This window comes from Aethalodelphis obliquidens, unplaced genomic scaffold, assembly GCF_003676395.1.
Source record: "Aethalodelphis obliquidens isolate GAN/ISIS:26980383/991018 unplaced genomic scaffold, ASM367639v1 scaffold2, whole genome shotgun sequence".
Lineage (NCBI taxonomy): Eukaryota > Metazoa > Chordata > Mammalia > Artiodactyla > Delphinidae > Aethalodelphis > Aethalodelphis obliquidens.
Window position 1 is genome coordinate 29,571,725 of NW_020837946.1, and position 60,948 is coordinate 29,632,672.

The window sequence follows — 60,948 nt, forward strand, 5'->3', positions numbered from 1 at the left end:
TCTAAACTGAGAAAAATATAAGACATCTCAATGGAAAGTCACTGCCAGCCAAGACAGTTTGACTCTTCCTATTTAATAAATGACAGTTTCCTTTAAACCTGGATTTAAAGACCTAAGTCTGCCTGCTACCCATCTTCATTTCTGGTTACTGCCTAGCAAGGCTTTTTTCTATTGCCCAGATATCCCTCTAGTTTCACCTCTGCATCTCTGGGAAATTGGGATTGACATATATACACTAATATGTACAAAATGGATAACTAATAAGAACCTGCTGTATAAAAAAACAAATAAGGGGCTTCCCTGGTGGCGCAGTGGTTGAGAGTCTGCCTGCCGATGCAGGGGACACGGGTTCGTGCCCCAGGCTGGGAAGATCCCACATGCCACAGAGCGGTTGGGCCCGTGGGCCATGGCCGCTGAGCCTAAGCGTCTGGAGCCTGTGCTCCGCAACGGGAGAGGCCACAACAGTGAGAGGCCCGCATACCGCAAAAAATAAATAAATAAATAAAAATATAAAATAAAATATGAAAAAAAAGTAGTGTGTGTGTGTATATATATATATATATATATATACACACACACACATATATGCATATGTATGTACCTGTGTATGTATATATATAGCCACATGGTTTAACTGAGGGCAAATTTCCCCATATTTTCTTTCTGCACCTCTTTTTGCTCTTTCTCTCTTATCTCATTAAGAATAAACAGATCAGTATAACACATCATGATGGATGATACAGCAGAACATCAGTTTTTAAAAGTTTAAAAATACATGTTCTTAAAAAAAAAAAAAATACATGTTCTTAAATGTAGGTCCTTAAATTTAAATTGGCAGAAATGCCCAAGGCAGTAACCTTTCTTTACAGACCACATTTTTACTTTGAGATTGCAGATATTATCTTGAGATTGCATTATCACACACTTCATTTGCACCCTCATACGTGTATAGTTTTATTTTTTTCAATAATTTTATTTCTTTTTTTCTTTAAATTTATTTATTTTTGGCTGTGTTGGGTCTTCGTTGCTGCGCGCGGGCTTTCTCTAGTTGGGACAAGTGGGGGCTACTCTTCTTTGCAGTGCGCAGGCCTCTCATTGCAGTGGCTTCTCTTGTTGCGGAGCACAGGCTCTAGGCATGCGGGCTTCAGTAGTTGTGGCTTATGGGCTCTAGAGCACAGGCTCAGTAGTTGTGGCACACGGGCTTAGTTGCTCTGCAGCATGTGGGATCTTCCCGGATCAGGGCTTGAACCCTCATCCCCTGCATTGGCAGGTGGATTCTTAACCACTGCGCCACCAGGGAAGCCCAGTAATTTTATTTCTTACTATATACAAGGCATAGTGTTAGCAAAGACTTCAAATTCAAGTACTGACAGCATCCTGGAAAGTGTCATAAATGAGTGATTTGGAAGTGGTGGTGACCATGGCAAGTCAGAGTACATACCTTGTCTGGAGAGGAATGCAAATGCTGCTACAGAAAATACAGGCCCATTATTACCAGATGATACAAATTATCAAAAGAAGCTAAAAATTGCAATATTTTGTGAAGTCTATTAATGTTTTGTTTTCGTTTGTTTTGTTTTTGCGGTACGCGGGTCTCTCACCGTTGTGGCCTCTCCCGTTGCGGAGCACAGGCTCCGGACGCGCAGGTTCAGCGGCCATGGCTCACGGGCCCAGCCGCTCCGCGGCATGTGGGATCTTCCCAGACTGGGCATGAACCCGTGTCCCCTGCATTGGCAGGCGGACTCTCAACCACTGCTCCACCAGGGAAGCCCTCTATTAATGTTTAATATTAGCATCTACACCAAACATCTTTAACACTTTTTCAACCACAGACACACAGACCAACACACAGACTAACAGTTTGCAACCGCTATAAAACACAGTTGGTTGGTAGCAGGATAGAGCAGACCAGGCCAAGCCAGGACTCCCAAGATGAAGGTGCCCACGGGAAAAGAGCAGATTCAGCAGCAAGAGATAGAAGAAAGGAGCTCAGACTGAGCTCAATGTGTGTAGATCAGGGTTTCTTAACTTTGGCATCCTTGACTTTTGGGGCAAGATAATTCCTTGTTGTGGGGAGCTGTCTATTACAGGGTGCCTAGCAGCATCCCTGGCCTCTACTCACTAGGTACCAGTAGCATTTCCCCCCTCATCCTCCATCCCCTGTTGTGACAATCAACAATGTCTCTAGACATTGTCAAATATCCCCTGGGAGGCAAAATTGTCCCTGGTTGAGTACCGCTGGTACAGATGTTGGTGGTAATAAGGGATGAGAATTAGTGTCAGAGCAATGCCTCCTGGGGTGGTAAGTCAGTAGTCTAACCAATGTAGGAGAGAAGCATGGATCCTCCCAGAGAGCAAAGGAGCAGAGTCACGGAAATGTGGTAACAGAGGTCAGTGTTCTCCAGGGGACCTAAGGTATGGCAATCCAAAACTGGAACCTGGGAGCAAGGACGAGGGACAAGGCAATAACCCAGTTACCCAAATCAGAGAATGAAGTAGAAAGAGAACCATGGATCAGCATGACTGCCAAGTTACACTTTGAACAAGGAACATATCTGAGTTCAAGTTTGGGGCAGAGCAGAGCTTACAGGTAGGAGTTGAAAGGCCCAAGTTGTGGGACTTAGAGCAATGATGAGGCGGGGACATAGGGATCTAATGAGAGGTGGCAGAAGACAGGGTGAGGGTCATTTAGCAGGGAGTTTACTCACCATTCCTCTTGAGAACCAGCTTTGTTACTGCTCCAAGGAATAGCTCTGGTTCTAGGTTATGATCCATTTCTTTGCCTTTCTTATCATGGTCCTCCGTAGTAACTCTAACAGAAACCCAGTAAGGTTAGGAACTTGTACGTAGCATCTTTTTTCCTGGAGAAAAAAAGAGTTGTCTCAACTCTTGTAGTCAATCTCTTATATCAAATTGGAGAAGGTTAAAATGAGGATCTATGGAGAGGCCCCGAGTAGCATAAAATCTTATGGTTGCCTTGCTGGGACAAAGAGGCAAGTCATTCTCAGAGGCCAACTCAGAGTTTCTATTTCCATTTTATTTTTATTTATTTATTTATTTGTTTGTTTTTTGAGATTATGGAAGTCAATTTTTATTTTCTCCTTTTATACTTTATGCTTTTCTAACTTTTCTACAATGAACATTTACTCTGTTTATACACAGAAGATAAAAACTATATATGTGTGTGTTGTTTATTCAATTCTTTAATTATAAGACAAGACAGAGATCACTTCTTCCAGAAAGTCTCTGAATTTCTTTCTTTCTTTTCTTTTTTTATTGTGGGAAAATATATGTAACATAAAATTTACCATTTTAACCATTTTAAGTGTACGCTTCTGTAGCATTAAATACGTTCACATCGTTGTACAACCATCGCAATTATCCATCTCCAGAACTTTTTCACCTTCTCCAACTGAAACTCTGTACCCATTAAACAATAAATCCCCATTTCCAGTCTTCCCCTAGTCCCTAGCAACAACCATTCTACTTTTTGTGTCTATGAACCTCAATAGTTATGCATACAAGAACAATCATACGTTTGTCCTTTTGTTCCTGTCTTATTTAATGTATAGCCTCCTCCTATGCTTTTGAAAAGCTCAGAGTCTTCAAAGAGTTTGCCTTCCCCAGAGGTCACAAATTTATAGCTGGGCTGAATACAGCCCACAACTATTTCGTTTTAAAACAGTAGTTTAGGAGTTGGAAACTTTTCACATTAAAAATATAGATATTCAGCCATTTGTCAAAAACTCTGGCAACACTAAGCCCTCATTTCCCACGTGGAAGCAGTTGGCTGGAACTGAGTAGCTGCTCTCCACTGAAAGCAAGTCCACTGCTCTTTGGTTTACCCAAATCCCATTGTCTCCCCAACTTGGACTGTTGCATCCATTAAAGTTCCCTGCCCTTGGGACATTTAAATTATGAAATAAAGGGCAGAGGTTGTTTAACTCTGCCCAAATAACATAGGTCTATTACAACTCTAGATCTGCCCCTCATTTCCTTACAAAGCAGGAGTCTTACCAGCCCACCGTAATCAATTGAATCAATTGCAAAAACTCTCTCACATTCTCTTTTGATGGCTAAAAAGGATGTTCGTTAAATGGCTCCCTGACCATTGCTGGGGTAAAAGAGATCCTCCTTACAAAGTCAGCTTTTTCCTCTTTCTGCTCTCCCTAAGGGAAGCTCCCCTCTCTTTCTTCCGGAAGCCATGACGACTGTTAGGAATAGTTCCCACCTCAAGGGTTTCTTATAACATCTTTCATAGGAGGTGAGCACTGACAAGTCTCCACCACAGTGCTTAAAGTCAAGGCCTAGAGAAGCTATATTAGTTAGGATACAGGTTCAGCTGCTTTAAAAGAATAGTGGGGGAAATATTTTCTCACTTAGTAATCCAGAAGGAGGTGGTTCAGAGAAGTAGGGCAGCTCTGCTCCATGAGGTCATCCAGGAACCCAAGCTTCTACCTTGTGAACAATCATGTTTTCCTTATCCACCTGGTACATGATGGTTCATCACTGCATCCTCATTCAGCCAATGAGAAGAAGAGAAAGAGGGTAGGGGAAGGCCCGAGACTCTGGCATAGAACGAAGAGGTGAAAACATCTTGTTGCATGTACAAGCCAAGAACTGCCAAAGTTTGCCAACAAACCACTGGAATCTAGACAAGAAGCATGGAACAAATTCTCACTGATAGCCCTCAGAAGGAAACAACCCTGCTTACACCTTGATTTCAGTTTTCTCCAGACTTTGAAACAATAACTTTGTTATTTTAAGCTATCCAGTTTAGAGTACTTTGTTACAGTAGCCCTGGGAAACTAATACAGTTAGTTAGTCTCTAGATATTTGGGTAGGTCTAAGTAAGGTTTGGAAATTCTATCTGGAGGTGCCTATAAACTATAAAGCAATATACAAACAAGGTACAATAATTAAGCAAGAATATGCCCTCAAGGGTTAACTGTCTCTAGCCAAGGACTTGGTAGGATAGTTGCTGAATTCTGTCTTACTTCTCACTTTTCTTCATCCCACCCCTCCCTCTCACCATCACCAGCACACAAAAACATCTACTCAAGTCCGAGGGGAATTCCTAGCTTATATTTGTTGTGAAGGATTCAGCTGGGCAGTATTCAGCTCCTCTTTTTATTTTTTTTATTTTTTTTGTATAATGCTGTAAAAAGCTGCATTTATTGCAATTTTTTTTCTTTTTTTTTTTGAATTTTATTTTATTTTTTTTATACAGCAGGTTCTTATTAGTTATCCATTTTATACACATCAGTGTATACATGTCAATCCCAATCTCCCAATTCATCCCACCCCCACCCCCACCACCCGCTGCTTTCCCCCTTGGTGTCCATATGTTTGCTCTCTACTTCTGTGTCTCTATTTCTGCCCTGCAAACCAGTTCATCTGTACCATTTTTCTAGATTCCACATATATGTATTAATACACGATATTTGTTTTTCTCTTTCTAACTTACTTTACTCTGTATGACAGTCTCTAAGTCCGTCCATGTCTCTACAAATGACCCAACTTTGTTCCTTTTTATGGCTGAGTAATATTCCATTGTATATATGTACCACATCTTCTTTATCCATTCTTCTGTCGATGGGCATTTAGGTTGCTTCCATGACCTGGCTATTGTAAATAGTGCTGCAATGAACATTGGGGTGCATGTGTCTTTTTGAACTGTGGTTTTCTCTGGGTATATGCCCAGTAGTGGGATTGCTGGGTCATATGGTAGTTCTCTTTTTAGTTTTTTAAGGAACCTCCTTACTGTTCTTCATAGTGGCTGCATCAATTTACATTCCCACCAACAGTGCAGGCGGGTTCCCTTTTCTCCACACAGTATTCAGCTCCTCTTGAAGATCTTTCTCCAAGCCTGAACTGTTCATTGCATCTAACCTACTCATCTGCTTTCTGGAAGATTAGGAATTTCTCTGGAACAAGTGTTTCTGTTTGAAGGGATTCTGTTCAGAAAAATCACTCATCCTCAAGGTACCTCCCCCTGCCCCAAGAGAAACGGGATGAGGGGTGGTTGGAATCCTTCAGCAGGCCCTGCGACCATTCTGGCTCAGCACAGTCAGCAATGACTTTGTAAGCTCCTGACTTGCTGAGGATAGTGGTTTTGTGTAATTAGAAGTCCTCCATTGGCTTTTCTATATTTGGGGAATCAAGTTCCATCTACTCACCGCTTAGGGTTTTGTAAGGTGATTTAGGGCCATTTGACCTCAGAATTGCTCATAGTCTAAAAGAATAGGTCATAGGCACCAGGAAGGTAAGGGTGTCTTAGTATACAGGCAGAAAACCAAGATAGGGAGTTGGAGGTTAGGCTGGAAAGGATTTGACATGGAGGGGGTTCAGCTACCAGAAGGAGTGAAGAGGTCAGAGTAAGGTCCCAGACCTGAAAGAAAAGGGTAGCGGGAAAGAAGCCAGTCTTGGACACATGAAGAAAAGGACTCAGTGACAAGGAACAAGTCTAGATCTTGAGGATAGAACTGTGGGTCAAGGCCAGAGAGATTCTGGCAATGAGAGTGACTTAGGGGTGAACTCACAAACTCTCACCTGAGGCTTTAAAATTACATTTGGTTCTGAACAGGCTTTCTAGCAGAGCCAATTATTTACTGAGCACATGTTGAGCACCTGTGAGATGTTAAGACCTGTACTAGGCACTGTGGGTTACAGAGATGACAGTCATTCTCAAGGAGTTCACAGTTTGGTAGGCCAGGAATCAAAGAGAAATCAGTGACAGTATAGTGTATTAAGTACAATAAGAGAAGTATGGCAGAAGAGGGGAATGTCGTAGTGGTTAAGAGCCCAGGATCTGGCTTCAACAGATTTGAATTTAATCTTGACTCTCCAATTATAGGTTGCGTGAAACTGGGAAAGTCACTAAGCTTCTTGAAGCTTCAGTATTTTTTCTTGGAGATGGAAATAACAATAGTGCTTATCCACTTTATATGATTCTTTCAAGGGTCAAATTAGATCATACATGCCTGGCATCTAGTAAATTCCCAATAGCATTGACTATTGTGTGTAATAATAGTTGTTATTATGTATTATAATTATATGGGGGAAGGTAATGTCAGAAAACGTTTCCAGGAAAAGGTGGCATTTGAGCTGAATGTTGAAAGATAAAGAGAAGTTAGCTGGGTCTGGGGTTGGGAGAATGCTAATGAAGTGCTTTTGTTTTTAACTATGCTCTGCTAGATTCCTCAAATGATTTTAGGTAGGATGATGAATTTAGTGTTAGTCAAATTGAGTCTGAGCTGGCTGTGAGCAACACAAGATGTTTTGACCTCTTTGTTCTAACCCTACTATAATCTCAAATCATACATATTTGCCCCATTAATGATTAGAGCTCCATGAAATGAATATAACTATTAGTCTTTTTTCTACTTGATTTTGAATACTACAGATAGAAATAACACAAAATAAATTGATGAAGCTATATTTACACCCAGTAAACAATTTGGTTGAAAAATTGACATTCAAGTCTTCTTAACGCAGGAAACTGGACTGGATAGCAGGGGAAAAAAAAAAAAAGGCCACAAAAGAAAACTTACTTTGCATGAAATTATAATAGATAACATTTGGTATGGATAAAAATAAACAAAATAGGGGTGAGATAGGGAGTGTGGGAGGGAGACGCAAGAGGGAGAAGATATGGGGATATATGTATATGTATAGCTGATTCACTTTGTTATACAGCAGAAACTAACACACCATTGTAAAGCAATTATACTCCAATAAAGATGTTAAAAAAATAAAGGGGTTCCCTGGTGGCGCAGTGGTTGAGAGTCCACCTGCCGATGCAGGGGACACGGGTTCGTGCCCCGGTCCGGGAAGATCCCACATGCCGCGGAGCGGCTAGGCCCGTGGGCCATGGCCGCTGAGCCTGCGCGTCCGGAGCCTGTGCTGGAGGAGCCTGGGCCACAACAGTGAGAGGCCCGCATACCACAAAAAATTAAAAAATAAAAATAAAACTGATTAATAAATCAAATCTTTGTTGTAATGTAGAAAAGAATTACTTTGAATTAATTCAAAACAAAGTAATTTCAGGAAAATAAAAAATTTAAATAAAGCTTAACTGCACTCTATAAGAAATTAATATAGAAATTAAGTGGTCATAGTCAAGTTCATTCCAAAATATATCTTGTAGTTGAAAAGCCTTCCATATTGATATAATTCTGATGAACATATTTGAATTTATAAACCTAGAATCAAAACATCCATGGGTGCAAAACAGTGGGTCAAAATCTCCAGTGCTTGCCCGTGACATCCAGGTGGATGAGCCAAAGAAGCAATTGGAACTCTGTCTAGATCTTAAGAAGTACAGGGTACAAATAAGGATTTTGAAGTCATCACCACATAAGTATTCATCTGTTTTCTTTTGCATCTTCCATAAAATAATAATGCCTGGTAAGAACTTAATAAATATTTGTTGAATGTTAGATTCTCTCTAGTCAGCCCTACAAGCATTATGAACATAGGAATTGTACCTATAGAGTCAATCATTTTAATTTAGCATTTACTGAATACTTTACAAAAATAAACTCTCACAGCTTTGAGAATAATTATAGCAACACTTAGGTCCAGTGAGACTTGGACACCTGGAGTGTCCAACAGAAATATACTATTTCTAGTTCATAAGATGAAAAACATTTTTTTAACATATGATATTTCTTTAATGGTTGTAAGTCTATTGAGGTTTTGTTTCTGCTTGTGTCCATTTTGGAAGAGTACATTTTTTTCTAGGAAAGATTTTGCCAAATATTTCAAATAAGTATTTTTTTCATAGCTTCCTCTCATTTAAAAAATCTCTACTTCTGTGGTTACGTCCCCATTTTGGTCCTAAATTGTTATTAGTGTCTATTAAGATAAAATATTTTTATCCTTATGTTCTGTATCATTCACTAAACATTTGTTCTTTTAAAAATTGTTTTCTTTCTTTTTAAATTTGCTTCCATAGATTTCTTCATTCTGCATTTAGCAAGGTCATGGAAGATCTAGAGGAAACATTATTTGAAGACTTTGAGAACTACTCCTATGCCCTGGAATATTACTCCCCAGAGACTGATTTGGAGGAGAAAGCACACCTAGGAGTCGTTCACTGGGTCTCCCTCGTGTTATACTGTTTGGCATTTGTTCTGGGCATTCCAGGAAATGCCCTTGTCATTTGGTTTACGGGATTCAAGTGGAAGAAGACAGTCACCACTCTCTGGTTCCTCAATCTAGCCATCGCAGATTTCATTTTTCTTCTCTTCTTGCCCCTGTACATCTCCTATGTGGCCATGAATTTCCACTGGCCCTTTGGCATCTGGTTGTGCAAGGCCAATTCCTTCATTGCCCAGTTGAACATGTTTGCCAGTGTTTTCTTCCTGACGGTGATAAGCCTGGACCGCTATATCTACTTGATCCACCCTGTCTTATCTCATCGGTACCGGACCCTAAGGAACTCTCTGATTGTTATTATAGTTGTTTGGCTTTTGGCTTCACTAATGGGTGGTCCCGCCCTGTTTTTCCGGGACACTCTGGAGTTCAATAACCACACTCTTTGCTATAACAACTTCCACGAGCATGATCCTGACCTCACGTTGATGAGGCATCATATTCTGACCTGGGTGAAAGTTATTGTTGGGTACCTCTTCCCTCTTCTAACAATGAGCATTTGCTACTTGTGCCTCATCTTCAAGGTGAAGAAGCGAAGCATCCTGATCTCCAGTAAGCACTTCTGGACCATCCTGGCTGTGGTCACTGCCTTTTTGATTTGCTGGACTCCGTATCACCTGTTTAGCATTTGGGAGCTCACGATTCACCACAATAGCTATTTCCACCAGGTGCTGCAGGCCGGAATCCCCCTCTCCACTGGCTTGGCATTCCTCAATAGTTGCTTGAACCCCATTCTTTATGTCTTAATTAGTAAGAAGTTCCAAGCACGCTTTCGGGCCTCAGTTGCTGAGATACTAAAATATACGCTGTGGGAAGTGAGCTGTTCTGGCACAGTAAGTGAACAGCTCAGGAACTCTGAAACCAAGAATCCGTGTCTCCTGGAAACAGCCCAGTGAATTCTTACTCTTGCACAGATCATATGGCTTTTGTGTGGGTCCCCTGACAGATGCTTTCGGATTGTTTGGGTCCAAGACATAGAGCTGACTGTATCTTTTTATTGTTTTTGGTCATTTTATTGGCATCATATTTTTCTACTGATATAAAACATAAGAAGGATCTTCATTTTTTTCCAACAACTTAAATTATCTGTGTTATTCTTGCTAATTATACTGTAGTGGATTAACACTATTTTTTCAATTTTAATGACTTTTTAAAAGTTCTAAATCTTAATATTAAATATATGACTAATTTCAAAAATATAAAAATATGTGTGCTTAAGCTCACTTTAATTTTGCACAAGTAACCTATTAGACCTAGTCTTAAAATACAACATATGTACTTAATTTCTTTATTTCATGTAATCTGTATTTGCATTTATGAATTAAAGTAATAGTTGGTTAGAGTAGGTTAAAACTGTCCCAAAATCTAGTCGCTTAAAATAGCAATTTATTATTACTATTATATCTCACAAGTCTGAGGATCAGCAATTTAAACAAGGCACAGAAGGGAGGTTTGCCTCTCTGCTTCGCAATATCCGGAGCCTCAGCTGGACCAGGATGACCCAGCTGGCTGAGGTTTAGAACAGCTGGGGACTGGCTGAGCGGCTCTCCTCCCTTCTCCCCATCCCCTTCCCTTCCTTCTCCTTCCCCTCTCTCTCCTCCCCTTCCCTCCTCCCTTCTTCTCCTCTCCTTTCTTCACACGGGTATTCCAGCATAGCATCTCATCTCAGGGTTAGCCGGACTTATATGGCAGTGTAGGGCTCTAGAGACCAGGGTAGAAATTTCTACTCCTCTTAAAGGCTATGCCAGACACTGGCACAGTATCACTTCCACTGTACTCTACTGACCAAAGCAGTCACTGGCCAGCTCAGATTCAAAGGGAGGGGACATATACCCTACCTCTCAATGGGGATATATGCCCATCTTTAATTCCCCATGATATCATTATAAACATTAATGTTGGGCTTCCCTGGTGGTGCAGTGGTTGAGAGTCTGCCTGCTGTTGCAGGGGACATGGGTTCGTGCCCTGGTCTGGGAGGATCCCACATGCCGCGGAGCGGCTGGGCCCATGAGCCATGGCCGCTGAGCCTGCGCCTCCGGAGCCTGTGCTCCGCAACAGGAGAGGCCACAACAGTGAGAGGCCCGCGTATCGCCAAAAAAAAAAAAAAAATTAATGTTTTTGGAAAATTCTGAGTATGTATATACGCAAATAAGTATAAGATTGCTATAAACATGAAACACTGACATCCAGATAGTAGATAGGCCAGCTCAATATCAGAATGATTTCAGGAAAATAAAGCATGTATGACGTGTTGATATATTTCTACCTTCTATTCCTATATTTATAAGACCAATAAAGTATACCTTTAAGTCAGTGACCTCTTCATGGTGCAAATCTGTTGCACTTAAGACTAATAGTATTTTGACTTCTATTCATTTATGCCTTTAGCAAATAGATGAATAAGAGTTATACAGAACCATGGTAGACAGATACTGTGAGGGATGCCAAGATGCATAAGGTACTTATAGGGGGTGAGATTAAACTTGCATAAAAACAATCCTAAAACAAGGTAGACAGTAGTAAGTGCCGTAAGAGAGCCAAGACACATGTAGACTGTTCAGAGGAAAGAGATGGCCTCCAGTGTGCAGGTCAAGAAACACTGGAAATCTATGTCCTCGCAGTTGGGGTTTCCTAAAGATCCTGCTCCTTTTTCACGTCTCTGTTTGTACCCTGTCTTTTATGAATACAAACTCTGCTATTTACTGCAATTTTAAAAACATTTAATTTTCTATAATTTCTCGGTTTTATTTTGAAAGTCGTGAGGGGAGCTATGTTATTCCTTGAATCGGTATCCTTTTTTATTTCATCTCATAGTTTTTAAAAATGCTAAGATCAGATCATTTATTGGCTCTGTTCTTTACTGTTAGCCCCATGCAACAATCAGATCTGGTTTGGAAATCATTCCAAGAAAAAAAATGTGTGGCATAGCTCAGCCTATCCCAAATTTCTGTCGTTCCCAAGATTCCTGGCTTCTGCCATACTCAGCATGGGTTAAGGGAAGACAAGGAGAGAAAGGCTCATTGTGAGTTTCCAGCCCTTTGTGCAGCCTTGAACCCCGCCCCTGCACCACCAGGGCTTGCGATATTCCACTCTGGTGTCCCCCTCGACCCTCAATGGACAGGCTCTCAGGATCAGGAGAAAAGCTGGAGGATCCAAGAAAGAAAAGAGAATTCTGTAGGTTCATCCCTAGTTTGGGCAAAGGGAGACACTGACTCTGAAGGCTGGGGGAGAAAGAGGAAGGCTGAGGAGCAGGAAGGAAGGGGATTAAGCAACCAGGGGCAAGAGTACTTACAGAGCTGGTGGTGGTCGGGAAGTTACATTTCAGGGCGGTGCTTCCTAAGCTTTGTGAGTTAGGAACCCGGGCGGAGCTGTTCGTTTTTCCCACGCTACGGGCTACAGGCACAGTATCTAGGGCCTGTGAGCTTTCCAGAGGCCTATGAAAATATTTGAGATCCTGAAAAGTATCATTGGCTCTAGAATAGAAAAAGAAAACTTGAGGGAATTCCCTGGTGGTCCAGTGGCTAGGACTCCGAGCTTTCCGTGCCAGGGGCCTGGGTTCGATCCCTGGTCGGGGAACTAAGATCCAGCAAGGCTCGCAGCATGGCCAATAAATAAATAATAAATAATAAATGACTTGAAAAGTCAGAATTAATAAATACTCTGAATTCATTTGAAAATCGATTGAAAGTTATGGGTCCTTTCCCCAGAAAAATGCTTTTAAATAAAATTTCAGGGGATCCTTGTAACCTAGGCTAAGAACTCCAGTTTTAGTGGCTTTTTAAATAGCTGAGAGTGGGGCTGTGACTTACAGGAATCTACTAGTAGAAAGTAGCAACCAGGGCAGGAACTTTCCAGCAGAAACAGGAGTTAATTTTTTATTCTCAGCTTGAGGGAAGATCTAAAGTGTAGCATAGGACCCAAGCTTGGACCCCAGCATTGGAGACTCCCCAGCCAGCTTCCTCCCCTGGCAGCTGGAATCTGGATAGTGGGGCTCTCCAGGGGTCTAATGATCCCTAATGGGCAGGATGAGTGACCGAAAGGACAGAGGGGCTGGAGGAGAGGAGGGCACTGGGGCAATTTGAGGAGGAAGCAAGGAAGCTCAATGCCTAGTTGGCAGGAGAATAAAGAATCTCAGGGCTCCCAGGGACTGGGGCATAAACCCAACAAGACAGACCTGGCTCCCTCTCGATGGAAGGAAGCTCTTCGAAACAGTTGGCAAGTTTCAGGGACTCCAGAGGCAGGATATCTGGCTTTGCATTATGGCTCCAATATATCCTAGCTCTATGACCTTGGCTAAATTATTCCAAATTTCTAGACCTCAGTTTCCCCCATCTGCAAAATGGGATCACAATAGTAGTAACTGCCACATAGGGGTATTATGAAAATTAAATGAATTGACACAGGTAAAGCACTAAAAGTGGTGCTTAGCCCTATAAATACCTATTATTAATATAATATTACCTGGTATTATACTTATTCAGTGAAACTCTTGGCACCTTCTGACATAGTAATTGAATGGATGTAAAAACCTGATAGGAAGAATAAGGGAACTTACACAAAGAACTTCAAAATTTATACATTTTATTAAAAAATTCATAAAGTTTATTGGGAATTCCCTGGTGGTCCAGTGGTTAAGCCTCCGTGCTCTCACTGCCTAGGGCCTGGGTTCAATGCCTGGTCAGGGAACTAAGATCCCACAAGCCGCGAGGTGTGGCCAAATAAATAAATTAAATGTTTTCTAAATTTTTTTTAATTTACACAGTTTATAAATACTATAAAAGGATATGGGCTGAGAGGCTGCAAGGGGCAGGAAAAAGTAGACCGAAAGACTTCTTGAAAGAGGTAATTTAAGTGCATCTTGAAGAATGACTATAATTTTAACAAGTGCAGGTGAAAAAAGGCTATTTCAGGTAGGTGGCATAGCAAGAGCAAATGTTCAGAGGCTGGAAAACAGGCTATGTTCAGAAAAGAGAGACTAGTCCCATTTTATAGGGACAAAGTGAGGATAGAAGATTCCCAGGTTGGAATCAGGCTTGAATAGTAATTCATAGTTCTTTAATATTCTCACATATGAGCAGTAGTTTTTTTTTTTTTTTTTTCCGCACTACGCGGGCCTCTCACTGTTGTGGCCTCCTGAGCAGTAGTTCTTTAGGTGATGCATACTTAGAAGTCTACGGACAGTTTCCTTTGATTTTTACTTTACTAAAAGCTATTCAGGCCAATAACATTCCAAATGACAGGCTTCCATTTGGGACATTTTCTAAATGGAACTAATATCATCTATACAGGGCATGTATTGAGAGAATATCTGTTTAACTGTCTCAATTTTCATTTTAGGTTTACACTTATGTGATTTTAACGTTCTTACTTTTCCTAATTGAGGGTTATGAAGAAAGGGTTACGTGAAGCAGAATCAAATTTCTAAAAGCAGGAACGAAGAACTTTCCCCATTATTGCCAATACATTATCTGGCCCATGAAGACCTGGTTTTGAGTTCCTCCTCTCTCACTTACTAGGTGGATAGCTGGGGAATCATCTTTCAGAGTTGTCTCCTCACCTGTAAGTGCTGATAACAGTGTTTGCCTTTATCTCACAGGCTTATAATGGGGTTCATATTAGACAATGTATGTGAGGCATGCATTTTTTTCCCTTTTTTGTTCTAAGGACACATAACTGCCATTGCCAAATGTATTTGTTTGGGAAAAAATGACACATACATCCCCAAACACTAATGCAACTCTTTTGGTATCTGTGCCTTTGTCCATAAGTTTATCTTTTCATAGTTACAGTCAATGAAAAATCAAGCATTTTTCAATGCTGCTATAATCTCCATCACTTTCTAAAGTAAATATATTAAATTTATAAAATGTTTCACATATGCCATAATTTAGCCCTTTCTGTTTATTAAAACAGTCCTCTTATTTCCCTGATTCTATCCACATCATCTCCAGATTAGAGCTCTGCCTTTTTTTTTTTTACTGAAATACAGTTGACATTCAATATTATATTAGTTTCAGGCGTACAACATAGTGGTTTGACATCTATAAACATTAAAATTGATCACTACAGTAAGTCTGGTAATCACTTGTCACCATACAAAGTTATTACAATTTTACTGACTATATTCCCTATGCTGTACATCATATCCCCGTGACTTATTGTATAATCGGAAGTTTGTCCCTCTTAATTCCTCTCATCTATTTCACCACCCTCCACCCCTCCCACCCATTCCCACCTCCACCTCTGCTCTGCTTTTGTCATTCTCTGGCTTGGAAACCAGGCTTCCCATTGCGCTCACAGAATGAGCCAGCCTATAATTCAGATGCCTCTAAAACCTGGCCCTATCTAATCCCAAACTGACGCTGCAAAATCCAGCCAAACTGGTCTAATTGCCTCCCAAACCTCTGTTCTCATTCTTGCCTTTATCATTCTGCCTTTCACAGCATCCTGGATTTTTTTTTTTTTTAAACGGATTACTAAGGTCTCTCCAGCTCAAGTCCTAACTCCTCTGAAAAAACTTTTATTTAATTCTAGCCTTCCCTGACCCTCTGGACTTTTGGATTGTCAGCCCTCCTTATCTGCAGGTTCTACACCCACAGATTCAACCAATCACGAATCAAAAATATCTGAAAAAAGTCCAGGAAGTTGCAAAACAACAAAACTTGAATTTGTCGCCTGCTGGCAACTACTTACATAGCATTTACATTGTACTAGATATTATGAGTAGTCTAGAGATGATTTAATGAGGAGGGTGTTAGCAGGTTAAGGTTATATGCAGATACTACACCATTTTATATAAGGAACTTGAGCATCTGAGGATTTTGGTACCTGAGTGTTGGGGGGTGGTTCCTGGAACCAATCCCCCCTCAGATACTGAGGAATGACTGTACTTGTTTAATCACAAAATTACTTTTATTCTTAACAGTTTTAAGTATGTTTGAACCACCTCCCTTATGGTTATTTTCTTAATCCTTTTGTATTTTTATAGCATCTAACATAGTGACATTAAATGAATCAGTTTTGAATTCCCACACTGTGCCCAGTCCTTGTACTAGCTATGGCTGAATGTGAAAAAGAAACAAGGTTTCAGGGTCATGTAATCACTTATGGAGCATGCAAAAAAACGTGGGTTCTTATTCCAAAGCCAGAAACAATAAAAAAAAAAAAAATCTCTTTATGTATACCTGTGCCTTCTGAACCCACTGGTTCAAAAACAGTTCATTCAGTATCCTGGCTCACATGAATATGTAAGCACTGCTCGTAAGAGCAAAACACTGAAAGCAAACTAAGGATCCAATAACTAGACTGGTTCAGTAAGATATGAGACAATGGATTCTGTAACTGTTAAAATATGAGGAAATCTTTTATGTACCGATACAAAATATCCAAGATATAATCTCCAAGATATCCAAGTCTATTTCTAGGGACAAAACTTAAGATGCAGAAGTTTGTGTCATATGCTACAATTAGCCTACATATATGCTTAGACTAGCTCTGGAAAGACCTAAAAAACTGGTGACATTGGTTGCTTTTATGGAAGTGAATGGGAGACCTGGGGGACAGGGGAGGTGTAACTGTATAACCTCTAGAATTTTGAATGATGTTAATGTATTATCTACCTTTTAAAATGACATTAAAAGATACCATTAAACATTTTTTATTCAAGGCCATAGAGTCAAGATCTTAAAAGTCACATGCTTCATCATTCATTATTTTAAGATTCACAAGACAGCTGTGGTTTGTTGACTATTTAAATTTTTTAACCACATTTTTAATCATTTATCAATAATTTTTTTTGTTTTGTTTTTTGCGGTACGCAGGCCTCTCACTGTTGTGGCCTCTCCCGTTGCGGAGCACTGGCTCCGGACGCGCAGGCTCATCAGCCATGGCTCACGGGCCCAGCCACTCTGTGGCATGTGGGATCTTCCCAGACCGGGGCACGAACCCGTGTCCCCTGCATCGGCAGGCGGACTCTCAAATCATTAATAATTTTTAATACTTAATGTTTTGGCCAAACTATTTGGTACTCAATCAAGCTGTTACTCATCTCACTGGTTGTGAATTATTTTTGGCTATTCACTACTACACCTCTACTTTTCCACAGCATTTCCAGAATCCCCGGGCTCTCCTGTTCTCCAGAAAATGAAGTGCTGCCCTCTGCTGGCTCTCATGATACTGAAAACCTGAAAATTTCCCCAGTGATTTTAGACTGAGTCTGTTGGACTAAATGTTGAAGGTGATTTTATTCATCAGTACATATATGTCCGATTGAGTACATTTTCTTTAGAATTTAAACAATTTCCCATATTCAAGTTGGTTGGCCACATACAAAGAAAATCAGATTGGGAGGGAAGAAAACAGCATCGTCTGGTTCAGCTAGGAAAACCTGGACCTCATTCAATTTCCTTGGCCTACAGAGACTACAAAATGATTTTTAGAGGTCTACAATTCCCAAGCCCTACTTTTGTGAACACTACTACTGTAAAAAATATATACTCAAATATTCGATACATCCCAAATTTAACTGTTAAGATGCAGTGGTTTCCAATAATGGAGTCTCACCTGACTACAGTAACACCATCCTGAGTACACTCACCTGCAGCACCACCGTAGTACTGAAGTCTCCACACCCCAACAGGCTCAATCAGACTTACAAACCCAGGTAAGATGTCCCACCTCCACACCCAAGCCAGGCTTATGAAGTGCACCCAAGGGATCAGTCACCCATGTAGCCTCCCTCCCAGGACACACTACTACTCAAAATCACATGCTCAACACAACTTCTCCCTGAACAGTACAGGAGGCATCCCTTAAATTTGCAACATCTGCCTCCACAAACTCTGGGACTCCTCCCCTCCCCTGGGTTAGGCGTCCTTTAGTAAATCGCACGTGCCAACTCATAACATTAATTTTAGGTGGGATTTGGAAATGTGTGATTTTTTTTTTTTTTAAGTCACAAGTAACCCCTAACTTGAAGATGCTAGGTCACAACAAATTACTTTGTCAGCCACTGTAAAGTCACTGGTTACTAACTATAAATTAGTCCTGGCATTTAATTCCTTTATCTCCAAATGTTTCATGACCTGGCAAATGACATTATTTGCTGTGTATTGACCTGAGCACTTCCCTGTTTTTGACTCATTTCTCGATTCTTTAAGGTACTCCCAACATTCACATTGAGGAAAGCCAGCTCAGATATTAAGTAACTTTGTAACCCCTTGCAAAGGGCAAGGTCTTGAACCATTATATATGGGACTAATTATCTAAAATCAAAACTCTTGGGAGTTCCCTGGTGGTCCAGTGGTTAGGACTGGCTGCTTTCATTGCCTTGGGCCCGGGGTTCAATCCCTGGTCCGAGAACTAAGGTCCCGCAAGCCGCGTGATGTGGTCAAAAAACAAACAAACAAAAAAACCTCTTACTACAAAATTTTCAGTCAAGTTTACCACCACGATTTCTTTTAAAAAACAAGGCAAATATAAACACTTGAAATACTGCAGTAAAAGTTGTATCATCGCATACTGAGGACATCACTAATGGGTAAAGAAGTTGTACTGAGTCCACTTCTGTTAATTTGTTTATAAAGTCTACTCTACATCTATGCATAGTCACAGTATCTATAACAGGTAGTTCCCTCCTTTTTTGGGCTAAACGTCGAACGACAATGCGGACCCAAATTTATATTATTTATGAATTATCTATCCATTAAATTTCTTCCTTCAAAATGGAAGGAATATAAATAAATACCATCCTCTTATTTAGGAGTCAAGAGCCAAGAGTGTCTTTCAAGCTTTTATTTAAGAGCACTGATCCACGATGGATTTTAGATCTTGTTGAACGCAGCCACGTCCATAGACTGCACATACTCGTCAAAAGCAGTGATCTGCTCCTCCAGCATATCCGTTCCAACTTTATCGTCTTCAACTACACACTGTATTTGAAGTTTTTTAATTCCATACCCCACCGGAACTAGTTTAGCTGAAAAGAGCATCAAGAAAAATCTTAGTTAGATAAGTCCTGTTGATTGACAAAGGTTTAAACTGTATGCAAACTCCAGATGCCAGTGTCAAAAGGCAAAGACTAAACTCACAAGAGCCCCAGACTAAGCCGTCTGCTTGAATGCTTCTGACGCACTCCTCTAGTTTTGCCATATCTGTCTCATCATCCCAAGGTTTCACATCTAATAAGATGGAAGACTTGGCAACAAGTGCTGGTTCTAAAAAAGAGTACAAGAAACAGCATCATTCAAATAATTATTTTTGCCCTACTTCAAGACACTTAACAAATCTTAATTTGTTTCTAAATGGATCATCTCCTTAGCCACATAAAACTATAGAAAATACACCTTGTGTTCGTCACACATATGCCCACTTTCTATTTTGCTGAGAAAGAGGTGTTTAGTTGTGTCACAGTTTCTTTCCCACAGAGGAATGCCACAACTGCTACCATAAAAACAGCTGCAGACCAGTAGCTGTGGAAGTTTTGAAGCTCCACTTCAACAGAAGGTTTTGAAATACTGACATATTCAATGAATGGGGAGGAAAGGAAATTACTTTGGGGATCAGTCTTTGAAAAAGATTATTCAAATTATTATGAAAACAATTAAGTTAAACACAAATTATAAAATGACCTACTTTTGGCTTTCTTTGACTCATACTGTGCAAGGCGTTCTTCTCTTAGCCTCTTGGCTTCTTCACTTTCCTGTAAAGAAAAAATTTAATATACTTCACAAAGCTGGTTGTTCCTCAGCTTAAGGCTGGTGGGTCCTCAGCTTAAAGCAGACCAGCTTTATCAGAAAAAAGCAAATCCATCATGAGCTCAGCCGAAAGATGGCGATTTAATTTTATTCATCATGTAGCCAGTGAGAATTTTTAAAAGGCAGGTAATAAAGTGAAGCCAGGATTCAAACCCAGGCACTTTGGCTACAGAGCCTGTGCTTAAGCACAATGATACGCACAAATGTCAACTTATGCCATACCTCCTCATCATCAGATCCAAAGAGATCAATGTCATCATCATCTTTACTATCTGTAGCTCCACTTTCTGTGGTGTCTTCCACATTAGCAGGGCCATACTTGCCCAAAGCTTTCTTCACTCCTGGCAGGCTTGAAAAAAATTTAATCAGCTAGCTACTATTAGGTCGGTATGATGTCCCTTTTCAAACAATACATGAGAACTTGTTTTCATTACAAGTTATCAATAGACCCCTTTTGTACCAAGAATTTACCCTTCAACATTCCCAGGTAAATGTTTAGCTCCTCACCCAACAAACATTAGTAGCATGTGAAACACTATATTCAATACACACAAAGATTTACTTTCAGAATGAGTATTTCTGTTTGAGATTTCATTAAGTACGCTCAGTTCCATTCTTAGTGAACTGGAGTCCACCTGCCCAAACTTCCATCCTTGTTAGCAGTTTCAGAAGAATGGCAAAGGACTGAAAGAATGAGCCACCCCTCACCCCTGAGGTGGGTCCCCCAGGCCAGGGTCAGGCACCCTGGCAGGCCAGTGTGGGGAAAAGCTGAATTGCTGTTGTTGATGAACTAAAATTCATATTTTGTGGCAAGACAAGAAAAATTTAAACATAAAAATTTTCTTTGCCTGTTTGGGCCACCTCCCTCCTCTATACAGTGTATCGTGCATCTGCATTAACCAGCCCTCTTGAGGAGATAACATTCCTTCTGAATCTTGAATCTTGGGCCATGATGACCCATGACCCACTACTCGCTTTGCACCTGTAGATCTGGATTGTATAAACTGTCAATAATACATTATTTAATGCGCAACCTTGTCTCAAAAACTTATATGCGAAGTGAGAGAGTGGCATGGACATGTATACACTACCAAATGTAAAACAGATAGCTAGTGGGAAGCAGCCGCATAGCACATAGCACAGGGAAATCAGGTCTGGGCTTTGTGTCCACCTAGAGGGGTGGGATAGGGAGGGTGGGAGGGAGGGAGACGCAAGAGGGAAGAGATATGGGGATATATGTATATGTATAGCTGATTCACTTTGTTATACAGCAAAAACTAACACACCATTGTAAAGCAATTATACTCCAATAAAGATGTTAAAAAAAACAAAACACAAAAACCCAAAACAAAACAAAAACAAAACAAAAACTTATATGGATGGAGACTTCCCTGGTGGTGCAGTGGTTAAGAATCTGCCTGTAAATGCAGGAGACACGGGTTCGAGCCCTGGTCTGGGAAGATCCCACATGCCGCGGAGCAACTAAGCCCATGTGCCACAACTACTGAAGCCACACAGGCCACAACTACTGAGCCCACGAGCCACAACTACTGAAGCCCACGCGCCTAGAGCCTGTGCTCCGCAACAAGAGAAGCCACGACGATGAGAAGGCTGCACACTTCAACAAAGACCCCAACACAACCACAAGTAAATAAATAAATTTAAAAAAAAAAACCCACTTATATGCACAGAACAGTTTTCAGAGGTTTCTGATGGGCTTTTCACAGGTTATAATCCTCAATGTGGCTTGAATAAAATTTTGTTTCTTAGATTGACTAATTTTTTCTTCAAAATTGTCATGTTCTACCTGTTACATGTTCTACATGAAAAAAATGGAGGATTTCAGCCTCTTGGCCTTCTAAAGTCACAGAGAAATTTAGCTTACAATATCCCCACAAAACTAAAGTAGCCTGAACCCTAACTTGTCACGTGAAAACCCTGAGTTTAAGCTTAGAAAGCATTCTATTTTTCAGATAAACACAAAGATACTTTTACCTGGCCTTTTCCTTTTCGTAAGATTTGATGTGATTATACCAACGTAGGGCATGACACAAGTCGGCAGGTGGTGGGCCGGAGACTGCTTCAAATACTGCCACATCTGCTTGTGACGGAACATACCTGCCAACGATGCAAAAGTAACTGCACACACCTTTAAAAGAAAAACCACAAACACCAGCCAACGAACGACAAACGCTAGCTACAACCGTCAAATTAGTGGCAATTCGCCCTCTTGATACCGGGCTACCTAAGCAGCTTTAGTTTTCTGTAAAAAATAAATTCCTTAGGATCAGGGATCATTTATTTGGTTCTCCGAGCTACCCTGAGACACAACTGCCACTTAGACCTCAGAAATTGCAATCGCTAACGTGGACCTACAGGTTTACGTTTGTTAACTGAGCAAAGACGCGGAAAAACCTGGTAGAGTCAAGTAAGCTGAAACAAAGCACATTTTTAACCCTTCTCCCCTCGCAGTCCCCTCCCGGGGGAGAACCCTGGAGTCGGGCTTCCTTTCCTCCAGCCGCAGCCGAGGCCGCGCCACGTGGCACCACTGCTCCCGGCCCTGCCCAGACCCCGGCCCGTCAGCTCACCCTTCGATGTAGCTCTTGTCTGCCAAGTAGTCGTTGAGCACCTGGAGGCCGGCGGGGCTTTTCAGGTCTCCAAAACCCATGGCGACGGCTGACAGGGAACTGGGAGGCAGCGGAGGAAAAGAGGAGCGCAGACGGTCACTGCCGAGCGCTAACAGGAAAAAAGGCCCGCAACGAGGCCGGAAACGCCTTATATAGAGACGGAGGCGTTTCTCTCCGATGCCCCCAACCGCAGGTTAGAAGTAAATTACGTTAAGATTTCTCAACGTAAAAATCAAGGGCTCTTAATTAACGGCCCACAAATTATCCGCCGAGCTTTCTTTGTGTTTGCAAATCAATTAATAAAATCGGCATTGCTTAAATCACTACCTCCAAGGTTTGCAAAGACTACCGGAACCGCCCATTGAAGCTCCGGAAATGACGGAAGACGCTCGGCCTCGGCCCCAGGTTACTTCCGGCGGAACTTCCCGCCCCCGCTTCCTCCCGGCTGCTACGTCCTCCACCCCGCCCTCTGTCAAGCTGACGGAAGTTGCCGAGCTCAATCTAAACGGGAAATTGTCGAATTGTGGTTTCTAGTCCCTCCCGACTTTCCGTTCTTCCAGGCCCGGCTGACTGAGATACCCGAGGTCGCCATATTGAATAAGAAACCCGGCCTCTGAAGGGGACGGCGGGTTGTAGACAATTCTGCAGGGCAGCCTCGGCGGCTCCAGGGAGAAGGTGAGGTTGTGTTTTGGGGGAGAAGGCTGAGGTGCCTTGGTCCCCGGAGTGTGTTTATTGACGAGACTGTTTTCTTTGGCCCAACCGACTCATTCTCCTGTTGTCCTTGAATGGGCGCCGCGTCCCACCCCGCCTCCTCGGGAACCCCCGAGAGCTGGCAGGTGAGGACTGTTAGCCAACGTCTGTGCTGTGACGGAGCAGAGAGGAGGAGGAAATCACGAGGCCCTGGGGAGCACTGGCCCGAGTGCAGCCTTGTGGGTGACCTTCCCTCTGCAGGGGAATGCAGGACAGTCCCCTTCCTGGAGAGGAGGCCGTTTTGTTTACCGGGAGAGGACCTGTCAAGTGACTTAGGCCTAAAGACTGAGCTTTTCCCCCCAATTACTACATAGCTGGTATAGTGCATTCTTGTTTGGCTGCTGTTGCCTTAGCAACCGTCCTTGCCTCTGTTGTTTTGTGTTTTGGTTTTGTCCATAGATTGCGTTGGCTAATACTTCTTATTCTTTTCACTGGTGGGGCAACTGAGGAAAAAAGACATTTGAAAAGTTGGCTCAAGGTCGCACTGCAAATAACAAAGCTACGTTGTTTAAAAATTTTGGGAATCCAGTGCATGTACATGTACTGTAAAAACGTGGATCAGATACAGCTCTGCTCAAAAACGAATTGAGGGTATAGAAAATGTAAAGTGAACTGTTTCTGATGAATAAACATCAAGTTGGTTTTTTGCGGAACGTCCTTTTTTCCCGCTGAATTGTGTGTGCATCTTTAAGCAGGGTGTTGTAAGGCTGCCGGAGCACCTGCACTCTTTAATACCAGGAAAGTGGAAGTGATGGCCAGAGAGAGAGATAGAATTCATTTAACAAATAGTTGTTGAATACCTATTATAAGCTAGAAGTGAGTCCACAAGGAAGAATTAAATGGGTGATGTGACTGGGGAGTAGTTAGGATATTTTAGTTAGGTTGGTCAAGGAAAATCTCCCTGAGAAATGCCTTTTAAGCCAAAATTTGGAGAATGAGGAGGGGCCAGAAAGATCTGAGGGAAGAGCATTTCCGTCTGAGGTCACAGCCCCTGGGAAGATGGGAGAGGCTGTGGGAGCAGTGTGGAAGCCAGGAGACCTGTTAGGGGGCTATTGTAACAGTCCAAGCAAGAGGTGATGGTGGCTTGGAATAGGACAGTACCTAGAGAGAGAAGTGGATGGATACGGGATACGTGGTGGAGAATGTGGAGTAGTATTGTCCCTGCACCAAAAAGTGTCCAGTCTAGTTTTAGAAATGATTATTCATTAGCATTTTCCCATCTTAGAGATGATTATTTCTGTTCTTACATGGTAGCCAAATAAGTGTAAAGTGCTTATCAAAGTTTTGCAAATCTGTATTTCTTATGTTGGGGCTATGCAGTCTTCCACTTGATGCTGGGTTTTCAACAGACAGCCTAGTCTTGGTGGATTTCCTAGCTAAAGTGGGCACCACTTTCATATTGTATTGGAGACAAATATAATATTAAAGTTTTTACATTGTTGTATGAAATATTGTTGATTTTGATCTGTCTTTAACTTAGCAAGTTCAGTTTTACCTTTATATGAATAGATTTTAATAGGACAGATGCTACTCATTATGGAACTTGGTGGTAAGACTACAGTTGACCCTTCAGCAATGAGAGGATTAAGGGTTCCAACCATTTGTGCAGTCGAAAATCTGTATATAACTTACAGTTGGCCTTCTATATCCATGGTTCTGTATCTGAGGATTCATCTCAGGATTCAACCAATCTCATATCTTGGAGTACTGTAGTATTTACTATTGAAAAAAAAAAGTAGTATTTACTTACGCCTGTAAGTGGCCCTGTGCAGTTTAAACCCATATTGTTTAAGGGTCAACTCTGTTTGATGGTTCATTTTCTTAGGGGCACTGTGCTAGGTCTTCAGAAAAGGGAAATGACCAAAGTGCACCATTCCTTGTCAAGGAGCTTACAGACTAGAGATACTGAAATTGATTGCTAACTTACAGTTTAGTAGGTGGAATAATAAATATATATATATATATATATATATATGTATACACACACACACACACATATACACAGTGTGTGCTGGTAGTAAAGAGAAGGAGCACAAAGGAAGAGCCCTTTAAAACTGATTTTCAGTGGCTAGTACCGTCTAAATTGAATTCAGATGTAACTGACATTTATTGAGCTCCTACTGGTAACACATAGCCTAAGAGGTATTGTTTTCTTTTATAGATAAAGAGACAGAAACTGTGATTTACCAAAAAGTCACTCACTAGTAGGTGACAGATGTCTGCATATTCAGTATCACAAATTCTGAATTAATGAATTGTTTGAGTTATTGACGTCTGAATTAATGAAATTTCTGTGAAACATGCTTAAAACTTATGTATATATACAGTTTTCTACTATAAACTTTGAAATTCTTTATGCGATACATTCTGATCACATAATTTGTTGTATTTTTAAGAGTTCCAAATGAAAAATTAGATGCTTAGCCCATATAATCAAGTGAGTAGACAAAGTTCAGTGCTTCGCCGATATGATCAAGTGGATGGACAAAAAACTCTAAAAGATCAGATAACTTTTCTCTCTTTTTTGCTTATGTATACCTTTAATTGGTGTTAATTTATATAATCCACTTCCTTTTATTTCAGTAATTCAGCAAATCCTTTAGAGAGGGCTCCTCAACTGCAGATCTGTTGACACTTTAGGTAATTCTTTATTATGGGAGATTGTCCTGAGCCTTGTAGGATCTTTAGTAGCACGCTGACCTCAACCCACTTGATGCCAATAGCTTTCCCCTAGTCACGACAACAGTTTGTCCAGACATTGCTAAATGTTCCCTGGGAAGCAAAATTATCTCTTATAGAGAACCACTGTTGTAGAGCTTACTGTGTGGCAGCCTTGTGGGTAGGTACTGAGGATAGAAAGATTAAAGAAGTTCATAATACAAGGAGGGTAGAACAGGCACGTAAACAGATAATTGCAAATCTGTAAGATAAATGTATTACTGGACACAGAAAATAGCACTCCAGAGTTTTTAAAGGCTTGGGCTTGTGAGCCAGCTCAGAATATCTCAGAAGCATTTAGTAGATAACTGCTCAGAACGTAGAATGTTAGAATGCATTTTAGCAGGAAATGAAGGCAGAAATGTAGGCTTTATTTTACATAGCAATTAATGATAAACTCACTGTTAATTCTTCAAATTTATTTTACTATATAGTAATATATTAAGTTTGATCATTTGTTTATAATTAAAAACAACAAATCTGCCCTTTATATAGAATTAGAAGATTCAAATTTATGTGCTAGCTGCTCCTTTGTAGCTTCTTAATGTTGTACAAATCAGTTAATCTATCTGAGATGGAGTATTCTCATCTCTAGAATTTCAGGAAAAATATCAGGACTTGTGAAATGTTCAATGAAATAATGTATATATATGAAGTGCTTTAAAACCATAAAATATTACCCAAAAGTTTGTGATTGGCATTGTTTTTCCTATGATAATATAACTCTTCTTTGTTTTATTCTTAGCAATATGTTAAGGATACCTGTAAGAAGGGCCTTAGTGAGCCTTTCTAAGTCTCCTAAAGGATGTGGTGAGTGTCTTTTTTTTGAATTTGCATTTGTGGGTACTAGACTTTCTGTCTTTGTAAATTCATAGGTTTATGGAATGTTTCTTGAAAGACCCATAATATATTTTAAATAAAAATGGAAACAGTGACCCAAGTTGAATAGAATAATTTTCAAAATACAACTTTAAACATTTTATAGAAGTTATCGTGGAATAGAAAGTAGTAGGAATTGCCCATCAGTGCCAAAATGGAAAAAGCAGTCATTTTGCTTTTGAGAAGTGGTCTTCCCAGGAACATATTTTCAGTGGTATTAAAAGTTACAACTTAAACTGCTGTTAAAAGTAGACAGCCATTTTCTGTTTGGTATTCAGGACTGGAAAAGCTTTCCTCTAAGTCAATAATTTAGAAGTTTGCATCTAGAGAAATAGAAGGGAATAGTACAAAATGAGGAAAAAATTTAGATGTGAAGGTTAATTAATCCATTATCCTCTGCTGTAATAACTTGAACTCTGTTAATTTCATTTTCACCTCAATATTTTTGATGGTCAGTTCGAACAACTGCCACAGCAGCAAGCAACTTGATTGAAGTATTTGTTGATGGTCAGTCTGTCATGGTGGAACCAGGAACTACTGTCCTCCAAGTAGGCATTCATTTTAATTCTTTATTTTTGCATTTGTTCTGATTTAAAAAAAACAAAAATAATTTATTTTCTTTATACTGTTCATTTGCTTCTAAAATTTTCAAGATTCCTTGACAAATGCTCATTAAAGAACTATATATAGATAGTAAACTTCTATGAAAATAAGTTTGATTTGAAATCTTGGCATTTCAGAGTGAGTGAGCTATCATTTATCAGTTTCTGACTTTCTAAGTGAACTGTGGCCGTTCTTTTGTTTCACTTCTGCCTTCAAATAAATTCCCGTTTAGAAGTTTTAAGTTACCTAAAATAAAATTTTAGTTAGTATAGGTAAGTTTGGGGAAAAGGTGACCTTTGTTGTGAGCCTGCTTGATGCTTTTCACTTTTATGTAACCTTTCTATCTTTAATAATAATTCTAGGAATGTGTCCTACAAAGCAGATAAATGGAGGGTAGTAGGTTCTCGAATTTATGCCCTAAGTATTTAATTTCTCCAGATTCCTCCAGAACTAACAGAGTTGGTCATGGAGAAGAAGTGCTTCATTCCATCGTAAATTATTGCAGAGCTAAATGCTCTTTATTCATTTTAACCGTAATTTCTAGACTGTCAGGCATACACATGTAAACATAAATATATAACAAAATGATGTACAATGTACAGTGGAGAGTATTTTGGCATGTATAGGTAGAAAGAGATGTCAGGAATATCTCAGGTGACCTCTGAGAAGATTTTAAAGGATGAGTAGGTTTTTATATGTGGACAAGGAAGCTTCAGGTAGTTTGGTATTGATGGAACATAAGGTATGTGTAGAAGAGGAGATAACAGGAAAGCAGATTATTCTGGTAGAGAAGGTCTGGTCATTAAAGACAATCTGTGCAATGTTGAAGAGCTTATAGTTTGGACCATCAAGAATATTCATGGCTACTAAGCAGTATGACAGTGACTGTAGAGGATGGTGGTTTGGAGAATAATAAGACTGGAATGAGACACAGAAAGAGTATATCTTGCATTAGTGGAGCAGGAAGTGAAAAGGCCTAAAATAGTGGCAATGGGAATGAAAACAAGAGGGTATATTCAGGGGAGAGTGAGATGTAGATAGACAGGCCTTTAGGAATGATGAAGAGCAGAGGAGTTTTTATGATTTCTGCCTTTGTTAGCTTATTTGGGGATGTATAGTAGGGGACAGAAATAGATTGAATTTTAACTGTCTGTAGAGTGTATACATGTGAATGCCTACTTACATCTAAAGAAGTGGAGGACTATGAGGGCTGCAGACCCTCAGGGCCACAGATGAAGTTTTGAATGTAATCACACGTAAATGAGCTAGTGTGAAGGCTGGGACAGTTGACCCACTGCATCCAGCACACAGGAAGACTCCATACGTTTTTGCTAAGTAGTTAGAGTCCTGGCTTGGGTATTTGGAGCCAAAGATAGAACCAGATTATAGTCAGCTGGAAGGTGTAAAGTGGAGTCTAATCTAAAGGAGGAGGGCTAGTCAATGAGGAAGTCAAGGTATGAAACCACTGGGACAGAGTTTGAAGGAGTCTTTGTAGACAATGGTTCAGAGTAGAAATGGGGAGTCAAGCCTTTAGCACAGTCTGAATATGCTTCTTTATCCAGTTTCTTCCACGTAAGGTATAGGCACGGTGAGGATCTTTAAAGAGGTAGCTTCAGAGCAGACAGGGGTTGGAATCAAGAGGAAAGAAAAGGAGGGAAATCTCTCTGAGGATCAAGTTACAGATATTTGTAGGTAGGAGTAATAAGATAGGTAGGGGATGGCCTCATGTTTTTTTGTTTGTTTTTTGTTTGTTTTTACTGTGTTTTAGACAAGACAAGGATGAGGTCAGGTTATTCTAGTGCAAACGGTTTTTACTTTGTCTTCTAGGCTTGTGAGAAGGTTGGCATGCAGATCCCTCGATTCTGTTATCATGAAAGGTTGTCTGTTGCTGGAAACTGCAGGATGTGCCTTGTTGAAATTGAGAAAGCTCCTAAGGTACTTGATACCTAAAATTCCACACCATGCTGTAGAAGGTAGAAAACTTTAAATCTTGCAGCAGACTTTATTTAGAATCAGTATTGTTGTAGTGGAGAATCTGGTCCTGTTTACTTCTATCTATAAGTTTATTTTTTGTGTGATTGATTCTCTTCATTTCAAAACTGGAAACACATTGAAGAAAGTGCTTTATATAAATGCAAGTGGCATATAATGGTAACATTTAGAAATTAAATGGGTCTTTTTAGAGCACTCACTATTTCCAAATGGTGTGTGACACACAAGTAGGATGTGGAGCTGCCAAGCAGCACATTAGAAGTGCTTATGCTGTGCCATTTTCACTAGAGAAAAGGGTTGCAGTGAAGAGGTTCACTTTCAGTTTAATTTCGTTTTGGCTTGTGCAATTTTAATTCAGTACTGCCTGCTAATCAAAACACAGTTATTTGATGTTCTATTTCAGAGCCTCTTATAAAAAAATCTCATTAATTATTAGAATAAAATTAAGATGTCTAGTTTCTAAGAGAACTGTATCATGCCAGATTATCATATTATAAATATGAAAACTAAAAAACTCAGTCTTCAAAAATACTCTGTTCTTTCCTGGTTTTCTAATGTTAATTTAATATTTTTGTATATTGGGTTAACTTATAATTAAAAATAAATACAAATACTTAGAGATTTTTGCATTGAAATTCCAGGTTGTAGCTGCTTGTGCCATGCCAGTAATGAAAGGTTGGAATATCCTGACAAACTCAGAGAAAACTAAGAAAGCCAGGTACTTTATTGTTAACTTGGCATAGTGACTTTTATTAGAGCAGAAAATTGCACATTTCAGTATGTAGACCTTCCCATAGACGAGAAATTCAGTATCAAGCTCTGAAGAAGTTGGCGTGCTTGGCTTCTAGGAGCAGTTGGAAGTAAGTACACGTAGAGGAGGTGAAGTCAGGTGTTTATGGTTTTGAGCCTGCAGCAGAATCAGCATTAAAATCCCTTGTTTAGAACCTTGCTCATCTTGTGGTAACAGTGAGTTTGTTTGGGGCTTATTGAACTGAGATTATTGCAGTGATATTGTACTGTACTGTACTGGCACTGATTGTGTTTGTTTTTGCTTTACATTCATGTTTTTTTGAATTAATGCCAGTGTTTTCTGAAGACCATTCAGCAACTTTTGGTATTTCTGTATTGTTAAAACTCAATTTTCTAGGTTCTCTAATGATGTTTTATTCTGGACTCCTATAAACATTTTTTAGATTATGTATTTAATACTACTCTTATGATAGTTACATTGGCGTTTCTTATAGTAAATGTAAAATCCATCCATGTTAACTATATGAGAGTATACATCTGTGACAGTTATTTAAATAGGCTATATGTAAACCATTTTGAATGTCAGCAATTTATGTAATTGTATATATTACAATTTTCTTTACAGGGAAGGTGTGATGGAGTTCCTACTAGCAAATCACCCACTGGATTGTCCTATTTGTGACCAGGGAGGTGAATGTGATCTGCAGGTATGTAGTCTAATTCCTTAAATCTTTTTGTTTTAATTTTGTTAGCAAAATTTGGTTAACTCTTTCATAATCTACTTAAGGACCAGTCCATGATGTTTGGAAGTGATAGGAGCCGGTTTTTAGAGGGGAAACGTGCTGTGGAGGACAAGAACATTGGGCCATTGGTAAAAACCATTATGACTAGATGTATACAGTGTACTCGGTGCATCAGGTAATCTTTTTTTTCCTTCTCTCTTCTGCCATATCATTTGTATCCTTATTTAATATTCACAAAATTTGGTGGAATAACACCACTGGAACGGATATCAACTTTTATTTGGTGAAAGAAGAGGGATGTTGTATTCAGTGTTTTTTACATAAGCCAGTAAAATGAATAAGTTTTCACTTTTAGTTAATATCAACTTCACTTGGATTTAAAAATCAAAATCTACAAGCATTAACTTTGTGATAACTTGCTGAGCTGTGCACATGATTTGTGCAATTTTCTGTACGTGTGTTACACCTCAAATTAAGTGGAAACATTTATTATTTTTATTCAGGGACTACATTTTCCATTAAAAATCTATCTTTCTAGTGTTTGGAAAATCATTACCTTTGTGATAATGAATAGGAAATGAGGTAAGTTTGCTGTGTTTGACCATTTGATGGTACATTTTTATCTTGCAGATTTGCAAGTGAGATTGCAGGAGTAGATGATCTGGGAACAACAGGCAGAGGAAATGATATGCAAGTTGGCACATACATTGAAAAGATGTTCATGTCTGAACTTTCTGGGAATATCATTGACATCTGCCCTGTAGGTGCCCTGACCTCTAAGCCCTATGCCTTTACTGCTCGGCCTTGGGAAACAAGGTATTCATCATGGTATTTTTTGTCCTTTAATTCAGTACTATTCAAAAAATTTTAAGATTCATTTTCTTCATGAGTTCTAATTGTTCTGGTCCAAGTTTTTATTTATTTGCTTTAAGTAAAACCCTTTTAATAGAAGATAAGTTGTTAAATTGAAGGATAGGATGAAACTGTGCAAATTAATTGTTATTTTCTTGGAAATTAATTCCAAAGTACTTAATCACAAAATTATTTTATTCACTTGTTCTTCCAAGGAATAAGATTGTCTTGATTTTTAAAAATTTATAGTTTCCTCTCATTGTACATTAAATTTTCAACCATGTATACATATTATACTTTAATTAGTTCTTATTAGTTCTTTATAATTACAAATCTATTTTTTAAAATCTATCTATCTATCTATTTATTTATTTATGGCTGTGTTGGGTCTTCGTTGCTGTGCATGGGCTTTCTCTAGTTGCTGCAAGTGGGGTCTACTCTTCATTGCGGTGCGCAAACTCCTCATTGCGGTGGCTTTTTCTTGTTGCAGAGCACGGGCTCTAGGTGTGCGGGCTTCAGTATTTGTGGCACATGGGCTTAGTTGCTCTGTGGCATGTGGGATCTTCCTGGATCAGAGCTCGAACCAGTGTCCCTTACATTGGCAGGTGGATTCTTAACCACTGCACCACCAGGGAAGTCCTACAAATCTAAAATAAACATATTTATAACTTTTCTTATATATCTCTGATTCTTCTGATTAAATTAGGAAATGAAATAGAACGTTGCAATAAACTTGTATACTTTTAAGGTTCTAGAAATATATCATCAAATTGCCTTCTGATTTTAAACTCCTACCAGAGTACCAGAGTATATGGGAGTATCTTAAAATTCCAGGCTTTAAAAAAAAAAAAAAAAATTCCAGACTTTAAACCATGTATTTGTGTATACAAAAGGTTTAGGGAGCTGGGGGCAGGGAGGAGACAGTACATAATTGAAATGTCTAAATAGAAAGTGTTTTCTCCTCTCCATAATACATACAAATGCTACACTTAATGTTGTGTCACAGGTCTTTGAGACACTATTCATTTTTCTTAAAATTTTTTTTCTTTATTCAGATTGGATGAATTCTGTTGATCTGTTGTCAAGTTCATTCATTCATTCTTTTGTCATCTCAAATCTGCTGTTCAACCCCTATAGTGATTTGTTTTATTACAGTTATACTTTCCAACTCCAGAATTTCTATTTCGTACTTTTTTGTAATTTCTGTATCCTTACTGGGAATCTTTGTTGATTCAATGCTTCATACTTCCCTTTAATCTTTAAACATGATTTTCCTTATTTCTTTGAACATATTTTAATATTCTTGTTTTTATTTTTAAGCAAGGCTTCTTAGGAGTTGCTCCTGTGTCTGCATAGCTTAGTAGTCAGATAATGACTGTGCTTCAATTCTTTGAGCCAATAAAGCTTTCATCCTCTGCCATTGGATCTGTGTGTGAATAGAAGAGCATATTCAGAGATAAGGCTGTTTTCAAGTCTACCCAGCTTGTACTTTACACCAGGTCTTTTGGGTCTCTGTGTTGTCCAGGAGAGTGTGAATAGCCTGGGCTCTCTCTGGTCTCAGCTGCACATATGTGCAGCCTCCACTAGGAATGCTTGCCCTGACTGTGACTACAGCCTCAGGCTAGTACTCTTGACTTTCCTCGGCTCAATGGCCTCCAAGATACCACTTCCACAGACAACTTTTGCCATTTCTCCAAAACGAGTGAGCCTTGTCTGTAGGAAGGAAAGAAGCTCCTGTCTTCATAGCTTGCCCCATCTTGGCAGAACCTCCAGTTCAAGGTGGTAGGAAAGGGGATAAGAATAGTCCCAAGCCAGAACACCACTGATTTCCACTGTTCTTTCTTGAAGTTCAGGAGTTTTTCCCACACATGAAAGCTCTTCATCATATTGTGTGCTTTTGTTAGCTCTCCAAAGAGCTGAATTGGTTGCTTTTGTCAGTTTTTGTCTAGCTTTATTTTTGTTTTTGGGGGGAGGATTTGTCAAGCTCCTTAATCAGCCATACCCCAAAATCTTGCCCCTCTTATTATTTATTTTGATACTCTAATTGTCCATATTTTGCTATTTGCAGCTGTTCCAGTTGGTTTCTGTTTTAGATAACAGTTTTAAAGGCTTCATTTTTGCATTACGGTCTGTTCAAATATGAGGGTATATTTATTTTATTTATTTAATTTTTTAAATCACAGTTCCTCTGAGTTCCATTAGTTTTAGAAATTCAGAAAGGAAATTTGTAAAATTTTTTGTTTTTGGTAAACCCGGTAACAGAAACTTTTTCCTTATTTTCAAAATCAACTAGTAAATATATGTGTTTATTTTCTTAGAAAGACAGAATCCATTGATGTAATGGATGCAGTTGGAAGTAATATTGTGGTCAGCACAAGAACTGGAGAGGTAATGAGGATTTTGCCAAGGATGCATGAGGACATCAATGAAGAGTGGATCTCTGATAAAACCAGGTATGTGCTATATTGTTTCCTTTAACTTTTGGACTTGATTTAAAGGAAATTTTATAATAATTTTAATATTAAAGAACAGTCTTTTATATTTGCAAATTAATGTATATAGACTATTGAAATCTGGACTGTTTATATAGAGAATTAGACAAAACTGACTTTAATAGTCCTAGGTATATCACTGGCTTTCATATTAACTGGCTTTCATATTGAGAAATATGTTTTTTCCTCCCAGATAGAGAAATTGAAGTAAATTAAGATACTTTATCTATTTCAGTTTGCCTCTGTTTCATTGGAGAATAGAAGCTAAATATAAGTTAGATTTGCACAATATAATTTTGATGAAATATCTAAAGATACTCAAGTTTTATAAATGGTTTGGCTTTTTCAGCTACCAGATTTCTTGTGTATTGTAATTTTAAGATTATTCAGGTAGCTGAAAATAAATTATAAGAACTCAAACATTTTAGGTGGTATTTTAGTTTTAGATGATGTTTGTAGAATATTTATTAGTTCATCTCCAAAGAAACCTGGAATAATTCTTTTATCCAAGTGTTTGTTCTATTTGACCTTTAACCAGTACTGTATTTTAATAACATTTCTTTTAGATTTTAAACTTGAAAATTGTAGTTGCCTTTTTTAGCAAGATTCCACAAATGGTATAATTTCTGTTATCTAGATTTGCCTATGATGGGCTAAAACGTCAAAGACTTACCGAGCCGATGGTCAGAAATGAAAAGGGGCTTTTAACATACACCACCTGGGAGGACGCACTCTCTCGTGTAGCTGGAATGGTAAAAAATTGAAGTATAGAATAACTATATTTGTGATTTCCAAGGCACATCTTTCTAATGAAGAGGGGATATGTTTCTCTTCACTTCTTTCATCTTGCCAAGATTATCTTCCATTTAACAAACATTTATTGAGGAAAAAAGAAAACATGCATTGAGAACTGTACAACATGTCATGCTAGATGTAGGGATATAAAGACCACTAGCACATAGTTCTTAACCTCCCACAGTCTTTTAGGAAAAGATGCATAATTAAGCAATTATCATATGCTGCTTTGGGTAGTTGTGCAGAAAATGATATATGAGAGAGCACATTGGAGGGATGCCTAACCAGGTATCATGTCACATAGGTAAGGTGACTCCTTAGGCAAAGTCTAAGCATGAATAGAAGCTTGCCAGAGCAAAAACGGGGAATGGCCTTCTGGTCAGAGAAAAGCAACATACATAAAGGGCTTGAAGGAATGACAGATCCTTCAGATGAAGTTGTATTTAAATATAATTCCACAGTCTTCATCTTCCAGACCTCATTTTGAGACCCTTTGTTCCTAATTTAAAAACAAACAGGAACTTCCCTGGCTGTCCAGTGGTTAAGACTCCACACCTCCACTGCAGGGAGCACAGGTTCGATCCCTAGTCAGGGAATCAGATCCCACATGCCACACAGCGCGAGCATAAATAAATAAATACATGCATACATACATACATCTTCATTCCAGGCTGATGTTATTAACCTTGGCCCCATGTACGCTTCTGCTTCTCACTTTCAGATTAATAATTAGTGTGAGAACATTTTAGTTAGAAGTTTGTTCCTTTTATTGTACTTGAAAATGACATTATTGTTTTGTTTTCTGAACATTTCATTGTGATCCTTTGCTGAATGAAGGTTTCTTGGTGATAGCCTTTCCATCCATTTTTAGTTGCAGAGTTTTCAAGGCAACGATGTGGCAGCAATTGCAGGTGGCTTGGTGGATGCTGAAGCCCTAGTATCTCTCAAAGATTTACTTAATAGAGTGGACTCTGACACCCTATGCACTGAAGAGGTCTTCCCTACCACAGGAGCTGGGTGAGAAGTTTGAAGCTAGAATCTAGGCTTTCTTTTTTTTTTCTTTCTTTTTTTTTTTTTTCTGGTTACAAGTTGTGTTTAAACCAACACATCTGTGGCATCAATGACTTTTATGTGACAGCTTGGATACTCCAACATACCAACCAGCTTATTATCACATATAGACCAAAGTCAGACCAGGAGCTATTAGAGAATCCAGTTATTAATAAGTATCTGAACCTTTGATATAATTTAAGAATGCTTCATAGATTCTTTTTTTGTCTGGGAGTGCCATGGGTTCGATGACAGGAGAGTATTTCATGGATTGTCAGTGTGTATTAGTTTTAAAGTAAAACTTGCATTTTATATTTCATGTTTCTAGCACAGATCTACGTTCCAATTATCTTCTTAATACTACAATTGCCGGTGTGGAAGAGACAGATGTTGTCCTCCTGGTTGGTACAAATCCACGTTTTGAGGCACCACTATTTAATGCTAGAATTCGAAAGAGGTTAGTAATAATATTCAGGGTTTTAAAAACATTTATATGATAATTTGTTTTATATATGAAAAAAAGACTATTTTAGCTGATTCCTAATAGTGTTAGTGGGAGTGAGACTCCAAAAGATAATTGGAGGGCAATTTCTAACAGCTCCATTCCCCGCTTCTCCCCCTGCTGATCTTTTTATCTTTTTAGTTTGAAATAATTCAAGATACTTGAAATGTTCTTTGTATACCCATTTTTGTGTAATGTTCACCCGATTAGTCAATGTTCATGTTTCATATATTATTTTATTCTCTCTCCATGTATATATTTGTTTGAATATAACCATCTGAAAGTAGGTTGTAGACATAATGCTCTTTTTATCCCACACTGAGTACTTCTGTGTGGATTTCCTAAGAACAAGGGATATTCTCCATTTAAGAATTTGATTATTTAATCAAGAATTTACTATTGATACAGTATTCTAATCTATAGTTTGTGTTCAGATTTCACTGATTCTTCCATAATTTCTTTTATAATTTTTTTTTTCCTGCCCAGGATCCAGTCTGGAGTTACACATTGCAGTTAGTGTCATGACTCTTCAGTCTCCTTTTCTGACATTTTTTTTGAAGAGTACAGGCCAGTTATTTTGTAGAACGACTCTCCATCTTTTTATATCTTAGAGACTTAATAGATCGACCATATAATTGATTGTCTAAACTGGGACACTGTTGAGAGTAGAAAGGGGAGTTGTTAATTACTCCAGGATGACAGGTTAAAACCACCACTGTCTCTGACAAACCAGAGTTATATGGTCACCACATTTATAACTATTTTTGGAGGAGCTGAATCCATACTTCCTTGTCATAGAGAATAAATATGAATGATGTAGTTTGTTTTTTATGAAATTTATTTAAATGGCCTGAATGGATAATTAGGAGGTAACTGACTCTGCTGTGTAAGTATGACAAAATAAAAACTACAGATCATTTATTCTAAAATTAAAGTCTTTGTTTATAGCTAGCTTAGAGTTAGCATTCTAACACAGCAAATTAATTCATTGAATTTCTTTGGTGTGTACGGGCTTACCTCATTTTGTTGCACTTTGCTGTATTGTACTTGCAGATATGGTGTTTTTTGCAAATTTAAAGTTTATGGCAGCCCTCATTCAAGTAAGTCTTTTGGTGCCATTTTCCAACAGCATCGGCTCACTTTGTGTCTCTGTCATATTTTGATAATTTTCAAAATATTTCAAACTTTTTCAGTATTATTACATTTTATCATGGTGATCAGTGATCTTTGATGTTAGTGTTGTAACTGTTTTGGGACACCACAAACCATACCCATATAATATGGTGAATTTAATAAATGTTGGTGTGTTTTAATAACCTACAATGGCTTCCAAGTGTCAAAGTGAAAGAAAGAGTTGCACATCTTTTACTTTAAATCAAAAGCTAGAAATGATTAAACTTACTGAAGAAGGCTTGTTGAAAGCCGAGACAGGCCAAAAGATAGACCTCTTGTGCCAGTTAGCCAAGTTGTGAATGCAAAGGAAAAGTTCTTGAGGGAAATTAAAAGTACTAATCCAATGAGCACATGAATGATAAGAAAGCAAAATAGCCTTATTGCTGATAATGGATAAAGTTTGAGTGGTCTGGATAGAAGATCAAACCAGCCATGACATTCCCTTAAGCCAAACCTAATCCAGAGCAAGGCCCTAACTCTCTTCAATTCTGAAGGCTGAAAGAGGTGAGGAAGCTGCAGAAGAAGAGTTGAAGCTAGCAGAGGTTGTTTCATGAGATTTATGGAAAGAAGCTGTCTCCATAACACAAGAGTGCAAGGTGAAGCAGCAAGTGCTGATGTAGAAGCTGCAGCAAGTTATCCAGGAGATCTAGCTACGATAACGAAGGTGGCTACACTAAACCACAGATTTTTCAGTGTAGACGAAACAGCCTTATATTGGAAAAAGATGCCATTGCTGGAGAAGGACTTTCATAGCTAGAGAAGAAAAGTCAGTGCTTGGCTTCAGAGCTTCAAAGGACAGACTCTGTTAGGGGCTAATGCACCTGGTGACTTGAAGTTGAAGCCAGTGCTCAACTTAACCATCCAAAAATCCTAGGGCCCTTAAGAATTTTGCTAAATCTATTCTGCCTGTACTCAGTAAATGGAGCAGCAAAGCCTGGATAATAGCACATCTGTTTGCAACATGGTTTACTGAATATTTTAAGCCCATTGTTGAGACCTACTGCTCAGAAAAAAAGATTCCTTTCAAAATATTACTGCTAATTGATAATTGCACCTGATCACCCAAAAGCTCTGATGGAGATACACAATGAGATTAATGTTGTTTTGTGCCTGCTAACACAACGTCCATTCTGCAGCTCATGGATCAAGGAGTAAGATTTTTGGGTCTTATTATTGAGAAATACATTCATAAGGCTGTAGCTGCCATAGCTAGTGATTCTACTGATAGAAAGTAAATTGAAAACCTGGAAAGGATTCACCATTCTAGATGCCATTAAGAACATTCTTGAGGGCTTCCCTGGTGGCACAGCGGTTGAGAGTCCACCTGCCGATGCAGGGGACGCGGGTTCGTGCCCGGGTCCGGGAAGATCCCACATGCCGCCTAGTGGCTGGGCCCGTGAGCCATGGCCGCTGAGCCTGCGTGTCCGGAGCCTGTGGTCCACAGCGGGAGAGGCCACAACAGTGAGAGACCTGCGTACCGCAAAAAAAAAAAAAAAAATTCTTGAGTCATGGGAAGAGGTCAAGATATCAGTGTTAAAAAGGAGTTTGGAAGAAGTTGATTCCGAACCTCCTAGATTACTTTGAGGGGCTCAGGACTTCAGCTGAGGAGGTAACTGCAGATGTGGTGGAAATAGAGAACTAGAATTAGAAGTAGAGTCTGAGGATGTGACTGCATTGCTGCAATCTCATAATAAAACTTTGATGGATGAAGAGTTGCTTCTTATGGATGAGCAAAAAAAGTTGTTTCTTGATAGAGGATCTATTCCTGGTGAATTCATTGAAGAAATTGTTGAAATAACAACAGTGGATTTAGAATATTACATAAATTTAAGTTGTTAAAGCAGCAGCCAGATTTGAAAGGATTGACTCCCAATTGTGAAAGAATTTCTACCGTGGGTAAAATGCCATCAAACAGCACTGCACGCTACAGAGAAATTGTTCATGAAAGGAAGAGATCATCGAAGCGGCACACTTCATTACTGTCTTATTCTAAGAAACTGCCACAGCCAGCCCAGCCTTCAGCAACCACCACCCTGATCAAAGTCAGCAGCCATCAGCACGAGGCAAGATTCTCCACCAGCAAAAAGATTTCCATTCACTCAAGGTTCATACGATGTTTAGCATGTTTTTAGCAATAAAGTATTTTTTAATTAAGGTGTGTATATTGTTTTTCTGACATAATGATTTTGTACACTTAATAGACTGCAGTGTAGTGTAAATATAACTTTTATATGCACCAGGAAACCAAAAGATTTGTGTGACTTGCTTTATTGTGACTCACTTTATTTTGTGGTCTGGGAAGGAACCAACAATATCTCCAAGGTATGCCTGTATTTTTTACAACACTTTATTTTTGAAAGGTACGCAATAATATCTGTTAAATTTAAATGTTCTGGGAGGGCTTTAGTGCTTTTAACATTTTCTAATTTAAATAGATGTAGCACGTAGCATTGAAGAGACCAGTAACTGCTAACTTAGTGATTTAGCTCTAAAAACTCTGTTGTTTTCTTTCAGTTGGCTCCACAATGACTTAAAAGTGGCCCTTATAGGCAGCCCTGTTGATCTCACTTACAGCTACGACCATCTGGGAGATTCTCCCAAAATTCTTCAAGACATTGCTTCGGGCAGCCATCCTTTCAGCCAGGTGCTCTTGAGTTATATGTATCTACTCTTGTTGATTTTTAAGTATTATTTTTAAAATTTATTATTTTTGGAATAATATGTGATTGCTGTTAAAAACTACATATATATAGCAACATAGAAAATAATATATAAGAAAGTAAACATTATCCAAAATCCCACTACCCCAAACAAGCATTGACGAAACATCATACAGTCATTTCTCTATTCATATATAGAGCAAGATGGATGGATAGGTAAACAAAAATGAAATCATACTGTACATTTTTATTTATCAGAGTTTAATTTTACTTGAAGTTATCATTAAAAAATGAAGTAAAACTGAAAGAATTAAACTTTAAACTTCAGTGAAATCTTTCTTTACAGCAAGGGTTGTTATTCCTAAAGAAATTTCACCAGTTTTTGTTTGTTTTTTATTTATTTATTTTTTTTGTCCACACCACGTGGCATGTGGGATCTTACTTCCCGGACCAGGGATCGAACCCATGCCCCTTGCAGTGGAAGTGTGGGGTCTTAACCACTGGACCACCAGGGAAGTCCCTCACCAGTTTTTTTTACATGACTTTTTCATTACTAAGTTCTTTATTTACATTCATTTAATTGCCATCTGGAGTTCAGAGCTTTTGGGTTTGTTTTTGTTTGTTTTTGTTTTCTAGAGGAGATGTAAGTACACCATTCCTTGAGTTCTTTCTTGCTTGAGAATGTTTATTTTATTTCTGAAGAGAGCCTTGACAGGATATAAAGATCTAGGGTTATACTTTTTTTTCTCTCTGAACTTTATAGATACTGCCTTTTGTAACTGTGGAGAAGAAGCCCAGTGTCAGCCATATTCTCTTCCAATCCTGTCCTATTTTTTGTTGTTGTTGTCTAGATACTTTTTTATTGATATTTCATGCTTGATTTTTTATCTTTGAAATTTAGTAACTTCACTAGAATATGTCTTACTGATGGTGGTTCTCTACCATTTTTTTTTTAATGGGACATACAGCTTTCAGTCTGAAGATTCAAGGTTCTCTTTATTTTAGGAGTAGTGTGTGTGTGTGTGTGTGTGTGTGTGTGTGTATGTGTGTGTGTGTATGTATGTGATGTGTGGGATGGTGATTGTTAAAAAAATGTAAAAGTTTTCTGTTTCTCACATAACAGTGGTTCTGAAGGTAAGCAGTTTGACAGATGGTGCAGTTGTCCAAGGATGTCATCAAGGCAGGAGCCTACCTTCCTGCTTTGCTATCCTCAGTGCATTTACTCACTCACGTGTGTTTGTGTGTGAGCCTCTCCTCATGGTTCCAGGATGGTTGCTTTACTGACAGCTTCAGGTGTAGGCAAGAAGAAAATCAAGTGTGAGGGGACAAAGCAGCCAAACCCAACTTCTTTGTCTGTCGGCTTTGAATAACATTATTATTGTTACTGTGATCAAAAGTATTTTTTTTTAATGTATTGAGAAGAATCCTTCTCTTCTCTCTAGCTCATATCCCCATGCCCCAGAAGGTGATGAGTGTTCATCAGAAAGTTTTCTTCTCTAATATATTTAAATGTATTTTCCATTAATTAGTTCTTTTTGTTAAGAACTCTTAACAGTGCAGATATTGGATCTCCTCTTCTATCTTTTCTGTCATTTTTTCTTTATGCTTTTGTTCTTTTTTGGTTTATTTTATATAATTTCATATAAACTATCTTTCTTGTCCCGGTATTTATAGTCATGTTTAATTCTGTTTTTTATTGTTTCTGGAATGATTTTCATTTCTGCTTTGTTTCTCTTCTATTTCTTTCTTGAATTCTCTGATGAAAGTCTTCCATAATACTCTCTATTATGTAACTTCTCTGAGCTCTTATTTTAAGTGAGGGATTGTTTTTCATTTTCTTTGAGGCTATTGAAAACTGTTTCTTATTTTTTTGAGGCTACTGAAAGCACTTCACATTTCCTTGGGAAATTCCTCTTGTGAATATCCTCCTTTTTGTAGTATCTAGGCATAATTCTCATGCTGATTCATTGATTGGGTCCAGCTATTTATTGAAGAATGACACAGAAGATGGGCAGGAGAGTGAACTGTTATAGTCTACAGCTTTACTTCTAATTTTTCCATCCACTACTGTATGTGTAGTTTCTTTTGCACTTGGGATGCATTTCCTCTCAGTTTTTGGTATTCAGGTAGTTACTGTGGCTTAAAGCAAAGCCCTTAACTTTAAGGTATTCTGCATTGTGATCTAGTGATCATTGCTTTCCCTACCTTCTCCTCCCTGTCTGGGGCATAGAGAGTAGATGGACTATAGTAGACATGGTACTTCAGCATGGTTTCTCCTGTTACAAAGTATCACCTGAACCCCTCTGTATGGACATTCCACAATTTTTTCTGGGACCTATCCGTAGTCATTGTGACCAAAGGATGTTTGGCTAGAGTTTTCATTCCCAATTATTCCTTTTTGAAAATCTGTTTTATTTGATACTAGTTTAGCTATTTCACAGTAGTATTGGCAAGAGATTTTTGGGTAAATCTGGTTGTACGTATATCCATATGTCGACTAGCAAATTAAGACGTTCACGTTAGAACTAAAACTTGGGACAGCATATTATAGATGCAAATTTGGTTAGATTTAGTTACTTCTAATGTTTGTTTATTTTATTTTATTTTTTAAAGCTAATTCTTTTTTTTTCTTTTTTTTTGCGGTACGCGGGCCTCTCACTGTCGTGGCCTCTCCCGTTGCGGAGCACAGGCTCTGGACACTCAGGCTCAGCGGCCATGGCTCACGGGCCCAGCCGCTCCGCGGCATGTGGGATCTTCCCGGACCAGGGCACAAACCCGTGTCCCCTGCATCGGCAGGCGGACTCTCAACCACTGCGCCACCAGGGAAGCCCTTTATTTTATTTTTTAATTAATTTTTATTGGAGTTTAGTTGCTTTACAATGTTATGTTAGTTTCTGCTATACAGCAAAGTGAATCAGTTATACATACACATTTATTCCCTCTTTTTTAGATTTCCTTCCCACTTCTAATGTTTTTTTAAATGAAAGTTCTTTTTTCTTAAAGGTCCTAAAGGAAGCTAAAAAACCAATGGTGGTTTTAGGCAGTTCTGCACTCCAAAGAAATGATGGGGCAGCAATTCTTGCAGCTGTTTCCAACATTGCTCAAAAGATTCGGATGAGTAGTGGTGTTACTGGTGATTGGAAAGTTATGAATATCCTTCATAGGTAAGTTGAATAGTTGTTTTTTTTTGTTTTTTTTGTCTTTTTTGCGGTACGCGGGCCTCTCACTGTTGTGGCCTCTCCCGTTGTGGAGCACAGGCTCTGGACGCGTAGGCTCAGCGGCCATGGCTCATGGGCCTAGCCACTCCGTGGCATGTGGGATCTTCCCGGACCGGGGCACGAACCCGTGTCCCCTGCGTCGGCAGTCGGACTCTCAACCACTGCGCCACCAGGGAAGCCCGAGTAGTTGTTTTATAATCTATAATTTTGTGTATATTTTGTGTACACTGTCACATTTAGATTTACAACTTAATATTTAGCGACATTTAGCGACATTATCTCAGTAGCAAATGTGAAATAGAAACCTTTATTTTGTGTGAGAAGAAGCCAGGATAGTAAATAATATTTAAAATATCTAAATTGCAGTAAGTGCTAAGAAAATCTTAAAAATCTGTATCATATTAATATACTGTGGTTCAAAAATTGCAATAAGTCCTCTGACTTTTAAGTGATAAAAATGTAAGCTGGGCTTCCCTGGTGGCGCAGTGGTGGAGAGTCTGCCTGCCAATGCAGGGGATGGGGGTTCGGGCCCTGGCCCGGGAAGATCCCACGTGCCGCGGAGCAGCTAAGCCTGTGCGCTGCAACTGCTGAGCCTGTGCTCTGGAGCCCGCGAGCCGCGACTGCTGGGCCCACGTGCCACAACTGCTGAAGCCTGCACACCTGGAGACTGTGCTCTGCAGCGGTGGGGGTGAGGGGGAAGAGGGGGCACCGCAGTGGGAGGCCTGCGCACCACGGTGGGGAGTGGCCCCCGCTCGCCATGGCTGGAGGGAACCTGCGTGCAGCACCAGGGACCCAACACAGCCAAAAATAAATAAATTTATTTAAAAAAATATATGTAAGCTAACGTGAGAATTCAAATAAAGTGAGGCTTTTCTCTGACAATATCAATAGTGCAGATTTATTTAGAAAAGTTGGAAAGAGAAGAAAGAATACAAAAATTATCCATAGTTCACAATCTGTGGATAATTACTGTTGCAGTTTTTGTGCGCTTTGTTCTGGGTTTCTTTGTGTGTGTATATAAATATTTTTTTAGTTACATAGTTGAAGTCATACTGTGTATGCAATTTTGTGTCCTGATTTTGATGGATTTTCATTACCAAACAAGAATTTCCTCATGATTAGAAATTCTTTATAAACATAAACATTAATGGCTATATAATGTGAATATATATAAATTTTTTAACCTTTCCTTCATCTTAACATGTAATTCATTTTGCATTAGTGAGTGAATTTCCAATTTCCTATAATCCTTTCTACCTTAAGTATTATTTTTCAAATCTTCAAATTTGTTTAAGGATTGAGGCTAAACACTTTTAAGTTTGCTAGGCAAACTTTTTTAAATGTAAAAGTGTTCAAATGCCTTCTTAAACATTAGTTTCAGTGTTGTATTTCCCCACTTATTGGTTTAATTTGGCATTGTAGTTCATCACGTAAACATTTTTTTTTACCTTTTTTTTTTTTTTTTTTAAATTTTTGGCTGTGTTGGGTCTTCGCTGCTGTGCCCGGGCTTTCTCTAGCCATGGAGAGTGGGGGCTACTCTTTTGTTGAGGTGTGCAGGCATCTCATTGTGGTGGCTTCTCTTGTTGCAGAGCACGGGCTCTAGGCTCACAGGCTTCAGTAGTTGTGGCACGCGGGCTCAGTGGTTGTGGCTCATGGGCTCTAGAGCACAGGCTCAGTAGTTGTGGCGCACAGGCTCAGCTGCTCTGAGGCATGTGGGATCCTCCTGGACCGGGGATTTAACCCATGTCCCCTGCATTGGCAGGCGGACTCCTAACCACTGTGCCACCAGGGAAGTCCCAAAAACTTTATATTTTTAAAATAGTTTATTTGCATTGACCACCTCTAGATCCTTTCTAGCCACAATTTTTAGCATTTTAGAATTTTTAGAATAAAAAGAGACTAGATATTTTCTTATTTTTAATTCACTTTTGAATCCATGTCTTTATTATGGATTGGTACTTAATAACTTTTTAAGAAAAATTTCTGTGTCTTAGCAATGTCTTTCTGATTCCTTCTCACAGATGACCACTTGGCTAGATACAAAGATCACAAGTTGTTTCCTTTAATACTCAGTATTTTTTTCACCTTTCTTTCACATTTTAGAGAAGATCTCATCTAATCTGAGTTTTGTCTCTGATTATAACCTGATTTTATATATGTATGTGTTTTTGTCCACTTCCTTTTTTGGATTCCTTATTTTTGATGTTAAAATTTTCTACTAGAATATAACTGAGTGACATTCATTTGACATTACCTCTGCCTGGGAATATCATAGAACTCTCCATTTTCAAATTGAAATTTTTGATATGGTTTTTCCTTTTAAGTTCAGAAGAAGCCAGTTGGTTTACTTTTACATTGTTATTTGGTCTCATGCAGAAGCTTCTATTTGTTATGCGTTGGTTGGCCCTTCAGACTTTTATCTCTTATCTTTTTTTTCATAATTTTTCTCACTTTTTTTCTATGTTTAGGTAGAATTTCTTATACTCTGTCATTTGTGAGTTTTCATTATGGAGCGCACTGACATCATTGTCATTTTTAATTGATTAACCTTATTTTTTTATTTCATTTCATTCTTACCTAAGTTTTCCTTTTCATGAAAATTCAATGTACTTTATTAGGACACACCTTTTAATGCTTGTTGAGAACATGAAACAGATATTTTAAAACCTTTTCTTTCTTTCCTTTTTTTTTTTTTTTGGATATTTATTTATCTATCTATCTATCTATTTATTTATTTATTTTGGATCTGCCCGGTCTTAGTTGCAGCACGCGGTATCTTCGTTGCGGCATGCAGGGTCTTCTAGTTGCAGTATGCGGGATCTTTAGTTGCAGCATGCGAACTCTTAGTTGTGGCATGTGGGATCTATTTCCCTGACCAACAGTCGAACCCAGGCCCACTGCATTGGGAGCTCGGAGTCTTAGCCACTAGACCACCAGGGAAGTCCCTTGTCTTTATTTCTTATAGTAAGTTTATTTCAGAGTAAAGCATATTTTCTAATTCTTGGAGAATCTTTTAATCCTTTTTTTGTTTACTGATCATTCTCGCAGAGGCAAACTTAGGTTACTTAGTTTGTTTTCCAAGATGAGGTGGGCTCTGTCATAAGTTAGTGTGTGAGTCTCTGCTCAGATCTTTGAGAGACATCCAGGCTTAGAAGGAGAGACATTTAAAAAATATATTGTGTAGGTGGGGCGGCAGGGGGAGCTAAGTTTTGAAATTGAACTTGGAAAGTGTGAGTTCTCTAACTTTGTTCATTTTTAAGATAGATTTGATTGGGAACTCCCTGGCAGTCCAGTGGTTGGGACTCCACACATTCACTGACGTGGGCCCAGGTTCAATCCCCGGTCAGGGAACTAGGATCCTGCCAGCCATGCAGAGTGACAAAAAAAAAAAAAGATAGATTTTGTTAGTTTTGGTCCCTTGCATTCCATGTGAATTTTAGGATCAACTTGTCAGTTTTTGCAAGGGATTCAGCTGTGATTTTTTGATAGGGATTGCATTAAATCTGTAGATCAATTTGGGAAGTATTGCCATCTTAACAATATTGTCTTCCAATCCATGAACATAGATGTCTTTCCATTTGTTATGGTCTTTAATTTCCTTTGGAGTTGTTTTGTAATTTTCATTATACAAATCTTGCACTTCTTTTGTTAAATTTTTCAAACTATTTTATTCTTTTGATGTCCCATTAGAGAGTTTGACAGAGCAGCAGCATCTATTGGGAGTTCGTTTGACCTGCCCTCCTCCCTTACCAAATACGTAAAACCCAACTAGCTTTATTCACAGTAGGTCCTCAAAATGGCTACTATCTCTTGTAAGAAAATTAACAACAGCAAACTAGACCAAAGACTCCCAAATGTCCAAAGTATAGTTCTTTGAAACCTTTTCTTTAAAAGATTATTATCTGCTTCTAATAGTAATATATGTTCATTGAAAAAATTCCATAAGAACATACAACAGTATACTAATTATAGTTTTCTTTGAATTAGTTTTATGAGTAGTGTTTAAATTTTTCCCTTTTGGTTTTCAAAATCATCTAATTTTTCTCTAATGACTGTGCTTGATTTATCAAGTCTTACTGTATTGAATAAAAATCAACTTAAGACAATTGCAGTTGGCATAAAGTTTCCAGAATTAGTCCATTAAGTATTACTTCATGAAGAAACAGTGTCCTAAGCATCTTATTTACTTTTTTTTTTTGCCATTCTTAAAACAGTAAAAGACAGCTGCTTCTGGTTTTGACATCTATTTCAAATGGGTAAAAATGATGAGGGAAGATCTTTGACAGCATTGAATAGAAAAGAGACTAGGTATCATTTCAAGAATCACATTTAAATTTTTATAATGAAAACACAACAAGTATGCTAAAAACTCGTACTTGTTTTACAGGATTGCAAGCCAAGTAGCTGCTTTGGACCTTGGCTATAAACCTGGGGTGGAAGCAATTCGGAAGAACCCTCCCAAAGTGCTGTTTCTTCTGGGAGCAGATGGAGGTTGTATTACTCGACAGGATTTGCCAAAGGATTGTTTCATTATTTATCAAGGTTAGTAGCATCTATGGCACTAGAAACAGAAGAGAATAGTACATTGTGTATATTAGGAACTGTATGGCAATATATTTAGTGGATTGAATATTTTCCATTTGAGAATTTCCCTACACACACACCAATTTTAAAAACATATTTGTTAATATGTATTTTTATAGATATTTAAATGGTTTAGATTTTATATTTTAAAAAATACCTTTATAAAAAATAGGTTTATTAGTTACGTAGTTGCTATTGCTATTAAGAATTATCACCTCATGTTTTTTGTTTGTTTGTTTGTTTGTTTGTTTTTGCGGTACGTGGGCCTGTCACTGTTGTAGCCTCTCCTGTTGCGGAGCACAGGCTCCGGACGTGCAGGCTCAGTGGCCATGGCTTATGGGCCCAGCCGCTCCGCGGCATGTGGGATCTTCCCGGACTGGGGCACGAACCCGTGTCGCCTGCATTGGCAGGCGGACTGTCAACCACTGCGCCACCAGGGAAGCCCCACCTCATGTTTTTTAATAACAAATAATTAGAAGAAACCTAAATGCCCCCAGTAGTAGTAATTTAAATTATGAAATATTATGTAACATTAAATTCAGTTTTTCAAAGAATATTTAATGTTATTATATAATCAAGGGGAAGCTTTTTTATATATATAAACAGTGTAAAAGTTAGAAAATCATGAGTCCTGTGTCATAAGACACTTAATGAATTATATATAATAGCACTCTTTTGGTTTTTTGTGTTTGACTCATTTTCTTGATCTCTAACTCATTGCAAATGTAATCAAGCCTCTTTGGAATAAAAGGAGTCGAGTATTCCTGGATATTTTATAGAGAAAAGTATTATATAACTTTTCACTTCATTTAACACAAACACCATACACTTACACTAGGCTTTTTATTGCCATACCACATAAAAAGCATTATGTAATATTTCATATCTTTAGTTTAATAAAGTTAAACCAAAATGCATAAACTAAAATCCTATCCTAGTTCTATCCAGAGATAATCATTGATGATGGTTTAGATAGATGCACAGTTCATATGTACTTCTATGCATATTCAAACATGTACATATGCAAACATGTACATTGGCTTTTCTTTCAATTAACTAGTTTCTTTTTTCTTCCAACACCTTCTGTTAAACTTTTAATGAGTGATAGTCTTTCAGCATACTATTTTCTGTAATCTTCTGTTTATGCTCTTAATCATACTCCTGTATCATACTCCTGACACTTTTTGTTCCTCCACCATTTCAGTTTACTTTACCAAATTTCACTAACATACATCTGAGCGTTTTCACTTTGTAATGATCAAGAGAAATGATACACCTAGTTGCCCATAATATGTGTGTTTATGCTGTTACACGTATTTGTGTATTTGCAAAAATTAATCTGGGAAGACACATACCAAATGCTTTCACAGTAGTTTTCTTTGGGAAGGGAGTTTAACTGTGGGCAAAGTGGGCTTTAATTTTTATTCCAAATACTTTAATACTATATTGTTTTAATTTTTAAAACACTTATAATTATAAAAATGTAATTTTAAAAGGATATATACTGTGTTCGTGTATAATACCTAATCAGCTTTGTGCTAAAATGTGGTTTGCCATTTTCCGTCTTTTCACAGGACATCATGGTGATGTTGGAGCTCCTATAGCGGATGTTATTCTCCCCGGCGCTGCTTACACAGAGAAGTCTGCTACTTATGTCAATACTGAGGGCCGAGCTCAGCAGACTAAAGTAGCAGTGACACCTCCTGGCTTGGCAAGAGAAGACTGGAAAATTATAAGAGCCCTTTCTGAGGTATTTGTCCTTAGTGATGCTGCTAATGGAATGTTTGACATGTTAGCTTGTCAGAATGATTTTCGAAGTCAAGGAAGATGCACGTCTGAAATGCAGAGATGACTTGAATAATCTCTGTAGGAAAAACGTGTTCAGAAAACGGGGATTTGGGGAATTCCCTGGAGGTCCAGTGGTTAGAATGCCACACTTTCACTGCCAAGGGGGCGGGTCTGATCCCTGGTGGGGGAACTACGATCCCACAGGCCACGTGGCGTGGCCGAAAAAAAAAAAAACATGGAGATTTGAAATAGGTGTTTTTACTTTTGACTTGTGTTTTTAACTCTTTAACTATAAAAAGAAGCATCATGAGATTTAAAATAATAATATACAGTTGTCTATCAACTTTTTATATGAGCAATAGCAGGTTAGCCAAAGCATTCAAATTTAGCAAAGCATTTCTTTATTTCATAATCAGTGTATTTTCTAAAAACAAATTACTAATGTATTGACAGCTGTTTATGAATTAGAAGAATTATTTACAGTAGTATTCCCCACTTAACCACCTGCTTAATATACATACAAATGGACACCAATATATTTTTCATAGTAGTACTGCATTATTTTACCATAGTTGCAATGATGTATTATTTGAAATATTTAAGTATTAATGCTTTATGTCAATTTTTGGAACCTGTTATGTTATAGATTGCAGGTATGACTCTTCCATATGATACTCTGGATCAAGTAAGGAACAGATTGGAAGAAGTCTCTCCTAATCTTGTTCGATATGATGATGTCGAAGGAGCTAATTATTTCCAGCAAGCAAATGAGCTTTCCAAGGTAAAAACACGCCTATACGCAGTTTTCATAATAATGTATCCTCTGGTGTAACAGTACTAATTTTCAATACTATTATTATTGATCTCTTACTCTTTTTTTGCAGCTCGTGAACCAACACCTTCTTGCTGATCCACTTGTTCCACCTCAGCTAACAATAAAAGACTTCTACATGACAGGTACGCAGTTGTCAGCATGGCCGCCAAACATGAAAGGTAGAGAGGAGTAAAATCACCTAATTTAGCATTATGATTCCAACGTGCTAGTGGTAGTATTTGATGTTTTTAATCTCAGAAGATTTTTCAAATATCAGAACTAATGTAACTTTATATTTTCTGATTTTACTCTAATTTTTCTTTCTGAAATGTAAGTAGTGTTTGAAAATCCAAGAATTAACAGATTTTAAATATAAAATTTTACTACTATATGAAGAATTACTGTATAGCAATTTAGGGAGAATTTTCTAAGTGACAAACATCTGTGAAGGTTTTTCTGAGAATTACAGTAGAAGAATCAAAACACTAAAATGTGAAACATGCCAAATGGTGCTTCTGATGTAAATGGTTAAGAATGTGCTTAAGGAATGCAGACTAACAAACTTGTTTACTACAGATTTTACAACACTTGATATAACATCTAGGTTATGAGATAGTTGATAGACAATTTAAAATAATTTTCTGTCTAAAAGCAGATAGGAGTATATTTTTCAAGTTCTTGGTGCAGTTTGTATCTAAGATTATTTTTTTTTTAATTTTTATTTTTGATTGTATTGAGTCTTTGTTGCCGCATGCAGGCTTCCTCTAGTTGTGACGAGCGGGGGCTACTCTTCTTTGAGGTGTGCGGGCTTCTCATTGTGGTGGCTTCTCTTGTTGCAAAGCATGGACTCTAGGCACACAGGCTTCAGCAGTTGTGTCACGCAGGCTCACTATTTGCAGCTTATGGGCTCTAGAGCACAGGCTCAGTAGTTGTGGCACACAGGCTTAGTTGTTCCACGGCATGTGGGATCTTCCCGGACCAGGGCTTGAACCCGTGTCCCCTGCATTGGCAAGCGGATTCTTAACCACTGCGCCACCAGGGAAGCCCTAAGATTATTATTATTTTTTTTTTTTTTTGCTGTATGCGGGCCTCTCACTGTTGTGGCCTCTCCCATTGCGGAGCACAGGCTCTGGACGCACAGGCTCAGCGGCCATGGCTCACGGGCCCAGCCGCTCCGCAGCATGTGGGATCCTCCCGGACTGGGGCACGAACCCGTGTCCCCTAGCATCGGCAGGCGGACTCTCAACCACTGCACCACCAGGGAAGCCCTCAGATTATTTTTAATAGGTTTTTTTCAGTTGTATTATAAAAGTTATGTTCATTGTAGAATACATACCTAAGCCCACAAGAGCAAGGAAAAATCACTATGATCCCACTACCCAGAAATAACTATGTTTAACATTTTGGCCAGTCATCCAGGGATATACACATATATTAATTTATTTAAACTAAAAATGAGATTACTTATTTACTCTGGGAGAGAGGGTTTGGACAGCTTTATTGAAATATTCACATACATAAAATTCACCCATAAAGTGAATTCATGGATTTTAGTACACTGTTCTGTAACCTTTTTTCAGTAATGGTATATTGCACATTCTTTTCCTGTCTTTAATACTTTTCTATAATATTTTTAATGGTTGCATACTGGCCCTTTATATGGCTGTATATAATTATTTAATCATTCCTAGCAGTACTTATTAAAAGCATTTAGCTATTAAGGGGCTTATCTTCTGAACTTATTGATTTTACAATGTTTATGTATAGTTACATAGACTCTTCCAGTCTTTTTTATTGTTGTTCTTCCTGAATATGTGCAACAGGAAAGTTTTACTGTGTGCTTCTTTTGAAGTTGTGTTATCAAAACGCACATTTTCTTGATATCTTTCAGATTCAATTAGCAGAGCCTCACAGACAATGGCTAAATGTGTCAAAGCTGTCACAGAGGGTGCCCATGCAGTAGAGGAACCATCCATATGCTGAAACATCTACTAGCACCCAGTTAGTTAAAGGACAGTTACGTTGGCATGATCTCTTAGAGGTGTATCTCTCTAAAAAATAATCTAAATGATGTAATATTTAAGGTTCTACCATGATTTATTTGAAAACGATATTGCAATTGTCAAAGAACTTTGAGGTTTCCAAACATTTATGTATTGCCTGTAAATGTTAAATAGTTTAATAAACATGTATAGATGCCCTTTCATGTAAAAGCACTGATAATCTTTGTGACATAAAAAAGAAAATCCTTAAAATATGAATTTTTGTTTATCTTCATTGATCACTTAGTTTGTAAAATGGATGAAATAATAGCTCCATTAGGACCTATTTTTTTCTAGTGCTAAAGAAAAGATTTAAGTATTCTGTGAAGCTGGGTAAATAGAAAATATATATAATATAATCATACATCAGATGTATACTTGGACAGCGCTAATAATAATCATAATAATGAAGGCTAATGATTATTCAGGATTTTCTACATACTAAGTACTCTGGCTTTACATACATTATATTGTTTTGTCCTTTTACTTCCCTGTCAGCCAGTATTATCTCATTTTACAGGTGAAGAAGCTAAAGCCCATGGATATTGGGTAGCTTGCCCAAGGCCACAGCAAAAGAGTCATAGAATCAAGCCTGGTTCTCTGACTTCAAAGCCCATTGTTCTTAACTGCTGCACATAATTTCCTCCCATTAGTACAGATTCCATAGGTTGTTACGTCTAAGAATCAGTATTGAGAAGCTTAATGGATAACACATTTTTCTGTTTTCTTTTGAATCTGTTTATATAACGTCATGGTGATTTATGGGATATTTTTCTTTGTATAATAGATTGCACACACATACACCCTTGGAATGAGGGAGGTTTCAAGAGACATAATTTAGGTCCTCATTGATGTTCCATATTTATTATATTAACACCATCTGTAGTATTAAGTCAACTAAATTATTCCAGTAATAAAAGGCAAAACTAACAGCTCTCATAATTTTCTATTGTCAAAAAAAATTAAAAATTTACAATTAATCTAGGAGATAATCTAATGCTATATTAATTTGTTTTCAAAATCTATGTTCAGAATCCTTTGTTTTGTAATCCTTATTCCTTTTTGCTTTCATCAAAGACTTAGCCCAACTATAGGTTGCGATTTTACTGATATAACAGAGGATAAAAATTTTAGACTATAGTATGTCACCAGTACTTTATCTTCAAAAATTGTACAAAATTTGTCACCTGTAACAGTTTTTTCAGAATTATTTTATTCACTTCAGTCATGAAGTTGTATACTTTGCTTAAAGTACTTTGCTTAAAATTCTCAGCTGCCTGAAATTGTATAAATTGTATAAATTCTTGGTGAAAGTCTTTGAATTTAATACAAACTTCTTATCTCTCTCTACCTTCTTTATCCCTTAGCACTGTTGCTGACCTCAAGGGGGCAAACACTTTCAGTTTTGTGTTTTGCACAGTACTCTTCAATGAATGAGTGTAGACTTCATAGGATTCTTGGTGAGGGAATATTGCATTCAAATGGAGAAAAGGTGATATATAACTAAGATGGTCCAGGATCCTAGGACTGCCATCTAGGCAGCATGTGTTGAACTTGGAATTCTGTAAAGAATACCTTGTTTGGGCTAAGTAGTACTCAATAAAATTCGTTAGTTTTTACATAAAGTAAACATGAAAGTCTGTCCCATGGGTGCCTATTAGTCACCTAACGCTAAATATTAAGGTTATTGTGACCATAAACATTGAAGATGGTTGCAAGACTTTCTGAAGAAGAGACCCAGATAGAAGAAAAATACATATAGATGGGAAGAATAACAGCTGATGTAATTTTGACTGTAAGCAACAAGGGAGTCAACAATGAGAAATCTACAAAGGATCAAGGCCAAGTCCTTTTAGGTGAAGACAGCAATCTGGAAGACCCTGGAATAATAAATAATACCATTTAGAAAAGATATTCTAATACGTGCCATTAAAGCTTTAAGTACATTGTGTCTAATTTTCACAAAACCCTGCTAACAATTGGTATTAAGACCCAAGAAGTATCAAATAACTTGCCCATTGTTACCCAGTTAAAGACTAAAGGCAAGAATGTTTAATTAGAGATATTTTTTACTGTCCCATTTTGCCTCAAAAAACCTTGTGGACCACTATAAGAATTGAATATATATACAGGAAAAATTTTAAAGCCTAAACTTCATACAGAATGCCCCCCAAATTTATTGTGAATTGTATTATAATGAATACATCAATAAAAAGTATTATATCTTGTTAACAATACTCAGTATACAATAATTTATTATTGTTTGGTGCTGAGTTGTTTAAACACTGTTTCTTGCCAGGTCAGATCTTGTTCAACTTTGGAAATATTACTTGGAAAAATTTAACTATTTCTTCATCTGTAAAATGAGGATAAATGTTCTAATAATTGTACCTACCTCCAACCTTATAGGGTTGTTATGAGGAGCAAGTCAGAAAGCCTCTAAAACTTGCTTGGCCTATTTCCTGACACACTGAATGCTCAATGTGCTTAGGGACTGAGAACCATCATTATAGGAAAATGTGTGTTCAGAACTTTGCGGGATGTTTCAGGAGGTTGCAACTAACCATCCATGGGAGCCCTTGAAGTCCCCCTTCTAAGTGAATTGAGTACAAAACTCAATTCCATTGATTGTGAGGGAAAGTCATGCCTAATATAACCTCTAGCTTCTGTTTTCCTAAAGAAATGTATTTCTTTCCTAAGACTGGAGAATTAAATGACTTGTCCAAGGTCAACCTAAGTAACAGAATACTGCTACTACAAACTGTCCACCAGGATTGTGAAGATTAATTTATTATTGCAGAGCTCTGCATATTTTGATGGAATTTTTACTAGTCACAGTAAGATTTACTGAGTCTGTTGGATTCTAACCCTTAAAAAAGACTACTTCTGAAAGCAAAACCAAAAAGCAATGCAATCAGAAGAGGGAAAACTATATGCTGGTGATAGAAAGGGTACTGAAGGAGGGTAAGAGCTATTGATGTGCATAAAAGGGGACAGGTGAATTCTTTTGCCAACATGAAGCTTTGGCTAATATAAACTGTCAGCTTTATTGTTGCCGGAACAAATTACCCCACCACGATTCAAGCTCCCACAGGGAGAAGAACTAAAGCAGCTTAGCAACAAAAGCAGTGGTAAGAGGTGGGGTTTTTTTTAATGTTAACAATGTCATTCATGACCACTGTTAAAATGTCACTAGCAAAGTGATTACAAACCCCTGTTACCAAAGGCCCAGTGTGGCTGGGGAATAGTTCAAGCAGAAATAAATGACACGCATGAGTATGACAATTTTTTAGACATTTTGTAAGGTTAATCCTACCTTAGCATAGCTAGACCTTAGATTTGTGATTGACCCAACTTTTGGAAACAAGTACATGTGAAAAAAATGAACCTTGATAAAGACATTTTGGAACCAAAAAAGTATGTGTGTATACATAATGGCCACCTTTTATAAAAAGATAAAGAAAACAGTAATCCCCAAATAATTTTCTAATAACCAGTATTTTAAAATGTCTTAACAGTTGCACAGTATGTTGCTTATTTCATTTAGCCCAAGAGACAAGAATGTTAATGAGAAATTTGATTAGACCTCAGATCTAGATTGTAAGAGAACAAAGATCTCAGAGCCAAATACCCTTGTGCTTAAAGTGTTTTATGGTTTTTATTACTGAAAAATTTTAAAGATTAAAGACTTACCTATGACTGATATTCAAACTATGATTGATATTCAAAATCATTGACATCTTAATTTTTTTTAAATAACTTACACTGAAAAGCATATGTTGATATTGAAAAACAGGGTAAAATGTACAATCTAGAACTAGTAATTAGTTTACAATATTTAATTTGAATTGGTATATAAAGAGATCATAAGATGAATAACAATTTCCTTCTTATTTCTTTTTGGCCATGCTGCACGGCGTGCAGGATCTCAGTTCCCCGACCAGGGATGGAACCCATGCCCCCTACAGTGGAAGCACGGAGTCTTAACCACTGGACCACCAGGGAAGTCCCTAATTTCCTTCTTAGACGCATATAATTTCGGATCTGAAAAGGACTATAGAAAAAAATCTAGTATCACACGTACATTTGGTAATTATGGAAATGGAGGCCAAGGAGAATAAGGAGTAAATGAAGGGACAGATCCTGTGATTTGAACCAGCCCTTCCGACTCCCGATTCAGTGACATCTCAAAGCCTGAAACTCAGCTCCAACATTTATTAAAGATTTGCAGAGTATCTGCTGTGTGTGAATACAATATTAAGTATTAGGACTACAAAGAGAAATACATATATGAAAAGTATCTCAGCAGATGCAAAAAAAACCAATTGTGTTTACCTCTAGGTAGTTCAACTAGTCTGAGGAATAGCATAAAGAAAAGGATTGTATGCCTCTATCATTTGCGCATTTGGGGCTTCCCTGGTGGTGCAGTGGTTGAGAGTTCGCCTGCCGATGCCAGGGACATGGGTTCGTGCCCCGGTCCAGGAAGATCCCACGTGCCGCGGAGCGGCTGGGCCCGTGAGCCATGGCCGCTGAGGCTGCGCGTCCGGAGCCTGTGCTCCGCAACGGGAGAGGCCACAGCAGTGAGAGGCCGCGTGCTGCAAAAAAAAAAAAAAAAAAAAACCCACAACATTTGAGCATTTGAAGGCTTTTACAATAAGAATATATTGCTTCTGTAATTTTTAAAAACATTGTTTAAATGAAAAATAGCAAAACAAAACATTTAAGTTGATGAAAACTAAAAATAGGATGCAAAATTGTATGCATACTACATGTGGTTGGCAGCCTCTAACATGGCCCCAATGATCCCTGCCTCCTGGGATTCACACCCTTTTGTCATCTTCGCTCCTTGCGTGTGGGCTAGACTTCCTGATTCACTTCTAATGAATAGGGATGCCTCTGCTGAGATGAAGTTTTAAACAGTCTGTGGTTTCTGTCTTGGGCTCTCTGGTTCTCTCCGTCTCAGATCACTGCCTGCCATGTTGTGAGGGTACTTAGGCAGCCTATGGAGAGGCCTCATGTGGTAAGGAAGAGGCCTTCCAGTAACCGTATCAGTGAGCTGAATCCTGGCTGCCAATTGAGTGGAGGTGACTGTAGCCCCAGCCAACAGCCTAATTGCAACCCCATACATTTCTGGATTCCTAACACACAGAAATTATGAGCTAATAAATATTTGTTGTTTTTAACCACGAAATTTTGGGTTATTTTGTTATGCAGTAATAGATAATACACTATGATTACAACCAGGCAAAGGCATACACCAGGGTACCCACATCCAATGACTGACCCACATGGGAGTATAAAGGCCTGGCCATCTAGACCCAAAGGAGGACCCTTCTCAAAGGCTGTTCAGCTCTCAAGCGTTCTGTGGGGCTGGCTGAGGCTGTCATTGGACCTGCATTGCAGCTCAACTTTTCCCTCTGCCCACTCCTGCCTTCTTCCTCTCCCTTACAGGTGTTGACCCCCATGGAACTCCTTCATAAATCTTTTGCACATTGAATTCTGCTCAGAGTGTGCTACCTGGGGGATCCAAACCGTGACAGCCATGTAGAATATCTATGGATCCTACGTAGCTGCTCCAATTATCACTATGTCTCAGCCAACAAGAAGAGTGAGCGAGAAGTGGAGGACAAGCACTGATGTTTTATTGACATGACTTGGAAATTGCATCACTTCCATTCACATACCATAGGCAAGACTTACAGCCACACTCACCTGCATGAGAGGATGCTGGGAAATGCAGCTTCCAGCTGGACAGCCATCTACTCAACTAAAACAGAAATTCTAAGATGTGTTCTAGTTGATCTTTTGCTACGTAACAAACCACCCCAAAACTTAGTGGTGTAAAACAACAACCATTTTATTATGCTCATGAGATTCCGTGGATCCAAAATATAGAAAGGGCACAGGGAGATGGAGTCACAGCTGGATGACTAGAATATTTGGGGATGACTCAAATAGCTGGGAACTGGAGCAGCTGTGGCTGGAGGACCTTCAGTCCCCAGATGGCATTTTCACTTACATGTTTGGCTCCTGGGCGGGAATGGTGGAAGGACAGGGTCAGATGGGATTGTCTTACAGAGCATCTACCTGTGGCCTATTCAGCATAACAGTCTCAGGACAGTTGTACTCACAGGGTGGTTCAGGGCTCCAAGAGCAAGAGCGTTCCTAGAGACCACGGAGGAAGCTGCAAGGCTTAATATGACAACCTCAGAAGTTATATAGCATCACTTCACTGTACTTTATTGGTCAAGCCAGTCTCAAGAGCCCACCCAGATTCAAGGGGAGGAAGCATACATCCCACCTCTTGATGGGAGGAGGGTCAAATAATTAAAACCACCACAAAGGGAGAATAGGTATTGGGGGACAATTAGTTCCTGCCATCGGCCCTGTGATACATACTGCAGTAATGAAGAGGGAGATACACAGGAAAAAATGACTCTAATCAACTATAAAGTGAGGTTTCTATAATATACCAATTCATCTATAGCTATTTTCTCATTACTTACCACAACTCGACTGCTTTTGTATTTAGTATAAAGTTGGTAAGTCCCCTCATATATAGGATAGAGTTCAGGCCCTTCTCTTTGGCTCTAATTCTTTAAGCTTTTAAATACAACTCAAGAACCTTGGCACCTATAACTGAAATGCTTTTGGGGGGATTAAGGCTATTTAGAGGAGGAAATGAGCCTTTGTTAGGTTGCCTACAGATTGTCCACCCTGGGTTACTGCAGATTGGGTAAGTACTAGGCCAAATGGAGTAATGTTCCTCAAGTAATATATTTAGTATCACAGTTTGAGTACAGTAGTGGAACCCAAAGTGTACTTTTTCAGTATCTTCTATTCCATTTCCACTTCACAGGATTTACTATATTCTTCAGCAGAGTAAGCAACCCCCCTGCCAGACAATGTACTGTATGTTATTAATGTAAATTATTTTCTGAATTAAAAAAAGGTGGCAAGTCATGGGCAAACTAGGACAGGAACTGAGTCTGTTGAGGTCTTTAAACTCTTCCAAGACTTGGGGATTTTCCTTATGTGCCTAGGGTTAGGGTGACCTTGTCCCATTGTTCTAGAACAGAAGCATATACCTTGCTGCTGGAAAGCCCTGGGATAATGTTGGAAATCTAAAAAGAGCAGTAAAGCATGACTAAATTTCATTAATCTCAATTTCCCCTGCCAAGAAAAATAAAGGCCTGCTTTTTTTCCTGCTTTTTTTCTTTGAAGACTGAAAATAACCTGGTCTTGATCTGAGATGTGTTGTTATGTGGATAAAGTTAAATCATAATAGAGCCTTCAGATAGCTCCTCAAACCCCAAACTACAATTCCCATAAAGCATAAAGTGGAAATTTATGGTTTGCTTAGTAGCCGCAACTAAACAGCTGCACCCCGTCATGGGATGGAGCTTGTTTTGTATCTGCAAACCCAGAGGGAATGAGGAGTGAGGGGCAGCAGCATTCCCTTGGGAATTTGGGGTTGTTCCTCAGTAACTTGCGTATGTCTTTACTCTGTGACCGGTGCCCTCCCTATGTTTACCCTTCACTTTCTAGTCAAATGCAGGTGTCCATCTCTCTTAAAACCTCTTGTTCCATAAGAGGTGGGATTTGCTGCTCACTTCTTTCACTCTTTATATCTCTAGTGGTTTGTCTCTCATGTTCTTAGCTAATACTTTTCCTCTCACGTCGTTCCCAGTCATATATGAGGCTCATTTTCTACAGGTTCACATTTGTCATTGTCATCTCATGTAATCTGTACCTTTCCTTCATTGTGACTCAGCATACAAAATATATTGCCCTTTGGTTAAACCAGAACGATTCTCAGATTCTCATCCAAAACTGGAATATTAGGATAAATATTTTATAAGGGAGTGGCTTCAGGGAAGTGTGGTACCCTGTATAAATCTATTGACTGCCAGAAAAGAGATACCTAATCTTTTTAAATAACTTGTTTGATTCTTTGAGAGTCCACATCTTATTCCACTAAGATCTTTTTGATTGGAATTGGT

At 38.6% G+C, this 60,948-nt stretch overlaps 3 protein-coding genes and 2 non-coding genes across 9 annotated transcripts in view; 2 read left to right on the top strand and 3 right to left on the bottom strand.

Moving 5' to 3' along the window:
- The window catches only part of CMKLR2 (chemerin chemokine-like receptor 2), a 19,482-nt gene extending 9,247 nt beyond the window's left edge, over positions 1 to 10,235 (top strand). For 2 of the 3 annotated variants that reach the window (XM_027123248.1, XM_027123264.1), the window contains one exon: positions 8,960 to 10,235. In XM_027123248.1, the coding sequence (XP_026979049.1) occupies positions 8,988 to 10,055 (1,068 nt within the window). In that variant the 5' untranslated portion in view covers positions 8,960 to 8,987 and the 3' untranslated portion in view covers positions 10,056 to 10,235. Of the gene's footprint in view, positions 1 to 5,807; positions 5,986 to 8,959 lie in introns of those variants that run through there. The other variant, XM_027123256.1, reaches the window with a different exon arrangement.
- An 8,701-nt stretch (positions 10,236 to 18,936) lies between these two features.
- On the bottom strand, positions 18,937 to 22,936 carry EEF1B2 (eukaryotic translation elongation factor 1 beta 2). 2 transcript variants are annotated; one of them, XM_027123330.1, is made up of 6 exons: positions 22,502 to 22,936; positions 21,909 to 22,031; positions 20,136 to 20,262; positions 19,792 to 19,858; positions 19,248 to 19,373; positions 18,937 to 19,135 (listed from the first exon to the last, which is right to left on the bottom strand). In XM_027123330.1, exons 1-6 carry the CDS (start codon positions 22,579 to 22,581, stop codon positions 18,981 to 18,983), a joined length of 678 nt encoding a protein of 225 aa, XP_026979131.1. In that variant the 5' UTR covers positions 22,582 to 22,936; the 3' UTR covers positions 18,937 to 18,980. The 2 variants fall into 2 exon arrangements, with proteins under 2 accessions (XP_026979131.1, XP_026979141.1); XM_027123340.1 differs by lacking the exon at positions 21,909 to 22,031 and having other exon boundaries at positions 22,502 to 22,846.
- On the bottom strand, positions 19,504 to 19,636 carry LOC113605278 (small nucleolar RNA SNORA41). Its single transcript, XR_003427137.1, has one exon. It is a non-coding gene; the product is annotated as a small nucleolar RNA SNORA41 (small nucleolar RNA).
- Positions 19,941 to 20,019, bottom strand: LOC113605268 (small nucleolar RNA SNORD51). The gene has a single exon (XR_003427134.1). It is a non-coding gene; the product is annotated as a small nucleolar RNA SNORD51 (small nucleolar RNA).
- Positions 22,937 to 23,027: 91 nt separating the features above from the next.
- Positions 23,028 to 55,177, top strand: NDUFS1 (NADH:ubiquinone oxidoreductase core subunit S1). 2 transcript variants are annotated; one of them, XM_027123309.1, is made up of 19 exons: positions 23,028 to 23,215; positions 26,754 to 26,818; positions 27,344 to 27,435; positions 29,318 to 29,425; positions 30,124 to 30,200; positions 30,858 to 30,939; positions 31,020 to 31,150; positions 31,606 to 31,791; positions 34,146 to 34,280; positions 34,957 to 35,071; positions 35,986 to 36,131; positions 36,493 to 36,621; positions 40,354 to 40,483; positions 43,503 to 43,663; positions 48,105 to 48,259; positions 49,876 to 50,051; positions 50,736 to 50,870; positions 50,974 to 51,046; positions 52,795 to 55,177. In XM_027123309.1, exons 2-19 carry the CDS (start codon positions 26,758 to 26,760, stop codon positions 52,884 to 52,886), a joined length of 2,184 nt encoding a protein of 727 aa, XP_026979110.1. In that variant the 5' UTR covers positions 23,028 to 23,215; positions 26,754 to 26,757; the 3' UTR covers positions 52,887 to 55,177. The 2 variants fall into 2 exon arrangements, with proteins under 2 accessions (XP_026979110.1, XP_026979120.1); XM_027123319.1 differs by lacking the exon at positions 23,028 to 23,215 and adding an exon at positions 25,909 to 25,930.
- Positions 55,178 to 60,948: the final 5,771 nt, after the last annotated feature.

What these genes read in the sequence shown, in the direction of transcription:
- EEF1B2 (XM_027123330.1), bottom strand. Translation starts at nt 22,581, where the DNA reads ATGGGTTTTGGAGACCTGAAAAGCCCCGCCGGCCTCCAGGTGCTCAAC. An exon ending in GACAAGAGCTACATCGAAGG is followed by an intron (nt 22,032 to 22,501) that starts GTGAGCTGACGG and finishes CATCGTTGGCAG; the next exon opens with GTATGTTCCGTCACAAGCAG. An exon ending in TGAGTCAAAGAAAGCCAAAA is followed by an intron (nt 19,374 to 19,791) that starts GTAGGTCATTTT and finishes ACTCTTTTTTAG; the next exon opens with AACCAGCACTTGTTGCCAAG.
- NDUFS1 (XM_027123309.1), top strand. Translation starts at nt 26,758, where the DNA reads ATGTTAAGGATACCTGTAAGAAGGGCCTTAGTGAGCCTTTCTAAGTCT. An exon ending in GCTCGGCCTTGGGAAACAAG is followed by an intron (nt 31,792 to 34,145) that starts GTATTCATCATG and finishes TTATTTTCTTAG; the next exon opens with AAAGACAGAATCCATTGATG. An exon ending in AATGCTAGAATTCGAAAGAG is followed by an intron (nt 36,622 to 40,353) that starts GTTAGTAATAAT and finishes GTTTTCTTTCAG; the next exon opens with TTGGCTCCACAATGACTTAA.